The following is a 68,355-nucleotide window of genomic DNA, read 5'->3' on the forward strand; positions in this document are numbered from 1 at the left end:
GCAGCGAATAGACCACATTTGATAGTTACAACCATTGTTCTTTAATTTCTCAATGTTGTAAATATTCTTAGAACTATCATTTGAGGTGGCCATGGCTGGGATCACAACCTAATGAAATAGGAGCTATCATGCATAACTCAGTCTTGTAATGGAGAACTAATGTATTAAGATATTTCACCTATTGCGCATAACTGTAACATGAAAATACAATGAGTTATGTGCAAACACAGATAGGAGGGAAATGGTATCACCTCAGTCTTGTAATGGAGAACTGAGGGAGGGAGAAAAATTACGGTGTCCAGCATAACTTATACAACTGGCACCAATATCGCTTAAAGCGATTGCCAGTGTCAACTGGCAATATAAGACAAAAGAAAAATTGGGAGCGCGTGGTATTGTGACTCTGAAACAAAAGGGATATAGTCGTTGTTAGCCACGATGATATTAAGTTAAAGAAAAAACTCCCCAATCCTCGCTGCAGCTCAGCTGTTGTCGATGAGCGTTGATATTCCAACAAACGATTCGTTCTTTAGCTTTTTGGGGGTCTAGTGGACTTGACAACCTCTGACTTGTTGGAAGATTGTCTTTTCATCAATATTGTCCAGCCTTCAAACCTGCCCCGTGGTACAAAACTTCCAGTGATGGTTTGGATTCATGGAGGGGCTTTTTACTTTGGTGCTTCACAACTGTTTAATGGCTCAGCAATTGTCACCCAAAGTGTTCTCCTGGTACTGTACTCACATGACCAACAACTGCATGGGTTGGGAGCATGACAGAGATTTACCCTGGACATCGCAACCGCAAAGCTGATGTAACGCGTGACAGCCAACTGCCAAGGTCAGAAAAGCGTGACAAACCTAGTCCGGCAGTGCCCGGGTGACAGGCTTTCAGTCCTAAGTCCGAGATAAATTGAGAATATTTGATATGAAAAAAAATCTCGTGTTTTGCTGTCCACCCGTTCCAATTTTTCTGCTCGGTAAAAAATGGATGGATTTACTCTTGCCAACCATATTGCTTCCTGTGCTGAGGAAACCATCGCATACAACAATATCCCTACATTTCTCATCGGACCCTACTTCCCCCATGAAACCCTGACAATCAAAGAATTTATTTCATTCAAGCTTCCTCCCCTTCAAACTCGCATAAAGGGCCCAAGCTCACACCTCAGCAACAAACCGCCATCTACAAATATTCTCTCAGAAACTGACATTCGCTTGGTGGATCATCCTAGCCAACATGATATGAAAAAGCTCATCGCAGAGTTTGACATAGATGACGAGAACTCTTACCTCAGTTGAGATTGGTTCATATTGCATCCCAATTGTCATTCTTGAAATTTGGAGAGTTCACCTCCAGCTATGGGATCTTCAGAACAAAGGTGGACTCAGATGGGTGGGGTGCCTAGCAATGCAATGGCCTAGTCAGCAGTGTGCAATAAGTGCAGCGCAGCAGAGACTCACCTCATGCCAATGGAATGATGAGATCCGAGGGTTTTCAAGGATTGGAAGGAGTGCTGTTGGTGTCTTAATGCGATACCTTTCTACCTCATGCCTGGCCACAACTGACATTACTCACCACATCGAGATCTTACAAAGTGATGTGGAAAAAACAAACCTGACAGCCAGACTCATATCTCCACTTGAGGTACAACACCTTTGTCATATCCATCCCCGGCCATCGACTTCCAATCCTTCCGATCCCTCCGGTCTACCTCCACTCCTTCTTCACTAACCTCGGAGCTCCCGTATTCCGCAATCCCCTCAGTACCCCTCGATGGTCACCACCCCCTCCTTTCAATTTATTACCTACACCTCCCTAAGTACGGAGCCCCAAAAGGTTTCCGGACAGCTCCGACGTCCGCTAGCACATTCCCGCCTCCGCTGGGCAATACACTCGCTTGCCCTGCAGAGCCCACCTTCAGGCCTATCCCTCCTTTCCGCTTCTGGGTTATTGCCTGCCTTTCCATTAACCCATAACCCGACTCGTCAGTAATATTCAATCGGCTAATGTTTAACCCCGTTAGCTCCACTCTGCTCAGCTCCGCCATTTGCGGACCCACCCTCGCTGTAACTATATATACTCAACCTGTACATAGGTTACACTTGAGTAATAAAATCGACTAGAGTTTACCCCCTTCAGTTCTGGTTGCCAGTTAGTAAGTTAGGGCACTGTCAGGGACGTGTCCGGGGTCGAGAGGGCCCGGGGGTAATGTCCGGCACTGAGGCCATCGCGGGGTGTGGAGCGGGCGTGCGTACTGGCGGGCCCGATCCGGGACAGTGGTCCCTGGCCACTCAGACTGAAGTGGAGAATGTGTTATTATTATTAAAGGGGAAAACTATACTACTTACCTGAAGTGGAGAATGTGAGAAGAAGGTTACTTCTTCAGTTCCCACTTCAGGTACATTTATGTACATGCGGCTTGAGTCACATGACGGGTGCCACGTCATCCTCGGAGGCAGCCACAGGCATCCGGGTGTCCCCGTGGGGGATCCCGAGAGCGTCCGCTGCATGCGCGCGTGCTGGGCACAGTGGGAAGCCGTCCGGGGTGTGTGGGCCGGACGGGTCAATAGTACATCGATACAAAGGAAGGTGGTCCGTGTAGATAGAAAGAAATAAACAGGAAGAGGAAGATGAGAAGAATGAAATAAAGAAAGGGGAAAGAAGAGGGAGGAAGGAGGGGGGAGGGGGATAGACAGCGGGGAGCGGGTGTGGTGTGGCCGGGTGGGTCCGGGTGGACCCGGGTCAGGCGGGTGTGCCCTGACAGGCACGGACGTGTTACTTGGCACAGCGCTCCTGGCACAAGTCGCTGAGGCCGAAGCCCTCCGCCACGGAGACACTCCCTTGTCTCAACCTGGTCTCTGACAACCTTTCTGGGTGTGCCTCTCAGGGAAATGCAGGTCTCGCTTCTTACAAGCGCCTTCCCCCATTCAAAGGACTCCATCAACTTGGGACCAAACTCATATCTGGAATTGTAACTCACTGTGGCAGTATTCTGCATGTGAATCAAAACCATTGGATCACCTTTGTAATCAGTTCAGAAGAGTCCACAGTCTTTCTCGCTGATTCTCTTCATAAAGCCAGTACTGGTTCATCGGGTGCGACAGCAGAGGCTATGAGGATTATCAAGTGGTGGTTGAACGCATCCTACTTGGGATCAAACATGCAAGCAGTATCATTCAGAGTTACTTCACTCCCAATGGCATACCAGAATGACACCACATCTTGTGGTTTTTTTGCATTAAACGCATTGGCACACCTCCTCCTCCCATCCCAATATGTGCTACACACAAGCGGTGACCCAACTTGCCTAAGAGTTGACTTCTTAAATCATATCCTTGATCGTCACACTGGCACAAAAGCTGTAAGTGAATGGACAAGCCAAAGAAGTATGAACCATACTCACCGAGTCCTAGCATACACCTAGCCTTACACCATCACTGAAGGAGTCATACTCAGCACCTCCAACTGTCAGCCATAAGTTGGTCAGGAGAAAGTGCCAGCATGACAATGCCCAACTGGATGGAACAAGTCCTGGACTGCTGCGCTACTTCAACCGAGTATCCCCTGAAGAATATGGCAAACAGATCTTGACCGAGTTTGAAAGGATTGAAGAAAGATTCCAGGAACAGAAGAAGGGAGCACAACTCAAAGCCGCACAGCAGCAGCAGCGGTGTCGAGAGTTGGCAGCTACAAGACAGTGACAATGCCATGCAAAGAGAGCAGCAGAGCAAACACAAGATTCTGAGGTGTGTGTGAATGACTTATGTACATACGTGAAAGATATACTCATGTTTGTAAATGATAAGAGGCCTTCAGCCATGCTCCAAAACAGCAAGCTGCCAACTGTCACATTGGTTGCTGAGATGTCGAGACCAAAAAGGAAGATTCAGCAATGGCTAAAAGAGCGAAAAACAACTCACCATCAGCCCAAAAGCATGCAGCTTTGTAGACAGAAAACACAAGAATTGGCTACAGCGACCAATTGGTTTCAGCCAATCCTATGGGTGATAATCAGTGAGGTAGCATGGATAGTGGGCAGGAAGATGAGCCCAATCAAAATAGTGAGACACTGTAAGGGAAGGAGCAACAAGTTGTTCCATCGACTAAGGGCTGATGTGGTCAGGAAGTGGATTGATCAGAGTGGGACACAACTGTGTTGGTCGGTGGCCGTGCTTGCAAAGGTTGAAAAGGAAAATTGCCCAGGTGGTTCTATCACTCGAAAAGGCATGTTGGTTAGTGAACGATCATGCATTAACATTTGTCTGAACTCACATGGATAATGTAGGCATCCTACCCAACGACGATTGAAGAGATCCAACAAATCCTATCAAGTGTTCGACAAGTGGACGCTGCTTTGGATGTCCACCAGATCCATGGTGTGATTGTTGCACAAATCCAGTACACTCACCCAGAGATATTCAGGACCGTGGTCAACAGGGATGGAAGCACATTTGCGGGAAGCACACAGTGGGTCCGCAAGTTTCTCACAGAGGAAATGAACTGGGCATTGCGATGTGCAACATGTGCCTCCAAGAAAATCCCTGCCAATGCTGATTATCAGCTCCATGCCTCGCTCCTTCGTCATGTGCACTCTGTACGCCATTATTCAATTCCCAGCTGCCTGCGAGTCAATTCCGATCAAATGCAAGTCATTTACCAGCAGAGTGCTAACTCAACTTATGAATGGAAAGGTTCCTGCCAAGTTTCTACTGTTGGCCTTGATGAGAAATGCACTTTCACTCTCAACATTGCCATCTCAGCGAGTGGAACTCTATTACCTTTCCAAACTATTTTTAAGGGAAAAACTAAAGCCAGTCTCCCTGCTGTGACCTTGAAATCCCGTGAGGAAGCAGATCAACTCAATTTCTTGTTTGAGCTCTTGGCTACAGACAATTACTGGGCGAATCTAAAGACAATGAAATCTTTTGTTGCAAACATTCTCGCTCCATACTTCAATGCTGAGATGCGGCGTCTATTGCTTGATCCACTTCAAGAATGCATCTGGCAGCTCGATGTTTGGTCTGTTCACACCTCTCTTGAGTTTCGAACTTGGATGTTCGATAACTACCTGTGGATTATCTTAGATTATGTACCTGGGGGTTGCACTGGTCTCTGGCAACCCTGCGATGTTGGTATTCAATGCACGCTCAAACTCGCAGTCAAGCATTCGCAGCAAACCACTGTCATACATGAGGTCTATTCTCAATTGTGGCAAGGCACTAGCCCATCCAATATTGTGCTTGACACAACGCTTGGAACACTGAGGGATCGTGTTCCAGCTACTCTAGTTGATGCCTACCATGCAATAAATAACTCTCAGCGAATCCAGAAGGCAAGTCACAGTTGCTATGATAATGCAGCCACAGCTAATATTTTGTAGGCTTTTGAGTTGTGCCACTCAGGTGATTTCAATCTGTCACAATCAAGCCTCACATCTCCTTCACTATGTGCCATTCTCAATGATCTCCCACAACAAGACCCTACCCTTGCTCAAGCCATAGCTGCACCATGCAAGCACCCTGCTGATCAGAATGTGATTCAAGTTCATCCTAGCTCTAATTCAGCAATACATGAAGAACCATTCTCAGATGTCATGATGTAGAGGTGACATTGGAGGAAGTTTGCCAACATCTCAATGGTGAAACCTTACCCAATGGGCTTGCCAAGGTGGATGGTGGCCTTCAGTCAGGTTTAACTGTGGCTGAAGAGCATGATTCAGAGACCATCAGAGAAGTCAGTGTGGCAATTGAGTCCGAAGTTGATAGCAATGGGTTGGGACAGGGTAAACAGGTGAGATGGACAAGGGATCTAGAAAAAGAGATGGAAATGTACTGTTTTTGACTCTATAGTTGCTAATTTAGGAAATTTTGAATTGAAAATCTGCACAGCCATCCAATTCTACTCAAATGGCGTGACACTGGACAAATGAACTGCTAGGCCTGCATGACGCATGACAGGTTCTTGGTCATGTGAGTACAGTATGAGTAGTAAGTAGTTCCTTCCAGCATCTCGGCCCCTCAGCTTCTGACATTTAACGTTGTTGTGACAATGTTTTGGACATTCAGAACGAACCCATCATCTATGTCTCTTTCAATTATCGTCCAAATGCCTTTGGCTTCCTTGGTGCCCCTGAACTGGCAGGCGAGTCTATGACCGGAACACTCAATGCTGGTTTACACAATATGATCGGTGCATTGAAATGGGTGCAGGAAAACATTGGCACTTTCAGAGGCAACAAGAATCGAGTGATAGGTTTTGAATTCCGATCAATTCGCCGTTACAATCTGAATTTGGTCTGTCAAGTGTTTGGTGAATCGGCAGGTGCAATTGCAATTGGGACTCTCCTCGTTGCTGGAGGACATTATGTGAAACCTCACAACTTATTTCATGGTGCCATCATGGAGAGTGGGGCTCCAGCAGGGTAAATTTGAAGCATCCATACTTTGCTTTCTTTCTCCCCAATTTCCGAGTCCCTTGTCTAATTATCATTCCATTTCTATCGCTAGTCTCCCCATTCCCACTGTATCTGATCTCATGCCCTGGACAAATATCTTCACTACCACACCAGGCTGTCTTCCCTCCGATCCCTCGATCGTATCATGCCTTCGAAACCGGTTGAGGTGCTTTACCAAGCTTCGCTCGTAACGTTAAATGCAACGATGGACTTTGTACTTGTTTACAATCGAGTGGTGGACAGATTCTTTTTCCAGGAAGGGAAACATGTGGTGGAAGAGGTCAGAAAGGGGAATGTAGCAGATATGCCTATCATCATGGGGTGCAATCTCGACAAAGGAACATTATTCGTACCTCACGTTTAACACTGCGCACGAAATAGTGAATTCTTCTCAGAGGTTCGTGCATATGTGTTCCTTGACCATTTCTCTCCACAGTGGGAGAAAACACCAAATTGAAACGTCTCATCCTCCATAGTCTGCATATGGCCTACTTACACATTCGTTTCCGACTTTTTGCTTTTGTGCTTGTTCCGTCGTGGGGCCGCAGTAGGATTGTTATACGTTAGAAACCTTAGCGTAGCGATGCCAGAACAAACGATGCTCTTCAAAGACCTTCTGGCATACTGGTGATATGAATATAATGTTTGTAGTGTCTGAACATCGAATGGGCTGGTGAGACCAAATGATTGAAGAGGCTGTCCATACATGTAGCACAGTGGGAATTGGAGTTGCGTAAAAAACCATTTAAAAGATGGTAAAATACTATCATTTTTACTACGATTTGAATAATATTTTACCATCAAATCCATGGTCCTTTACCAGGATTCCATTACCACGCTTTTGAGGGTAAATGACCTATATTTTCTTCGTTTTTGACCACAATAATGATGGTAAACGGTCAATTTACCATGGTGCAGTTGGTAATTTACCTGCTCCGACTTAGTCATTTACGACATTTTTGATTGGTAAAAAACACAGCTATTTGTGGTCATTTCCGACCATTTTCGTGGTAATATACAGTGAAATCGAGACTACTTCTATCAGGTCGAATTACGAGAGACATGAATGAGAAAAAGAACCGATGGGGATTGATTTGAACAGCGAGCTAGAAATAAAGTACGACCCGAGCTTTGACTCGATCAAGCATGGTCCACATAACCTAATGAAAATGCAAGAAGTCATGAGTCTGAGAGTAAGATGACAGAGGAACAAGCTTATGAGTAGCAGATGCAAAGCTCAACTCTTGCATGCAACACCGTGACGTACCGTACAGGGCCTTGGCCTGAGATGGGCCAGGTTCATTGATTCAGGCTTTCTTCTGTCGTGGGGCTGTCATAATGGTGACCACGTTCCACCACAAGTGTGGCCTTTGGGCAATGCCATAATGGAGGCTGGGAAACTCTTGTTTGCCGTTGGATAATGAATTTCTAGGAAAAGCTATTATATCTCATTCATCAATGAGTTAGAGACACATAAAATTGCGAAAATCCATGTGAAAATGCGCAAAGACGCGTAAAGACGCGTTGAAACACGCCAAGGTAGGAGGCCTTCATAGGATCGCTGTTGGTGGAGCAGTACACTGAGTGTCCATGACCTTGCAGATTTATGAGTACTTGCCTCGGAAGGATGTTTGGGGGGAGGTTGGCTAGTTGCGGAGGGAAGAGAAGGTTGAATTGGGAGAAAATGAGCAGATCTAGGTGACGCGCGGGTAGAGTGAACGATGTGTGAAGTAGTACGGAAATTGCCGAGAACAACATCGCCCGATCTCAGTCTAAGCACCACGCAGGACTCCAGCCTCTGTGACTTCGTAACAATAACAGTATCTGCCCATTGCCCCTACCATGGAGGACGTGTCTGGGAGGGGTTCTTGCTGTGGCCTCCCAGACTGCATCATCAGGCGCCATCTTCAGCTTGCTGACCTCAGTGCGATCGATGCACTTAGAGTTTTTCCAGAGAGGGAGACAACTGGATCTGATGCCCATGAAAGCCCAGAGAACGGTTCACTCGGTTTTTCCTATGATTCACAACACCCCTTGCACACGATGAGACAGCCAGCGGCCCCGACCCAGTTGACTCGCTTAGAAGCACATCGAAATTTTACTACATCTTTATGTGCCGGCTTCCATACTCGGGGCTCCTCACAACAAGAAACATATTCCCAACGATCTCATTGTCATAAGATTGCGAACTATTGTACAACAAGCCCCATCAACATATCATCAAGCCTTTTCCGGAAATTATGCCTCGCTGGGGAAAGTCATGGACTGTTGGGGGAGGCGACAAGTTCTCCACCCTGTGGGCCCAAGAACAGCGAACCAAGTACAGGGGCTCATCCTTTGTCCGGGTAGGAGCGCCTAAAATTTTGTAACTTCCACTATTGAGCTGACCTTCACTGCTGGTACGAAGTCGCGGTGGACTCAAATTCCCAAGTACGTCGCGAAATACCGCTTGTGAGAAGGGTTTGTTACAGCGAGCTTCATGAAATACTCAAATGTGTCGTTCCCAGGACTCTTTGGAACAAGCATGCCCATGCGGCATCTTCTTGCCCTTGTTTCGGACAGCAGCGCTTATATGGACGCAACCTCTTTCACCAAGCTCTCCGACACCACTCAAATTATCGCACTCACATCGGTCTCATCAATCAGCTGTGGCCACTTTCTTTGTGGCACGAATTCTCGTCGTTGGGCCATCATTGATCACAGTTGCAAACTCGTGAGGCCAATTTTTAGCGTTGACAATGATGACTACTCGAACATTGCCACTTCCCATTATCCGCACACCTGAACTCTGTATAATATGTCGCAGCTCGAATACCATGAATTGAGTGGTAATTTACGAATTGAGTCTGGTATTTAACTTCGCGAACGTATATTGTAATTTACCATGATAAAAATACCACGAAAACTGTGGTAAATGGTGAAAAACCAGACAAAAAGTAGTTTTTTACGGGGCTTTACTTCCCACAGTGATAGGTTAATCATTGAGAATCTAGCATACGGGCACCAGATCAGAGCCAACTCATGTCAACCCGAGTGTTTGCGAGAAATCTGACTTCGGCTCCAACTGGAATATAATATGGGCTGCAGGGAAATAGAAGAAATTCGTCAAGAGAATTTCCCATTGATCACAAGTTATGCGCAAGGACCTCAGAAGAGTATCAAACTCCAGAACGGAACTTGACATTAATCAATTCAGATCCCAAGTTGCATGCCAGACATTTCGACTTTCAACATCATGCACACGGTGGATCAGTCCAGTCAGAGGACAATTTGTACACCTTTAGAAATTAAACGCGTCCGTAAAGTCCTTCCTCTGGAAGAACTCTATTCCCTTCTTCCGGAAATCATCAGTGATGACATCGAAGTGCCCATTCCCAATCTGTAATATGTGGTGTTGCTCCCCGTACTTGGGCCAATTAGGCACTATGTCAGCACACAAAAGCAACAGTAAATGGGTCAGTTCTCCTGGAAATGAATCGGAAGTGAAGGGGTAGGGGAAACGCTCACAGTACGGGCGGTTGGGATCCAGGGAATTCGCAAAGGCGACCCAGGCGCTGATCATGTACGATGAAGTCGTACCCAGAACTGGGTTCCAATCATAGATGGTGTGCATGCCAAATACTAGCAGCGCGATCGATGTCGAATGAGGATACGAAAAAATCAGAACCCCCGGTAAAACATTGGGAAGAGGCTCACCAGACGGAAGCTCACTCCGTGAAAGGCACCTAAGTATACTGGTACTCCTGGAATCACCTGAGTATAAAGGTATGTCCATGCCGGATAATGTGCACCACGCCTGAGATACGCATCCAGGAGTGCACGCCGACCTATATAATTCCCCACATCAGGCAAAAATCGGCCCCATCGGTAAGCATTCATTGTTCCAAGAGTTCTCACGACAGTCAGAGTAGACAATACACACCGCTGTGGAGGACAATGTCCCCGAACAAACTCGCAGCCCTCTTGAATTGATTATTTGGCCCAAAGAACCGATCGTTCTTACTCACTCCAACCGGATCATAGGGACTTCCAATTGCCGGAATATCGGGGTATAACTCCAGAAGGCCCTTGAAGAGCTTCGTTTGCTTCACACTAAGATTCCCAACGTAAAACCATTCTGCAGCGACAAGACAAACGGGATAGGAGCAACGTAAGTGTTTGGATAATACAACGTTTTTCTGGCGGAGAAATTTTCAAGAAACACGGACCTCTGAAAAAATTCACCATTTGATCGGTGTTGTTGAACGTATGGGGAACTAATAACGTCCCTTCGTCGAGATTACACCCGGTGATGATAGGCACATTCGCTACATAACCCCGTCTCACTGCTTCTGCCGCACGGATCCCCCCCTTGAAAAAGAACCCATCCACTACTCCGGTGAAAGCAAGTGCAGGGTCCGTCGTGTTTAACGCCGCGAGTGAGGCTTGGTAAAGCACCTCAGAGGGTTTCGAACGAAGACATGATATGACTGAGGTATTGAAGGGAAGACAACCTGCTACTGCGACAAAGATATTTGTCCAGGGAAAGATGTCGGATACAAGGGGAATAGAGATACTGGTAATAGAATGAGACGAAAATCAGATGGAAAACTAGAGAAAGTCGAATGATGGTACCTTGATGGAGATCCGCTCTCCATAACGGCACCATGGAATAAATTGTGCTGTTTCACATATCGACCACCTCCAGCAAGGAGGAGAGATCCAATCCCAACCGCACCCGCCGACTCACCAAACACTGGACAGGTGTAAACCCCAAATCCATATTGCTAGAGCAAGAACTAACCTGTCACTAGGTCCTTGTTTCCTCCGAAAGCAGCAATGTTCTCCTGGACCCATTTCAAAGCGCCCACCATATCATGTAGGCCAGCATTGAGCGTTCCGGTGGTGGAAGCATGTGCCAGTTCAGGAGCAGCAAGGAAACCAAACGACATTAGACGGTAATTGAAGGACACATAGATGACAGATTCATTCTGAACAATCCAAACAGCATTACATATCAGAAAATTAGGGCTGAGATGGCGGAAGGAAGTACTCAAACCAGAAAAACGCTTTGCTTGACGATCACCGAGCCATTATATAGTTGCGATGCACCGAAAGTGTTGCCTCCTCCATAAATCCAAACCATCACAGGAAGTTTCGCACCATGGGGTAAGTTTGAGGGTCGGAGGACATTAATGAAAAGACAGTCTTCTGACATGTCAGAAGCCGTTAGATTCAGGGTCTAGAAACAAATCATCCGCAAAAGTTGAAGGGGAATCAATATGAGGACGAAGGACATACACTAAGCGGCTGTAAACATGCTTTTCCGTACTTGGTGGCATCTACCGTATGACTCGGACGTGGTTTCAGTGGTTGGGGCTTCGCAAACCTCAGCTTGCCCAATGGAGGCTGAGCATACGGAATGCCCAAAAAATAATCCTGACGGAACTGGGGTGAACGAAGGCCTGTAACGAGTCCTTGGGCTAGTTGAACCCGAGGTGTGTGCAAGGAAGGATGATCGATGGGCGGCAATGAAAACACAGAATAGCACAGTGAGGAGATCACGAGAAAAACGTTTCTCATCGCCGTCTTGGTAGCCCCCATTATCAGCCCTGATGTGATGTGGCTTGCCGAGGCCGCTGTCTATCGGTGGGTGGTATGGATGAAAAATGCAAAACGGGGCCCAAGACCGCAGTTCTCTTTGACGAAGTGGAGCTAGAGGTCATGCTAAAAGCAGATGAGGGAGTTGATAAGGATGCGGAGCCCATGGCAACAACCTATCGGTTAATGGGTTGGGCCGAACTGAGGTTGTACGGAGGCGAATTTGGATGCTGTTTACTCCAGATGTCATTGAGCCCCAGGGTAAGAGTTGTGTATTGCGATTGTCGCCAAATGCAAGCATCATTCCCATTTAATCTGATGTGGCAGGGTCTTGGCTTTCGACATCCTGAACTGGTTCCTGTGCCTCTGGCCACGGATACAAATCTAGATTACATATGTAAATGAGAACCTAGAGCCAATGGCAATTATAAGAAATCTCAACTCCAAATGAAATGCACTAGCAACGTCTTAAAATATGACTCGATAAGAAAATCTCTGTTGTTTACGAGTTATGTAAGCACAAAGACACACAGAAGAGTGTCAAACCCCAAAAAGGAACTTGGCATTATTTAATCGACTCAGATTAGACTGTCCGAGTCGCACGTCAAACATTTCGACTTTCAGGTGGATTAGTCCAGTCACAGAACAACAGGCACACCTTTTAGAAATTAAACGTGTCCGTAAAGTCCTTCCTCTGCAAGAATTCTATTCCCGTCTTTCGGAAATCATCAGTGATGACATCGAAGTGCCCATTCCCTATCTGCAACATGTGGCGTTGCTTTCCATACTTGGGCCAATTTGGCACTAGTCATCATACAAAAACAAATGAGTAATGGGTCAGTGCTTCTGGAGACAAATCTGAAGTGAAGGCGTTAGGAGAAACACTTACAAGATGGGCGGTTAGGATCGAAGGAATTCGCGAAGGCGACCCAGGCCTTCATCATATATAACGAGGTTGTGCCCAGAACAGTGGTCCCATTCTGGACGGCATACAGGCCAAATACTGTCAGCCGTGATTGACAGGTACAAAAAATCAGAATTGTCCTGCGGTGAGGGGTTGGGAGAAGTCACTGCAAACTCACCAGCTGGAATCTCACTTCCGTGAAAAACACCATCGTACACTGGTTCTTCTGAAGTCACTTGTGTATACAGGTATGTCCATGCCGGGTAGAACACAAAGCGCCGAATATACGCATCCAACAATGCGCGTCGACCTATATAATTCCCCGCATTAGACAAAAATTACACCATCTGTTGTTGTTTCAAGCGTTCCCCTCAAAGATTCGATCGGAGTAGATGTCACGCACCGCTGTGGAAGACGACATCCCCAAATAAACTCGCGGCTCTCTTGTATTGATTATTGGGCCCAAAGAACCGATCGTCTTTACTTACCCCGACAGGATCATAGGGACTTCCGATTGCGGGAATATCGGGGTATAGCTCCAGAAGGCCCTTGAAAAGCCTCCTTTGTTCTGACGTCGCCACACTAAGGTTCCCGAGGTAGAAAAATTCTGCGCCAGACAAGGCAAACAGAAAGTAAGTGTCTACAGTACAGCATTCTCCACGGGAAGAATTGCAGGAAATGGTCAAGGAACACGAACCTCGGAAATAATTCACTATTTCGTCCGCCGTGTTGAACGTGTGGGGCACGAACAACGTCCCTTCGTCGAGATTGCACCCCGTGATGATAGGGACACCCGCCACATTTCCCCTTCTTACTTCTTCCGCGGCACGTTTCCCCTCCTCGAAAAAGAACCCATCCACCACATGGTTGAAAATAAATGCGGGGTCTGTCGTATTTAACGTCACGAGTGAAGCACGGTAAAGCGCCTCGGAAGATTTGGAACGAAGACATGATATGATCGAGGGATCTGAGGGAAGACAGCCTGCCGCTGCAGCAAATATATCGGTCCAGGGCAGGACATCGGACACAGTAGGAACGGGGGCACTAGGGATGGAATGGAATGATAATCAGATCAAGGACTGGGGAATCGGAGAAGAGATTTTTACCTTCCTGGAGCTCCGCTCTCCATAATGGCGCCATGGAATAGATTGTGCTGTTTCACATAATGCCCACCTCCAGCGACAAGGAGAGATCCAATCCCAACTGCACCTGCCGACTGACCAAACACTTGATAGGCGTAAATTTCACGAAATTTCAAATTCCTACAGAACTTACCTGTCACTCGGTCTTTGTCTCCTCCAAAAGCAGCAATATTCTCCTGTACCCATTTCAATGCGCCAATCATATCATGTAAGCCGGCATTGAGTGTTCCGGTGGTAGAAGCGTGTGCCAGTTGAGGAGCAGCGAGGAAACCAAAAGCATTTAGACGGTAATTGAAGGAGACGTAGATGATAGATTCATTCTGAATTAATCCAAACATCGTCACAACCGCCTTATATGTCAGAAAATGGGGCTAGGATGCTAGAAAGAAGCGTTCGTACCAGATGAACGCTTTGCTCGACGATCACCAAGCCATTGTATAGTTGCGACGCACCGAAAGCAAAACCTCCTCCATGAATCCAAACCATCACAGGAAGTTTCGCACCATGGGGAAAGTTCGAGGGTCGAAAGACATTGACAAAAAGACAATCTTCTGACAAGTCAGAAGCTGTTATGATCGGGGTGGTCTAAAATAAATCGTTGGCAAAAGTCGGAAGGAAATCACTTAGAGAACAAGGGACATACATTAAGCGGTTGAAAACATGCTTTTCCGTACTGGGTAGCGTCCACCTTGTGACTCGGATTCGGTCTCAGTGGTTGGGGCTTCGCAAACCTCAACTTGTCCAATGGAGGCTGAGCATACGGAATGCCCAGGAAATAATCCTGATCGAATTGGGGCGCACTAAGACCTGTGACAAAACCCTGGGGAAGTTGGATTTGAGGGGATGGAACGTCGCGTTGCCAGTGAGAAGATGCGGGTAACAGCCACCACGCGCCCGCGTACATGGAAGGATGACCGATGGACGACAGTGAAAACACAGAATGGCGCAGCAATGACAAAGTTACGAGGAGCGCGTTTCTTATCAACATCTTGGTAGTCCCCATCGTTAGTCCCGATGTAATAGAGCCCACTGCGTATGACTAGACAGCACTCCAGGGTATGGATGGCAAATGTTGCACGTTGGCAGTGCGACCGCAGCTGTCTCTGAAAAGTACCGCGGACTAAGACGCAGGCAAAAGCGGATAAGGAAATCAGTGCGGACTGCAGCGAGCATAAGTAGGTTATTGCCGATGATAAGGACGCGAAACTCGTGGCGAATAGCCTCCACTAAAGTAGAACTCCATTGGCAACTGGAGTATATTCACAGGAGTGAGGGACGTTGAATTCTGATGCCGCTCGCTCAGGTGCCATTGAACCCCAGGGTCAGACTCGGACCCAGTCGTTCCAGGGGAACGACTGGTGGAAAACATTGCATCCGGGATGATGTAAGCGCTACATGTGACTATACCGACGTCGGTTCAATGTATATCACTATTTACACCTACTTCGATGTAAACTCGCGAACGGCATGGCCACCGACTCCATCCCTATCCTATCCGCACCCAAATGCTGAGCCAACGGAAGATACAATAAGGAGAAATGTCGCTGACGTCTTTGGGAAGACTCTTTGTGGTTTCCAATTGAGAGCAGTCGTTGCCCAGATCCATCGGAGGGATTTGCTCTTGACAGCTCTGGCAAAACTTTGATATACTGGGTGCCATTGCTGTATAATGGCGGAAGGATTCTAGTAGTCATAACACCACTTACTGTCCTTGGCTCTCAGCAAGCAACTGGACTCAGTGCACTTGGTGTAAGATAAGACTGGAATCCTTACTATGAGTAGGAGTGCAACCTGCCGCTTCTCACTACGGGATCGGCTCCTTTGAGACGAAGGTGGGAGGCCACTAGAATCTAACCAGCAATCATCGTCTTCGTTTTCCAAATCGTCAATGTCCTCCCATTTATCCAGTTCAACAATTTCCCCAGGGGTAAATGTCGCCGAAAGGAGACAGCCCACAAAGTAGGAGCTTTATGGGAGAATTTCTTCGCTGTCCGCTGAACAGACGGAAATTTAACTTCCTTGTGTGTCATTGATGAAGCTGAGGAATGGAAGCCAGAGGCTATGTCTGTCAGGCAATCGAGCTCATTCGTGAGTTGTTGGCGAGTGTAAAGGAGCACTGAAGCGAGGAACAGGGTAGGATCCAGCGAGTAGAGCATTTAGAGACACTTTTGGAGGCTTTCCCTTTCAATAATGAGACCAACAAGCGTAGGGAGAGACCCCTTGATTTTATGGAGATTTGTGGGGTTGTAACGCAGCTCATCGCTAAGGCAAGCGTCGAGAAATTCATACAATATCAGACCATTTGCTTCGAAGGAGTTAAGCACAGCCTCTACACGCGCTCTCTTCGGCACTTGAAAGGGTAAAGGAAGTGGGGACTGGTGGACGTCCATCATATCGGACAGTGAGATCAGTTGCGCAATAATATTCTTGTTGAGTATTGTTTGTTCGATTCAATATGCACAAATAACAGTATACGGCTGTCGTGGGAAAATTTTTTTTTTTTTTTTTTTTTTTTTTTTTTTTTTTTGGTGGAACCTTCGGTAGCTTTCGCGGGCGTAATGCCTGAAGGTTTGTAGGGAGGGCGGTGCCTTCCAGTAGTTGATGATTGGTGCCTCGGTGTGAGGGGAATTGCCACCACGGGGGAATGCGTTATCGCACTGGCGAGGATCGCTCCATGTGGGGCTCCCGTGACCGCGGAGGGTCAGGTATACCCACTAAAACCCCGTTGCACTTTAGCCAATTCTCGGGGAGGCATAGTTCATTCTCCAGTGTACCGCTCCAGGTGTGTAGAACGAGCCATTCGGGTAGAGCTTTATTATGGTATTTTTTCTTGTTCGTGAGGGATCTGTCTTGGTTAAGTTTTTCATTCATGGCGGCTTTGAGGGAGTTTATGGCTTCGTTGTGCGAGATTTTAATTTCGCCATTTGTGTCGTCGCTGAGGACTCTTTTACATCTTAGTTTCCATGTTTGCCAAGCGCATTTGAGGACGGTGATTCTGAAGAATCTAGTAGCACCGTGGTTTGTGATGCCGCTCCGGCTTTTAATTAAGGTTAGGGGGGCTGCCATTACATGGTGTATATCCATGGTATTGGGCCAGCGTATTCCTTTTGTTGTGTTCATGGATCTTATGGCGGCCCAAAGTTTAGGGCCTTGGTTGTGTGGGCACACAAAAACGATATGGTTCATCGATTCAGGGACGTCGCATTTCGCGCATAGGCCGCGGTCTTCGTATCCAGGGATTTTACTCCAGTAGGGGCCGACTTTGTGGGCGCCGTGGACAAGTTTCCATACGAAGTTTCTAAGGCTGGGGTTCAGTTCATTCTTATTTCTTAAGATGGCGTGCCAGATTAAGTCGTTGTTTGGGGCCGGGCAGTCAAGGCTTTTCAGGGTGTCTCTGATGTGGTCAAGGTTCTTCGTTGATCTTTGACTTTTGTTGTGGTTGTTCTTTGCTGATTCTCGGATTATTAGTTTCGTGGCGGTTGCTTGGGTTAGGGCGCACAGTCTAGCGCCGTTCTGGGTGAAGGGGAGGCTGGTGATGGTGGGTTCGGCATTGGGGGTTTTGTGGAGCCCATTGCAGCGAGGTTATCAGCATTTTCGTTGCCTTCGCAGCCGTTGTGGCCTTTAATCCATTCGATGGAGACAATGCCGTTTCTTGTCTGGAGGGAGTTGATGGTGGTCTTTATAGCAAGGGGATGAGGGGATCCGATGAAGTTCTGGTCTTCCGCATTGTCCAGATCTATGGTTAGTGTATTCATGCACCATTTAGAATCAGTTTTGATGTGGAGTCTAGCTCTTCGGGGCGTCGTAGCGGCTGCGTGGTTTATTGCTAGGATTTCAGCAGTATTGTTTGTTTGGGGGAAGGTGCGGTTTACGGGGAGGCTGGCGTTGTTGGGGTTATCTGTACTGTACCACACTCCGTAGCCGGCGCTGGCATCGATTTCGCCGTTGCCAGTGCAGGACCCGTCTGTGTAGGCAACGATGTCAGTGCTGAGGTTCCTTGGGAGTCTCAGCGTGGGGGGATTTGTCTGGTTGAGTTCTTCGCGGAAGATGCGGAAGTAGTCTGACGTATTGTTTTTCAGGTCGGGGAAGGTTTTGATGGTTTTGACGTTCAGCACGTCGCCTAGGGAGTGGGTTCCGGTGTTTTCTATATCGGTTCTCGAGGGGGGGGACGGCATGGTAGGACCGATCGGGGGTTGACTTGGGGTTTCAGGTTCGAGATTATGTTTTCAGCGGCTTGGTAGCAGGTCTCAGGGTTTTTACAACCCATTGTACGGAATCTTGTGCAGGGGGGCAGGAGCAAGATTTACTCCAGCGTCTGTGGAATGGATCGTCTAAAATGTTTGCCATGGTGAGGAGGTCGCCTGTGCGGAAGCAGTCGTGGGTTTTTCTCAGACATTTTGCCGCGGGCGTGTTTTCTCTTGTTCTGACACGGTCTTTTCTTCCGATGTGGTGCCATGCTGGGAGATCGAGTCTGATGCTCAGAGGAAGGTTAATGTCATCGAGGGCTAGGTTATACTTGACTCCTGTGTTGAGTATGGCTTTGATTTCGTGTGGGAGGGTTCTGCTCGTGTATCGTTGCTTGATGAAGATTTGCTGGGTGAAGATGTCGGTTATTCGTGGGTCGCGGGACTCTTCGTCCCGGACGTGTTTCGGGAGTGAGGAGATGATTAACGCTTCTGCGGCGTCTGCAGCCGGTGATCTGTTGGGGGACCTGTCAAGGATTCTCTTTAGTTTTACAAGGTGGATCGCCTCGTTCCTCGCCTTGATGTTTAGGATGTTTCTTCCCCCTTCGCCAGGTGGGTTGTTTAGAGTTTTCATGCTGATTGGGGGGATTTGAGAATTCCAGATGAAGTTTTTTGTTAGGGTGCCGAGCTCTTTTTCAATTTTTTTTGGCATGCCCTGGGCGGAGGTGTGGAATTGGGTCATGCCGCCGATGACCATTTGGGTGATGTGTTTTCGTCCTTCGATAGTCGGGTAGGTTTTTTGCCAGTTTTTAAGACTAGTGCTGACTTTGGCCATGATGTCTGGCCATGGGTCAATCCCGCTTGGGTGGTTTCCACAATGTGCTCCTAGATATCTCATGGTTTGTCCATCCTCGAGGATTAATATATCGTTGTGGAAGGGGCTGGTCGAGTTGGTGTTTAGATTTCTTGTGTTGAGTAGGGTTTTGCAATATGTTGGTGAGCCCACAGGGATGACTACGGATTTTTCATTGTTGAATTTTGCCCCGGAAGCAGTGCACCAGGTATTGAGGATACTCATTAGGCAGTCCACATCGTCGTCTTTTGAGAGGAAGACCGCGGCGTCATCCGCGAAGAGGGAGACAATGACTCTTTGTGTGAGTGACGGGGTTTTAATTTCTAGGCCTCGTATTTTGTCTGATTCTCTTAACATTATTGATAGGGGCTCGATTGCTATGTTGAACAGGAGGCATGACAGTGGGTCACCTTGCCTTACACCTCTGTGTACAGGGAACTCGTCGCTGATTTCGCCGTTCAGGATTACGCGGGTTTTTGGTTCGGAGTACAGTGATTTTATGGTGTTGATTGTGGGGGCTGGGATTCCCATGGCCTCTAGAGTGCGCCAGAGATAGTCATGGCGTATTCTGTCATATGCTTTCTCCTGGTCAAGGGCAACAATCGCACCATCTTGATTAATGATTTCACAGGGAAAATGTTTTCCACCAGCCGTTCTGACAAGATAAACAAGCATAAACAGAACGGCTGGGTACGAGCCTGCCCCAGGGTAAGATTTTGACATAAGCAAATGTCCAAGCACTACCATTTCCGTTCAATTTGGTGGCTTGATGTCACCCGGGCCGAAAATCAAATTGAAATGGGCGTTCCTGTGATATACTATTACAAAATCATATAGGCTGGGGTCCTGCTTAGTTCATGTGCCTGGACTCCCGTGTGTCTGACGTGTACTCCGCGGCCGAAAGTGTGAGGTCGGGTGGCGTGTCATGCCTGGCATTGGGTCTTGGGTTTTCATTTTGGACATTCATCTTGAGGCAGCGAGCACAATACTCTATTGTACACATTGATACTCGCCAGGTGACAGTTGTCCACATTGGTCATTTGCAAATCGATCAGGAAGGAACTTACCAGTCACTCGATCCTTGTTTCCTTCAAAAGCTCCGATATTCTCTTGCGCCCATTTCAGTGCACTGATCATATCGTGTAAGCGAGCATTGAGCGTTCCGATGGCATGTGCCAGTTCAGGTGCACCAAGGAAACCAAAGGCGTTTAGACGGTAATGTAGATGATAGATTCGTTCTGAATATTGTGACAACAGCGTCATACTTATGTCAGAAAATGGGGCTGAGATGCCGGAAGGAAGTACTCGTATGCCCAACGATCGCCGAGCCATTACATAGTTGCGACGCACCGTAAAGAAAACTCCCTCCATAGATCCAAGAAGTCAGGCCCGGGACGAACTAAAAACGAATCATTCGCAAAAGCTGGAAGGAAAATCGCTACGAGAACAAGGGATGCACATCAAGCGGTTGAAAACATGCTTTTCCGTACTTGGTGGCGTCCACCTTGTGATTTGGTTTTGGATTTAGTGGTCGGGGCTTTGCAAACCTCAATTTGCCCATGGAGGCTGAGCATAGAACATAATCCTGACCGAATTGGGACCGGTGACAAGGCCTTGAGCTAGTTAAACCTGAGGTCCGGTCAAGTTGGCAGGAGATGGGACATCGCACAGTCAGTGACGCGCACCAGCGTACAAGAGGGACAACTGACGACGAGTGGTAGTGAAAAAACAGAATAGCACAGTGAGGAAATTACGAGGAGAGCGTTTCTCATCGCTGTCTTAGTAGTCCCCATAGCTAGTCCTGAGGTGATGTCGCTAGCAGAGGCCACTGCGTATCAGTGGATAGCATTCTGTGTTAAAGGGTGGCGTATATTAAGCGTTTGCGCTTTTCGCTGGTGCTGTGACCGGAGCTCTCCCCGACGAAGCAAAAGGGGACACAGAGGTCATTGCGGACTGTGACCCTAGCGTGGTGTGATTAGTCAGATTGCCAATATGGGCGCGGAACCCGCAGCGAAAATTTATTGGTGAATAGGATCGGACTGCGGGATTCCGGGGAGCGGGGGCTCCATTGCTTACGTATTATGTAAGCACCAAGGCTCTCTGCTGTCTCATTCCCTTATGTGACTCTCTGTTGTCCAGCGGTCCCCATTCTTAGGAATTTGGATCTCAGCGTTTTGGAAGTTGGGCTCCCACTAGAGTTCAGAATACGTCTTCCATGACTCATCGTTCTATGTCACGAGTCTGAGTTCGACAACATGTAAGAACGCACTCCTTGCGCAGCCGGCCTCGTGGTAATGCACTGCAGCCATCCATTAGATGAAACTACGGTGTACTAAGCAAGACCAAACTATATCGGAAGTGATATGTCCATATAGGACAAGAACTTCCTGTTGTGTCTTCAGGGTGTGTCGTCTGTATAAGTTGTGATGCCGTCTACGCTTCCTGTCGCGTCTCCTGTCCTCTTCCCATCGTCAATCTACATCTTATCCTATCTCCTACTCAGCCTCCTCTGTGTCTTGCTCGCACTCCTGGTCCGTCGTTGCGGTACGTCTGCACAACACAATATGGGGGAAGTTCACGTGTACGGCTGATACATATGGATACGATGAACATTTGTGGCGGGTCGGGTTCTAGCTAGAAAACATCGAACGGATGCCATTGGTGTCATCGAACGGTCGAGGAGTCCGTCCGTATGTCACGTCATGATCCCAACGCATACATTGTTTGGAATATAGACGTTCAGTCCCAATAATAATATCTAAATGTGACTACCTAGCGTATCAGGCGCTAGATACGATGTCAACGGCAAGAATATACTTCCAGCAATGTGGAACTAAAAAAAAAAACCAATGAAAAAAACTATCCATCGGTTATAAACTAAGCGCAGCGCATTCACGCAGCCTTGCCCAAGAAAAGGGGAGTGCCTGAGTCCAAATCCAGATTAGGCCACCCCCCACACAACCAGGTCTTAGTCTCCTCAAAACCCATCAGCCAGGAGCCCAGTTGTAACAACCTGCGCCTCAAAAGTTAAACACATCCGTGAACTCTTTCCTCTGCAAGAACTCTATCCCCTCCTTTCGAAAATCATCCCTAATGAGATCGAAATGCCCATTCCCAATTCGTAACATGTTACGTTCCCATCCATACCTAGGCCAAAATGGCAGCACTTGAAAGAGCCCGCCACGCACACATACCAAACACAAAGGAACAATGAGTCAGAAAAAAAACTTTGTAAGAAAAGAAACAGAAGTGAAGAAGTGGGAACCGAGGGGCGTGCTTACAGAATGGGCGGTTAGGATCGAGAGAATTCCCAAAGGTGACCCAGGCGCTGATCATAACTAACGAGGTTTTGCCCAGATCCGAGGTTGTATTCTGTCTAGCATACAGTCCAAATACTGTTTTATAGCCCACCCGCGCGATATTGATGCAAAGTTCAAAGTGAAGGGGGGGCATGTGAATATAATCAGAAACCTGCTATGGCAGCGATGAAGGTAAGAGGGGGGCTGAACTGCAAACTCACCAGCCGGAAGCTCACTTCCGTGATAGACACCTTGGTACGCTGGTGTATCTGGAGTCACTTGGGTATAAAGGTATGTCCACGCCGGGTAGAAACCAAAGTGTTTAATATACGCATCCAACAATGCGCGTCGACCTGAATGATATAATTCCCCCGCATTAGATAAGAAAAAATGAACGCCATTGGTAAGCACTGGATGTATTCTACCCCCCAAATTCGATCGATTCGGAATAGATAGGTACGCACCACTGTGAAAGACAATATCCCCAAGCAAACTCGCAGCTCTCTTATACTGATTATTCGACCCAAAGAACCGATCATCTTTGACAGGCTCGTAGGGAGGAATATCGGGGTACAACTCCAGAAGGCCTTTGAAGAGCTTCGTTTGTTCTGGCGTCGCTACGCTAAGGTTTCCAACGTATAACAATCCTACTGCAGGTGGCCCGCAACGGAACAAGCACAGAACCAAAAAGCCGGAAATGAATGTGTAAGTAAGCCATATGCAGACTATGGAGGATGAGACGTTGCAATTTGGTTTTTTTTTTTCTCCCGCCGCGGAGAGAAATGGTCAAGGAACACACATGCACGAACCTCTGAAAAAATTCACTATTTCGTCCGCAGTGTTGAACGTGTGAGGTACGAATAACGTCCCTTCGTCAAGATTGCACCCCGTGATGATAGGCACATCCGCTACATTCCCCTTTCTTACCTCTTCCGCCGCACGTTTCCCTTCCTGGAAAAAGAATCCGTCCACAACTCGATTGTAAACGAGTGCGAGGCCCGTCGTCGCGTTTAACGTTACGAGCGAAGCTTGGTAAAGCACCTCGGACGGTTTCGAACGAAGGCATGATATGATGGAGGGATCGGAAGGAAGACAGCCTGCTGCAGTAGTGAAGATATTTGTCCAGGGTACGAGATCGGATACAGTGGGATTCCCAACCCGTCGACACTCCACGTTGTAACAAATCTGATATCAACAACAACAACAAGAATACGGGCGCAAGACCCCGATTCCATTTCCCACATCGAGTGCTGGATTGTTTTTGGAATGAAAAGGAACCTTCGATGGTGTAATGCTCTGCATCTTATTGCCCATGCCCACCCGGAGCGAACAACCTACAGATTTGATTTTCCCATGCAATGCCTCCAATACCATTGCCATGCCACGAAGTTCTTTGCATTTGATCGTCATCGGACTAATCACCAATATGTAAGCGATATCCTTCCACCCCAACCTCGTGATTCCGGATGGTCGCCGCTTCATGCCCGCTGGTACTTCGAAGCAAGGCTCATAACCGAGGCGCTCTTTGCTAGCGAGGGAGAACAATACAATAGAGGTGGCGAATCGCTCTGCATCATCCTTTATGCTGATCTTACTGGAGCAGATTCTTTTATGTAATCGTTGTTTTTCAGCAAAGCTGTGATCACAGCACCACCTTAAAGCCAGCGAAAGCGAAACGGCTTGACCTTTACCGCCTATCCTACAGAGCATCACTCACCTACAGGCAGTGGGCTCCAGGCGTTACATAGTGACTACAAACCTAAGCCAGCGATGAAGAGCATTCTCCTCGTGGTCCTTTCTCTGTGCTGTTCAGTGCTTTCACTACTGCCCTTCAGTCATCCTTCTGGGTGGTCATTCCTTGCATCTCCTCGCTGGACGGATGGTGTCCCATCTCCCACCAACTTGACTGGGCCTCAGGTTCAACTAGTTCAAGGTCTCGTTACAGGTCTCAGTGTGCCTCAATTTGGTCAGGATTATTTTTTGGGCATTCCCTATGCTCAGCCGCCATTGGGCGAGCTGAGGTTTGCGAAGCCCCAACCGTTGACGGTGAATGCAAGTGAAACGATAGATGCTACCAAGTTCGGGAACGAATGTTTGCAACCGATTCACCCAGTATGTTCTCGCTCCCTTGTTGATCCCCCCCCAACCCCCCAGATGATTCGTTTTTAGGGCACCCTGGGCATAACAGTCTCTGACTTGTCTGAAGATTGTCTTGTTATCAACGTTTTACGTCCCTCGAACCTGCCCCGTAGTGCGAATCTTCCCGTCATGGTTTGGATTTATGGAGGAAGCTTTACTACGGGTGCGTCGCAAACCTACGATGGCACAGAGATCGTCAGGCAGAGCGTTTTTCTGGTATGAGCAATTCCTTCCGGTATCTCATCCCCAATTTTTGACGCCCAACGTCGTTGTGACGATGATTCGAATACTCAGAACGAATCTGTCATCTTCATCTCCTTCAATTACCGTCTGAATGCCTTTGGTTTCCTTGGCTCTCCTGAACTGGCCGATCCTGCCACTGGAACGCTCAACGCCGGTTTATACGATATGATCGGTGCATTGAAATGGGTGCAAGAGAATGTTGGTGCTTTCGGAGGAAATAAGGACCGGGTGACAGGTAAATTCCAATCGATTTGCAATGGCGGGGTGGATTTGAATTTCGACCTGCCAAGTGTTCGGTGAGTCGGCAGGTGCGATGGGGATTGGTTCTCTCCTTGTCGCTGGAGGCGGACACTACGCAAAACAGCACAATTTATTCCATGGTGCCATCATGGAGAGCGGATTTCCAGCAGGGTAAATTTGTTTCACCTGCATCTTCGCATCTCCGATTTTGTCTGATCATTGCTCCATTCCATCGTCAGTCTCCCCGCTCCCATCGTATCCGATCTCCTACCCTGGACAAATATCTTTGTTGCAGCGGCAGGCTGTCCCCCCTCCAATTTCTCGATCATATCATGTCTTCGTTCGAAATCTTCTGAAGCACTTTACCGAGCTTCACTAGTGACGTTAAATGCGACCCACTCCGCGTTTCCTTTCAATAGAGTGGTGGATGGATTTTTCTTTAAGGAGGGAGGTGCGCCCGAAGAAGTAAGAAGGGGTAATGTAGCAACTGTGCCCGTCATCACGGGGTGTAATCTCGACGAAGGGACGCACTTTATACCACACACGTTCAACACTCCGGACGAAATGGTGAATTATTTCAGAGGTTCGTTTTCCTTTACTATTTCTCCATAGGAGATATGCCGTACTATCTCCACGCGCAGAAACTTACTTCCGTTTGTCTTGTTGCGGCAGAATTGCTTTATGTCGGGAACCTTAGTTTAGCGACGCCAGAACAAACGAAATTGTTCAACGTCCTTCTGGACTTATACCCCGATATACCCGCACTTGGAAGTCCCTATAATCCGATCGGGGTAAGTAAAAACGATCGGTTCTTTGGGCCGCACAATCAATACAAGAGGGCTGCAAGCGTGTTCGGGGATTCTGTCTTTCACAGTGGTGCGTGCCATCTATTCCGATCGAGTCTTGGAGCAACGAATGTTGAGCAATGACGTTGATTTTCATTTGATGCGGGAAATTACACAGGTCGACGCGCATTGCTGGACACCTATGTCAAGCGCAATGCGAATTATCCGGCATGGTCATATCATTATACCCAAGTGGCTCCAGATGCGCCACCATATTTGGGTGTTTATCACGCAAGTGAGGTTCCATCTGGTGAGTTGGAGTGGCCCCTCTCACATCCACCGCAGAGCAGAATTCTGATTTTCATATCCTCCCTTGCATCGATGCCGATACTAGTATTTGGCCTGTATGTTGACCAGAACAGGACCACGGTTCTGGGCACAACTTCGTTATACATGGTCAGCGCCTGGGTCGCCTTTGCGAACTCCTTCCAACCTAACCGCCCATACTGTAAGCGCCACCCCCCCTCACTTTTGTCCTTTTCTCAAAGTCTGATGCATTATTTGTGTCGTGCAGTGCCCAAATGGCCCCAGTACGGAAGGCAACGCCACATGTTGCACATCGGAAATGGGGACTTCAACGTAATTACCGATGATTTCCGGAAGAAGGGCATAGAATTCTTGGGGCGTAAGGACTTTACAGACACCTTTAACCTTTAAAATGTTTCAATTGCCCTTCCACGTAAGACTGGATGTATGGGACGTATGTTGAAGGCCGAAATGTTGGTGTACGAATGTGCCCTAATGGGACTATCGGTGCTATTAGGCTTTGCGGGGCAAGGCCGACTTGCCTAACTCTCGATGGGGATTTCCTTGTTGGGTTTCTTCTTTTCCTCAGTTCATGTTATTGGAACAGACTTCGTGCTTGTATCTGGCGCCTGCTGGTTGCGTTGCTGATGAATTTAACGTTGTTTGGGCTAAGCACCTTTACGCTAGATTCGTAGATTCCTATTATGTAGTGTACGTATTCGGACGCTGACGTATAAATAGGTGTAGTGAATAATTGGCAACGGCTGACTGAGCGACTGAGTGCCCGAGGGAGGATGTGTAGTCATCGCCACGAAAAGGCTAATGACATTCAAAGGCCCTACTAACAGCAAGGCGAACAATCAGTTCCAAGGGAAGAAAAGAGCCTGGATGAAGGAATGTGTGCTTGATCGCACTCGGCTGTCATTAGCTCGGGAGAAAAGGACGAAAAAAAAAAAAACAGGTCAAACAGTATGACTGAAAAGTACGGACAACTCAGCATGCGAAGGGGTGCGTATAACAGATGCAGCATGTAAAGAAAAGGCCCAAAGGGATGTGCTTTGCCATCAGTTCGAGAAGGGAGAGGTGAATGAAACAAGCCAGCTAAATGCTGGATCGAGCGGTATTGTTGAAGAGTGCGGATAACGAAGAGCATGCGCGTTCAGTAGATTAATTATTACGAAGTCATAGAGGCTTGCCATGGAGTCCTGCCTCTCAGTAGATGTGTATAATTCGAAGGAGCGCGGACATGCGATCGTTTCACGGCTATTTCCGCCAATGCTTGTTTGGCCAGGCTAGTCACCCACCTCTCCCCCCCCCTAACTAGCTGCTAGAGAGCGTGATACTTTGGGGTGCCTAACAGCCTATGAATCATAAAACGTTCTAAAACGTTTTAGAAGAGGATCTAGTTGTCGGCAGAAGCGTCCTTGATGTCCCAAAAATGTTCTAGAAACATTTTCAAAACGTCAACTGAATTGTTGAGATTGAACCATTCTGTACAACTTATCCCACCACCCACAAAGTTGTGGGTGCCTTGTTGTTCATGGCAGGTCGCGGTAGTGCATCAAAAGCACAGGCACCCTTGGGTGTGAGCATGGGGCATTTTTACCGATTTTTTTTGGCTGTTTCCTGTGGATATGACAAAGAGGATCGCAAAAAAATCAGAAAGACATTGCAAGCAAGACCTAATGTTCTCACGGCCTATGTCTCTCTACCAAATCCCTTGTAGTGGGCAGCAAACAATGCAGTAGGAGCACAAACACCATTGGACATGAGCTTTGGGCATTTTTGCCAATTTTTCACAGCTGTTTGACAACGAGGATCGTGAAAAATGAGAAAAATATTGCAGCATGATCTAACAATCTCACAGCCCATGTGTCAGGACACACCATGCACCATGCCATGCCACTCCCCTCCTCTTCCTTTTCTTTTCTCCTTTCTCCTTTCTTCCCTTCTTTCCTTCTTTCTCTCCTTCTTCTCTATCCTGATAAGGACGACCTTCCCTTCTCTCCTGTCATATCCATCCATGGCCATCACCCTCCACTACCTCCGGTCCTTCCGGATTCCCTCCACTCCTTCATCACTAACCTCAGAGCCTCTGGATCCTGCAATCACCTCTGACTCCCCCAATGGTCACCACCCCCTCAATTCAATATATTACTGTCAGGGCACACTGTCAGGGGACAAACCCGGGTCCCCATGACCCCTCTCTCTATAACCCAGAGCCTGACCTGTAACAGCCCATCTCAGGGCACAATGCTACTGTGGGTAAGAAAGTGTATAGATAAATAGAAAGTAGGCTACACTTGCCTACTGTGGGTAAGAAAGTGAGAAGAAGGTTAACTTCTCACTTTCCCACAGTGGCCCCAATATGGCGAAAACTTCCGGGGATACCCGGAAGTCACATGAAGGTAGGATCCGGGGACCGGAGCATGCGGCGTGGGAAGTGCGCGCGGGAAGTGGAGCGGGTCCGGATGCGGGTCCGGGTCTGGGCTAAGTCAGGGTATGTGCCCTGACACACACCCACCCAACCTGGCTCCACCTGCCCTCACCCGGTATCCCGCTCACCTCTATTCCTCACCCTTCCTCACTGTTCCTCACTTCTTTTGTCCTTTTGTTCTTTTGCTCTTTTGTTCTTTATCTACATGGACGACCTTTCCCCATATCTATGTATTATTGACCTGCCTGCGATGCACGCATGACACACCCAGCCCTGGACGACCCGGATGGCCTCACGGTGCAACCCAGCACATGCGCACATGCAGCACACACCCTTGGGATCCCCCATGGGGACACTGGGATGACTGCAGCTGTATGTGGGGTGATGTGGCAAGCCTCATGTGACCCAAGCCGCATGTACATAAAGGTACCTGGGGTGGGAACTGAAGAAGTAACCTTCTTCTCATGATTCCCACTTCAGTCTGAGTGGCCAGGGACCATCATCCCAGATCGGGCCCATCAGTACACATGCCCACTCCACACCCCGTGACGGCCTCAGTGCTGGGTGTTACACCTGGGCCCCCTCAACCCTGGATGCATCCCTGACAATTACCTACACCTCCCTAAGTACAGAGCCCTGAAGGTCTCCAGACAGCTCCGATGTCTGCTGAAGGAGAGAACGAAGGAAGGTCAGTTGGGAGGTTCAAACGAGACCACCACCAAGCTGTTCCCTGGTTCTTTAGTTAGGATGGGGAAGTGTACTAGTATTATTTGTTGTAAATATAGTACCAATCCAAGTGTTTTGGCTAATTCTATTTTTATGGGTTAGTCTAAAGTTTCTGGGAATTGACTTACAGATAAACCGAGCCCTGTGGAGCTGTTCTTTTATTGAAATTTCTTAATTTGTCTAGGTGTAATTCTGTGTAGCGTTGTTTAATTTGGAATTTTAACTTGAATTAAATCTTCTACTTGGTGAAGTTTCAAAGATTCTACTCAGTTTATGGATTTGGATTGTGTCTGGAGTGTCCCTTGAGTTTGTTTTATTTTTGTCTTATTTTATTGCTTGTTTTAACAGTAGCAAAATAACTGTTTTGTGTTTACACTTTGAAATCTGGAGTGTTAACCAGCTCTCCTGTTGAAATATCTACTTAATATTTTTCTCCTTAATTGCTGCCTTTTACTACAGTGGCAATCTTAACTGTATATCACTTTTTTGCACTGGAGTGACAACCAGAAATGCTTGAGAAAAATAATACTCTATTTTCTTACTTCTCTGAGGGGGGCGAAAAGTCGCAGAAAGGGTCTCCCTTTTATACTCCTTGGGTCGCCTTCCTTTTTCATGCTCTACCTCGTATTTACAGGATTTATTTACAGTGTATTTTCCTCAAACTGAATAAAAAATGAAATTTTCACCCTATAGTTCTACTGCGCTCAGCTGCACTGAACTGCGGCTCTACTGCAGTCAGACTGCGGTCAGACTGCACCTAGAATCCTTATTGTCCTTCCTCACCTAAGCTATTTTAATGGTTGATTAGAACTTGACTGCGCTGCATTTGTCGCAGTTTCCTATTTCAAATTCCTCATATTTACCATTAAATTCGCTATGACTCGGTGATTCTGAATTCAAACTTCGCATTACTATGCGTACGGCTGCACTGAGACCTTCAGCTGATTTATTCCATTTTTATTCAGTGACATTTAGTTAAAATGAGACTTGAAATGGTAAATGAGTGAATTATTCAGGTTTAAAACCAAAAGAAAAAGTTGCTAGTAGTCAAGAATTACTCAAACGAATGTATTATAGCTCTCCACTTCATTAGAATATTGTTCCCTAAAATTCCCGCCATAGTCCGTTGTAGTTTAGTGGTTTTCATGGATTTCGTTCATCTTCCTTGATTCCCCTTTGTATTATCACATCCTAATCCTCCATATGTGTTGTTCGTTGTTATAGTAGGTCGTCCTCGAAGATATCATATTTTTATGTATTTTATTTAGGGCTCTGGACCTCTTGAAGCTGTTTTCCCGCGCGTTTTCAGGTTTCTAACTTCATGTCCTTGTATCTCATTCATTTCTGGATGGTTTCTCACGTTCTTGGTATCATAAATTTTTATTTATTTCCACCTTTCTAATGGTACTAAAGTTGTGTTCTATTTCCTGGTATTTGTCGAGTTAGCAAAAGTTCGCGTGCGCATTTGGTAATCACGTGCGTCGTTCCCATAGTCGTTTGTATGCGGGCGCTGTTTCTGTTTAATTGTTCAGGATTTATGATATGCGCGGGTGTTTATATCTTTCATATGGGCTTCTGTGATTTATCTCAGATTTTTCCCTCATGATCTAAGGTTGTTTTGCACTTTCTGTGCTTTGTTTTGACCGGGCTCTTCCTTATTTGGATGGAAATTGGTCTTTGCAATCTGCCGAAGTGCAGATCTCGGTTCTGACGGCCGGTTCCCTTCGCATTGCCACCCTCACGTGTCATTAAACATGATGCGGATTTCTATATTCCCATCATGGGTATAACTTCACAACGACTGGATGTCAGGGCACATACCCTGACTTAGCCTGGACCCGGACCCGCATCTGGACCCACTCCACTTCCCGCGCACTTCCCGTGCACTTCCCGTGCCGCACGCTCCGTGCGCCGCATGATCCGACCCCGGATCCCACCTCATGTGACTTCCGGGTATCCCCGGAAGTTTTCGCCATGTTGGGGCCACTGTGGGAAAGTGAGAAGTTAACCTTCTTCTCACTTTCTTACCCACAGTAGGCAAGTGTATCTGCTTGCCCCTTTGTTTATCTCACTTTCTTACCCACAGTAGAGTCATTGCCCTGGACAGGGCTGTTCATAGGTTAGGCTGTGGGCCATAGAGAGGAGTCATGGGGACCCGGGGTCTGTCCCCTGACACTGGACCATTTGGGCTGAAAATTTGCATAACTATATTTCCTTATTTTTCATAATTTCCGTGTAAATTTCGTTGTATGTTGTAATTATGGATCCTATGCAAACATCGTCTTTTCCCTGAGCTCGGACTTTGGATGTCTGTTAGAACGTGGGGATTCGGACGACTCCGGAGTGGAATCGGAGACTTAGCGTGGAGGGACCTTGGCCTCAGCGACTCAAGCAGAGCGCTGTGCCATTGCTGTTTGTCCATTTGGTCCTTAATTTCACAGTAGGTGAGCAGGAAGTCTCTAGGGGGCATTTCAGGTCGATTTCGGACTGAGGTTACAAGTTACTAGGTACATTGTATATAAGGAGGGGTCCGGAATCAAAAGGAACAAGGGTAGGACAAAAGGAGACAAAGGGAGATGGAAAGAGGAACAACACCGAGGGTCAAGTGTTTGACTCAATGGTGTTTCCCAAAGGAGGAATGAAGGGCCAAGGCCCAAGAAGGAAGGAAGGAGGATGGGAGTCGGGAATGGCTAGCTGACTGAATAGAAGGAAGCAGCAGCCCAAATAGGAATGAGGGAGAATAGCGGAATTGAAATGGACAATGCAATAGTTGCAAGGTCCGGAGTAAGTCCGGAAAGTCCGAACTCGGAGGTTAAACTCCGGAATATTGGCAAACATAATTAAATGGAATGAGCTAACCAATACAATGGGTATAAGCGGAGGTGGGGTCAAAGTCCAAGGTCGGAGCTAAGACCGGAGGTTCCAGAGACGGAGACGCAAACAGGATTCTGGAGCGGAGGTCCGGAGTCGGGAACATAGGTGTTGCATGCTCGTCTGGAAGGTGTCGAGGATGAGGTCGGACCCGGAATGTTCCGGAGTCGGACCGAAGGTGGTGTTGGAGCCGGAGGTGGGATAACCTCTTGGAAGTCGGCAAGGAGGAGGTGGCAGAAGGGAAGTAGGACTCTGGAAGTCAGGTTCGGAGTTCCGGGAGCCCAGAGCGGAGGTTGGGATTGTATGGATATGACAATGTCACTATTCCCGTTATTGGATATCTCATTAATGCATGATCCTTTTATTATGAAAATTTGGGTGGATTAAGATTAGATCCCTTCCTTTCTAATGGGCCATCAAGCTCATCTCAGTCGTTACTGGTTAGTCTTTGCGCTTGCTTTTAAATGTTGTCCTCGTTTTGCAGGAGTTTTAGTCATATCTCCCTCGTTTATGGGTAGTTTTCCCTGTAATTACTTTCATTGGGTCTGTTTGGGGGACATCTTCATTTCCTATTATAAACATGACTCTGAATTTTGCATTAGTTCCTGAGGAATCCTTGTTCTGTGGTACTTCCATCCTTGGCTACATGTGCAGACGTGGGAAAGTAGTTTCCGTGGAGGTTCTCTGATTGTTTCTATAGTCAAATCTTGGTCGATTGTCCTAATTCTTTCTTTAATATTTGGTATAAATTCCCCCGAGAATTCCGTCTTGTTGATGCTAAGCTTGAAGTATTTTTGCTAACTTTCTTTCTTTCAATTTATCGCATATAGTCATAATAATTCGTAAAAATTCGTAAAAATTCATTAAAATTCAGGTCCTTCTATTTTCTCATATCTACTTGTCGTATGGGGTTTTGTGATTTATCTGGCATATTTCCATAATGGGTTTCCATAGTGTGACCGTTATTTCTCCTACACCGCTAGCGCACTCCCGCCTCTGCTGGGCAATTTAGTTGGTTGCCCTGCAAGCCCACCTTCAGGCCAATCCCTCCTTTCCGCTTGTGGGTTATAGCCCATCATTCCACTAAACCTGTAACCCGACTCATCGGTAATATTCAGTGGGCTAACTTGTAACTCCATTAGCTCCACTCCGCTTGGTTCCACCATCCACGGACCTGCCCCTTTGTAACTATGTATACATAACTTGTAGATAGGTTACACCCTAGTGATAAAATCGACTAGAGTTATCCCCCTTCTAGTTTCTTGTTGCCAGTTAGTAAATTAGGGCATGGATGTGTAACTAGGCACAGCACTCCTGGTCTAAGTCACTGAGGCCGAAGCCCTCTGCCATGGGGACATCTCCCTCATCCCGCATCTGGTCTCTGACAGTATTTTATCACTCCCTGACAGTACACATCTTGTATGGCACCCAATGTTCCCCACACTCATTCACAACCACGTACATTGGTTCCTAACTCAGCCTCCCTGTCTCCCGAACCCTCGCAGCCTGGTCCTAGTTGTCTGGCGAGAAACCCAGTTGAGTTTCGAAGCTTCTCTAATTTAGAAACCCCTCTCCCATCGACTCCAATCATGTGCCCCGTTAGAAATCAATCACCAGTTGCAGATTCCGACTTCAGAGACACCACTGAACAGCCTGTAGATCCAGTCCACTTCTTTGGACTCACCTCCAAGGTCCCCAACTTCGTTGACCCTCCTCCCGTTGATCCTCCTATTGTCAGGGACGCATCTGGGGTCGAGGGGGCCCGGGTGTAATGCCCGGCACTGAGGCCATTGCGGGGTGTGGAGTGGGCATGTGTACTGACAGGCCCGGTCCGGGACGATGGTCCCTGGCCACTCAGACTGAAGTGGGAACTGTGAGTTGTTATTAAAAGGGAAGCTATGCTACTTATCTGAAGTGGGAACTGTGAGAAGAAGGTTACTTCTTTGGTTCCCACCCCAGGTACTTTTATGTACATGCGGCTTGGGTCACATGAGGTTTGCCATGTCACCCCGCATACAGCCGCAGTCATCTGGGTGTCCCCATGGGGGATCCTGAGGGCATGCTGGGTTGCACCGTGAGGCCATCTGGGTCGTCCAGGGCTGGGTGTGTCATGCGTGTGTCGTGGGCGGGTCAGTAATACATAGATATGGGGAAAGGTCATCTGTGTAGATAAAGATAGAAGAAAGAACAAAAGAACAAAAGAACAAAAGGACAGAAAGAAGAACAAGAAATGAGGAACTGTGATGAAGGGTGAGGAATAGAGGTGAGTGGGATACCGGGTGAGGGCGGGTGGAGCCGGGTCAGGTGGGTGTGCCCTGACACCTATCCCTACTGTCCCAGTCATCGACGATGCCGAGCCTATTCCCAACGTAGCTATCACACAGCTAGCCCAGGCCATCGCCAGCTTGGCTTGTCACACCGGATGCCCACCTCCTCCACCATCTTCTGCTCTCCGGACTAAGGTCCGTGAGCCCAAACAGTTTGACAGAAAAGACCCCCACAAACTCCGAGTATTCCTGGTCCAGTGTGAACTGAATTTCCAGGACCACCTCCTTGCTTTTGCTAGTGACTGCGCCAAGGTCATCTTCATGCAGTCCTACCTCAAGGGGATGGCTCTTGATTGGTTCGAGCCGGACCTACTGTTTGACCAAAATTCCTTACTTCATCCTCGTTGGATGAATAATTACCAGGAGTTCATCAATGAACTCCAGACCAACTTTGGTCCTCACGATCCTGTGGGTGACGCCAAAGTCCAACTTATGACCCTGGACATGAAGGATGGTCATCATATCAACAAGTACGTCATCGAGTTCAATCGACATGCATCACAACTTCATGGCTATGGAGAAGCCGCGCTCCACTGTTTTTTCTATAACAGATTGCTGGAACGTATCAAATATGACATTTCCAGGGTAGGGAAACCATCTACCCTTTCGGAACTTTGCACCTTATCACAGCCTTTTGATGCATGCTATTGGGAGTGTAAATCTGAAGTAACTCGTCATGCGAAACCCTCCACCTCCAATGTCTTTGACAAGACCACTACCGCTTCCCACTCTGACACTGTCCCTTCCTCCTCCTCATTCAATCCCGCTTCCAGTAGCAAGCCTCCGAAGGACAACAAGAAGTCCGAGGCAAGCTCTGCCAAACCAGACCTCTCATCAAAACTCGGAGACAATGGCAAGCTCACGCCACAAGAGCGTAAGTGTCGTCTCGACGAGAAACTTTGCATGTTCTGCAGACAGTCTGGCCACATGGTCAAGGACTGCCCTAAGTCTTCTTCTTGCATGTCTAAGGCCCGCATGGCCCAGACCGAAGAGCAAGGATCCACTTCCACAGAGGCAAAAAATTAGTCTGCACCCCCATGGACTCTGCACGGACCAGGGGGTTGCAATTCTTCCCTCTGTGCACTCAAAGAAGTATGCCTAAACGCATCTTCCATTTCCGACTTGTCCTCCCTCCACATTCCCATTTCCTTTTCTCTTCCTAATGGTCTACTTCCTCCTTTAAATGTTGACCCTTTGTCAGGAACGTGTCGGACGCATATCCGGGTGACCCGCAAGGCATGCAAAGTTGTCTGGGCTCATAAGGTCAGAGGGGTGGGACTTCAGCTTCAGTGACTCGGGTGGAGCGCTGCGCTTCGTTCTTACATTGGTGTCCCAATTTCAGACAGAAGCCTTACGATGAGGAGAAGAGACTAGAGGGGGAATCCAAGTCGATATACAAACTGAGGTACATCCGGTGTAACCTACATGCGTTATAAACACAAGTAACTAAATAGGACCGGCCCGGAAGGAGTGGCGGATCAAGTGCGATATTAATGAATGAAGAAAGAGACAAATAGTTAATATCGGCAAACTTGGTCAACAAAAGGCAAGCAAGAAACAAAAGGAGGAACAATAGTCCGCAAGCGAACAAAAGAGAAAAGGCCATCTGGCCATCTAGCAAGCTGTCTGGCTGGCAGGCAGACAACACTGAAGCAGGCAACCTAGGTTGGAAGGTATGCATGTGGGGGAGGAAGTGTGGATGAGGGTGACAGGTGGACAGGTGGATGGACGGATGATGATGATAGTGGGTGGGACGGGCCAAGTGGCACTAGGACGCGTTGACAGAAGTGACAGATATGTCGGGTCGTGACAGTATCCCCTTCTTAGGGCCGACACCCCTGGAGGCCCAATTGGTGCATGTGGGAATTGTTCAGCCAATTCCAAATTTTGAATCTGTGTGTGAAATCAAACAAATCCTTTCCATTAATTTGACTAAGTCCAGTCATTACTCAACGACTACTACTCAATACTCCACCCTTATGTCTAAACGTCTAGAGCTCCACAACATCGCGTCCTGGGAGGAAGAGGACATCCAAGAGGCAACGGATGACGAGCCTGCCATGATGCAGGCTAAGCTCAACGAACGGGTGAGGCGTAAGGCAGCCAAGAAAGCGCGAGGCAGCTAGGCGGGTGGCCGAAGAAAAGAAAAGGTGTGAGGAAGAGGAAGCCAGGGAGCGGGAGGCAGAGGCGAAGGAAAAAGAAGGAGAAATCGGATGGTGGGGGAGCGGGTGACCTGCCCACGTATACTTCCCGTGGTGTGGGCACGTCACCCTGAAGTCTTCTTTTTTTTCATTTTTGTATATACCTCCATTGTGCCATACCTTAATCAACGCCTGGCCAATCTTGACGCATGAGTATGCTAAGAAAAGTGGGGGCCTGGCTTGTTAGGATACAGCACGTGGAAGTCAGAAACCAAGTCAGAGGCATGGCCAAGCTCTGTGGCCGGCAACCAAGAAGTCTCCTCGTCAGTCCCATCATACCCGAGCCAATGTACCAGGTACAGTAACTTACAGTTATGATGCCTACGATCCAACTTTGAATCTAGTATTTCAGTAATCTCATACTCAGTTTCACTGTCGATCTCAATGGGCGGAGGCTGTCAAAAACCCGGATTGTAGGGGAAAATGCGTGAGTCCGAATGCAGGCAGGGCTCAACTAGATGGAATCTGAGAGCTCCGGTAGTGGACCGAAGCTTCCCCAGGAAGCCCGGTTCTGCTGGATGGTACAAGAGGCTCTAAGGAGGATGTGGCCTCAGCGACTCGGAGGGAGCGCTGTGCCTCCGTTACATCTCAGTTAGTCCTTGTATTTCTTATGTCTGAGGTATCTTGTAGGAAGGGGCCGGGATTCACTCAGAGGGACTTGGGGTAGCATTTTAGTTGAGATTAGAACTGAGGAAAACTACAGGTTATAATCTACAGGTATGTATAAGGGGGAATGGGAAGGACTTAGTCAAAGTCCGAATGATAATAGAAGAACACCGAAAGGTGCCGAATGATACCGAGAGGTACCAAAAGGTCCTGAACGATATCTTTAATGGGGAACCGAGGTGTCGGGTCGAGGAGGGCGGAGTAGGAGGCCGGAAAATGAATGGGGACGAGAAATGGGTAAGAGGGGGTTAGCCGACTGAATGGTAAGGAGAAGATAGTTGTGCTAAGAATGGGAGGTGACTAATAAGTGATGACGTGAGTGGGGTCACCGAAGGATGCGGGTAGCTCCGAAAGCGGAGTTGCATATCCGAAGGATGTTGGGTGACTCCAATAAATGAAATGGGTGGAGAAATGGTTTAGGGGTATGTCACGGGATGTCAGAGGTCCGTCAGGATATCGGAGCAAATCTGGAGTCTCCGAATGTTCCGACTTGGGACCGAGCTTCCGGGATGGGAGTGGCCAAGGTTCGGTGTGCCGCAACCAGACTGGAGCTGAGACAGTCAGGAAGGAAGGTGACTTGGGGAGTGGGGAGGCATGGTGTAGGGGATGGTGAAGTTGTTAGGAAGGTGTGGTGTGGTGGGAGTGTGCGGGGTCGGGATTCTGGGATATGACAGAGGCGGAGGTTGTATGCGGTTGGGAATGGTGTTGGGGACGGTGTCATATCCATCCCCGGCCATCGACTTCCACTCCCTCCGATCCCTCCGGTCTACCTCTGCTCCTTCTTCACTAACCTCAGAGCTCCCGTATTCCGTAATCACCTCAGTACCTCTCGATGGTCACCACCCCCTCTTTTCAATTTATTACCTACGCCTCCCTAAGTACGGAGCCCCAAAGGCTTCCGGACAGCTCCGACGTCCGCTAGTGCACTCCCGCCTCCGCTGGGCAATACACTCGCTTGCCCTGCAAGCCCACCTTCGGGCCTATCCCTCCTTTCTGTTTCTGGGTTATCACCTGCCATTCCGTTAACCCCGTAACCTGACTTGTTCGTAATATTCAATTGGCTAATGTCTAACCCTGTTAGCTCCGCTCCGCTCGGCTCTGCCATTTGCGGGCCCACTCTTGTTGTGACCATATATATACTCAACTTGTACATAGGTTACACCTCAGTAATAAAATCAACTAGAGTTTACCCCCTTCAGTTCTGGTTGCCAGTTTAGTAAGTTAGGGCATGGACGTGTTACTAAGGCAGAGCGCTCCTGGCATAAGTTGCTGAGGCCGAAGCCCTCCATCATGGAGACACTCCTTCGTCTCAACCTGGTCTCTGACAGGAAGTGAAGAAGGAAAAGACATATTTTTATGGGGTTCAGACCCCCCGGAAGAAGAAGACAGAGCAGAGCCAGGAGCATTCTCCCTGCAGATCGGAACAGAAAGAGAATGAAGAGCGGATAGTCCAGACGCGTTCAAGTGCAGGACTCTAGATGTACGAGGAGGGTCAGCATGACCGGGCCCGGAGGGTCACTATCTAGTTTTTTTCCTCGTCTGAATCCACCACAGAATCCATGACATCCTCAGCCTGGGCTGCTCTGGTTTTGGCTGCACAGGAGGAGGACTTAGGACACTCTTTGGCCACATGCCCAGAGCGCCCACAGAAGAGGCAGAGGTTGTTCTCGAAGCGACGCTGGCATTCTTCTTTGGTGAGCTTGCCACTCTTGTCAAGCTTCGAGGACAGATCAGAGTCGGGTTGCTGTTAGAGACCTGAGTGAGATGAAGGAGTTGTCTCCATGGCGGAGGGCTTCGGCCTCAGCGACTCAGACCAGGAGCGCTGTGCCAAGTTACACATCCGTGCCCTAATTTACTTACTGGCAACGAGAACTAAAAGGGGGATCAACTCTAGTTGATTTTATCACTGAAGTGTAACCTATGTACAAGTTAAGTATATATAGTTACAGCAAGGGTGGGCCCGTGAATAGCAGGACTGAGTGGAGTGGAGCTAACGGGGATAGATGTTAGCCAATTGAATATTACCGACGAGTCGGATTGCGGGTTTAACAGAATGACAGGTTATGACCCACAAGCAGAAAGGAGGGATAGGCCCGAAGGTAGACTTGTGTCATATCCGTGCATATCCGATTCCGACCCGACTCCCGGACCTCCTTCTTCACCACCTCCGGAGTCCTGCGCCCGTTCCGATATTCACCCTCGGTCCTGACACCACACCTCCTCTCACCCCCCCATGTCACCTCCACTCTTCCGTCCCTCTCCTGTCCTATCTCCATCCGCTCCGATACCTACCTCGGACCGAACACCACCCCTCTCACCACCCTCCTACTACTCCTCCCACTCCTCCGCTTCCTCCCCACAACACCTCCACCCTTCCGTCACCCTCCTACTCTTCTCCCGTCCGCCTCGATACTCACCTTCGGACCTGACACCTTTCCTCTCCTCCGCACCTTTCCTCATTCCTCATTCCTCTCTCTCCCCTCTGGCCCTCTTCCATTGACCCCCCGCCAAGTTACGACCTTCCGCCGCTGTCCCATACTTCATACTCGAACACCGCTCGTACCTTTGCTCCGAGCCTCCGTCATAGCTCCTACCTCGGACTTTGACTCCACCTCGGCCTTAGTCCATTGCATTGATGACCTCATACTACGTAAACACCATTGCCAATATCCCTTGGACTTTCAACCCTGCCTCCGCAACCTCCAAGCTCCACGGATCACCTTCGGCACTTTTGCAGCTTGTAATGTATCTCTCATGTTTTCCCCTCATCCCTATTTGGACTGCTGCTTCTTCCCGTTCTAGCCAGTTAGTCATCATCCCCACTTCCACTCATCCTCCTGCCCCTCTGGGCCTCACCCTCCTTACCTCCTTTCGGACGTACCACAGGTTCTGCCTTATGACCTTCGGTACCGCTCCACTTCGGTCTTCCCTTTGTTCCCGTTTGGACGCCTTCGTTCTGATTCGGACCCCCTTTGTTTCCTCGTGCTTTTTCCCTCCCATTATATATATCGGCGCCTGTACATACTTGTTTTAGGCCTTAGTCTAAAATCGACCTGAAATGCCCCCTAGAGACTTCCTGCTCGCCTCCTATGAAATTAAGGACCAAATGGACAAACAGCAATGGCACAGTGCTCTGCTTGAGTTGCTGAGGCCAAGGTCCCTCCTTGCTAAGTCTCCGATTCCCCTCTGGAATCGTCCGCCCTCGCCCAGTTCTAACAACTTGCAGGGCAAGCAAGTGAATTGCCCAGCGGAGGTGGGAATGCGCTAGCGGATGTCGGAGCTGTCTGGAGAGCTTTGGGGCTCTGTACTTAGGGAGGCATAGGTAATATATTGAATTGGAGGGGTGGTGACCATCGGGGGGGTTGGAGGTGATTGCGGAAACTGGAGGCTCCGAGGTTGGTGGTGGAGGAGCGGAGGTGGTTGAGGGTGGTGGCTGTGGATGGATATGACAGTATCCCCCTCTTAGGCCTGAACCCTTGAAGGCCCAGAATTAGTAAGGTGAGGGGAGCTGTACTTACAGAACAGAAAAAAATGAAAATGAAAATGAGGAGTTGGAGGGAAAGGAGAGATGGGAGAGGAGTCGAAGTTCCTAAGGAGCTTCAGGACCAGGCTTGTCTGGGTACCGAGAGTGGAAAGCTTTGACGAGGTCGGAGGCATGATCGAGTTCGCCAGCAAGGAGCCATTGTGTCTCCTTGTTGGTCCCTTCATAACCTAGCCACTTGACCAGGTAGAGCAACTTGTTGCATCTACATTGGTCAATCTTGGAGTCGAGTATCTCTTCGATCTTGAACTCCATTTCACCTTCGATTTCTATTGGAGGCGGGGGTGGCTGGTGGTGGTTCAGAATGATGTTTGGGATGGAGGGTTCAATCTGCGAGACATGGAATACCGGGTGAATGGCTTGCATGTTTTCCAGCAGGCAGAGAGTGAGGGAGTGGGTTCCAATGTGGGCAATGATCTCGAATGGGCCGAGGATTTTCTCGGAGAGCTTCTTGGAAGGTTGGGTGGAACGGAAATACTTGGCCTTTACATAGACCGAGGTTCCTACCTTGAAAGCTGGGGCAGGACTCCGACGGGAGTCTGCTGGGCCCTGGTAATGGATCTGAGCGTGGTGCATTTCCTCACGAAGGAAGTGGTGGAGAGAGTCGAGATCTGCTGAGTACTCTTGGGCGTGTACTGATGTTAGGTCTCACTCCGGGTGAACGGTGATGTTCGGATGGTAGCCTTTGTTGGCGAAGAATGGAGAGACACCTGTGGTGGCATTCGGAGCGTTGTTGTATGCGAACTCCGCGAGAGGTAGGAGTTCAGACCAATTATCCTGCTGATAGTTACTATAGATGCACAGGTACTGCTCAAGTGTCTGGTTCATCCATTTGGTCTGTCTGTCTCCTTCTGGATGATATCTGGAAGTGAAGTGGAGGTGGATGTTGAGGGCTTTACCAAGTGAATGGAAAAAGTGAGAAATGAACTCCGGACCCCTGTTGGAGGTGATGTGGGAAGGAACTCCATGCTTGGAGAACACATGGAGGAGGAAGGGCTTAGCCAGTTCCAGAGAGGTGATGGTATCGTGGGTAGGAATGAAAATGCACTGCTTGGACAGGTGGTCCACGACGACCAAGATGGAAGTGAATTCGGAAGAGGAGGGTAGCTGTTCGATGAAATCCATGGAGATGGAGTTCCAAGGACATTTGGGATAGGGAGTTGTTTGAGTAAGCCGTAAGGCTTGTGATGGGGGACTTTGGCACGGGCACAAGAAGTAACTCTTGACAAAGCTACGGATGTGTTAGAACTGGGCAAGGGTGGACGATTCCGGAGGGGAACCGGAGACTTAGCAAGGAGGGACCTTGGCCTCAGCGACTCAAGCGGAGCGCTGTGCCATTGCTGTTTGTCCATTTGGTCCTTAATTTCATAGGAGGCGAGCAGGAAGTCTCTAGGGGGCATTTCAGGTCGATTTTAGACTAAGGCCTAAAACAAGTATGTACAGGCGCCGATATATATAATGGGAGGGCAAAAGCATGAGGAAACAAAGGGGGTCCGAATCAGAACAAGGGCATCTGAATGGGAACAAAGGGAAGACTGAAGCGGAGCGGTACCGAAGGTCATAAGGCAGAACCTGTGGTACGTCCGAAAGGAGGTAAGGAGGGCGAAGCCCAGAGGGGCAGGAGGACGAGGGGAAGTGGGGATAATGACTAACTGGCTAGAATGGGAAGAAGCAGCAGTCCAAATAGGGATGAGGGGAAAACACGAGAGATACATTACAAGCGGTGAAAGTGCCGAAGGTGATCTGTGGAGCTCAGAGGTTGCGGAGCTTACGGAGGTTACGGAGGTGGGGTTGAAAGTCCGAGGAATATTGGCAATGGTGTTTATGTATGAGGTCACCAATGCAATGGACTAAGGCTGAGGTGGAGTCAAAGTCCGAGGTAGGAGCTATGATGGAGTCTCGGAGTGAAGGTATGAGCGGTGTCTGAGTACGAGGTACGGGACAGCGGCGGAAGGTCGTAACTTGGTGGGAGGTCGGTGGAAGAGGACCAGAGGGAAGAGGGAGGAAAGAGGGAAGAGTGGAGTTGTCAGGTCCGAAGGTGAGTATCGGAGCGGACGGGAGAAGAGTAGGAGGATGATGGAAGGGTGGAGGTGTTGTGAGGAGGGAGCGGAGGAGTGGGAGGAGGAGTAGGAGGAGGGTGGTGAGAGGAGTGGTGTTCAGTCCGAGGTGAGTATCGGAGCAGATGGAGATAGGACAGGAGACGGAGGAGTGGAGGTGGCATGGGGGGTGAGAGGAGGTGTGGTGTCAGGACCGAAGGTGAATATCGGAACGGACAGCGGTAGGGTAGGACTCCGGAGGTGGTGAAGAAGGAGGTCCGGGAGTCGGATTGGGATCGGATATGCACGGATATGACAGGATGCCTGGCCAGGTATAGTCACGACGGACTAGGTCCAGGGTCCGGTTGTGACCGAAGTGCCCGGAGAGCTGGTGGTCATGTTTGTCTTGCAAAATGCGGAGATGAAGATCATTGGAATCCGGAACGTAGATGTGATTGTCCAGCCTTAACAGGCCTTCGGCATCAATGGACCAGGGGGAATGGGGAGGTTGGGGGAGGCGAGATGAGAAGAGATTGTGGTGTCAGAGGAGAGGGAGGCTAGAATGTCTCGATGGAGAGCCTCTGTGTCAACGAGTACGGCTGCCCGGATTACTGTGGCAGCTAGGAACATGGCTCGTTGTCAGGGCATGCCCTGACACGCCCCGCCCGACCCCTGCTCCACTTCCCCACTCCACACTGCTTCCCCCTCCTCTCCCTCTCCCTTTCTCCTTTCCTCCTTTCCTCCTTTCTTTCTTTCTTCCTCTCTCTCTTACATGGACCACCTTTCTTGCTGCTCAATGTATCACCGGTGTGCATGCCCATTTCCCCTCCTGTATCTTACCATCCCTATATTGCCGCCACCACCGCCGCACTTGCCCTGCACCCACAGTGGGCCCTCTCGGGACCTCCCACGGAGGCACCTGGAGAGCCGTGGCTGTGTGCAAGGGTGATGTGGTGTGCCCCATGTGATCAATCCTGTCATATCCATTCCTGGCCATCGACTTCCGGCCCCTCCGATCCCTCCGGTCTACCTCCGCTCCTTCTTTACTAACCTCGGAGCTCCCATATTCCGCAATCCTCTCGGTACCCCTCGATGGTCACCACCCCCTCCTTTCAATTTATTACCTACGCCTCCCTAAGTACGGAGCCCTGAAGACTTCTGGACAGCTCCGACGTCCGCTAGCGCACTCCCGCCTCCGCTGGGCAATACACTTGCTTGCCCTGCAGAGCCCACCTTCGGGCCTATCCCTCCTTTCCGTTTCTGGGTTATCACCCGCCTTTCTGTTAACCCCGCGACCCGACTCGTCGGTAATATTCAGTCGGCTAATGTTTAACCCCATTAGCTCTGCTCTGTTCGGCTCCGCTATTTGTGGACCCGTCTTCGCTGTAACCATATATATATCCAACTTGTACATAGGTTACACTTCAGTAATGAAATCGACTAGAGTTACCCCCCTTCAGTTCTGGTTGTCAGTTAGTAAGTTAGGGCACGGACGTGTTACTAGGCACAGCGCTCTTGGCATACAGTTCTCCAATAAACTGTTGCAATGTTTTTCACTTTTCAACTCATGACCTTATAGCACAATGAAAATGTATTTGAAAATTTCAAAAAAATATTCAAAACATGGGAAAGTATCTCATCTAGAGATCTGCCAATTATGTAAGCAATATTCCCATTTTTGGTAATGTTATGTAGTTTACAAACTACCCAGGTCATTGCAACGGTTTATTGGAGTACCCCCAGGCTGAACAGAAAATAGGAATATCATGTGACATGTCATGTGATATTGTTTACTGTACACACTAGTAAACAAAATGACATTAATAAAGCATAAATACCGGAGGACTTCACATGATAAGGCCCCAAATCCGAAATGCATCCTTTAGCCACTTCAAAAGTTGAACAAATCCTTTCCCTCATTGATTCTGGCCATAGTGCTTGCCAAATCTCAGTTCTTACTGGCCACCATTACTCCACTGTCACTCGCCTATGGTCTAAACACCGTTCTGATGTTCCCAAGCCCAGTGGTGGTCGTCCATCCAAGCTTTCTGACACTGATATTCGCCATGCTTGTCGTCTCATCAACTCTGGGAAGGCTGACAACTCATCCCAAGTCACCTGAATACTCCAAAACATCAATGACACATCCCTCTCCATTGAGACTGTACATAAAGGGCTCAAAACAGCTGGTTAGAAAGCAGTGGTGAAGAAAAAAAGGCCTATGCTGACCAGGCGTCACAAGAGGGACAGGATGGATTTTACCCTCAGCCACAAGGAGTGGACTCTAGAGGACTGGAAGAGAGTTGTATGGTTTGATGAGACTAAGGTGAATCGTCTGGGCTCAGATGGGAGGAAATGGGTGTGGAAGCAGGTGGGGGAGCCTCTCACTGACAGGTTGGTGCAAGGCACAAAAAGGTTTGGTGGAGGTTCCATCATGGTATGGGGTTGTATGACCTGGGATGGGGTTGGAAGGGCATGCAAGATTGATGGGAAGATGGATGGGGACCTGTACTGCCAAATTCTGGATGAGGAACTACAGGAAACCATATCATATTATCACAAAAACCCAGCCCATGTCCTCTTCCAACAGGACAATGACCCCAAACACATCAGCAAAAAGGCCCAAAACTGGTTCAATAACCACTGTATTGAGGTCATGAAGTGGCCCTCACAGTCTCCAGACCTCAATCCAATCGAGCATCTCTGGAATCATGTGAAGAGGAAGCTTGGGGAATATGAAGAACCTCCAAGTGGTGTTCAGGAGCTGTGGGATTGCTTCCAGGAGGAGTGGGATAGGATAGATCCAAGTATTTGCCAGAATCTGATTGAGAGTATGCCTAGGGGGATTGAGGCAGTGGTTAGAGCAAAAGGTGGCTATACAAAGTATTAATTAATGCCATTTTCCCTTCCCAAAAATGTACTCCAATAAACCGTTGCAATGACCTGGGTGGTTTGTAAATTACATAGCATTACCAAAAATGGACATATTGCTTACATAATTGGTACATATTTAAATGGGATACTATTACATGTTTCAAATATTTTCTTGAAATTTTAGAATACATTATCATCATGCTATAAGGTCATGAAGTCAAAAGTGCAAAACATTGCAACGGTTTATTGGAGAACTGTAAGTTGCTGAGGCCGAAGCCCTCCGCCACGGAGACTTTCCTTCGTCTCGAACCTGGTCTCTGACAAATCCCGCATGTATATAATAACAGCTGGAGTGGGAACCGAAGAAGTAGCCTTCCCTTATAATGATAACTCACATTCCCACTTCAGACTAAGTGGTCGGGGACGCTCACCCCATGATGGATCGCTGCTACACACAGCCGCTATTCGTTCCACCAAGTCCCGCATGCCGGGACCTCGCCGCTTTCGGAGCTGTCCCTGACAGCAGAAGAAGGCTTCAACCTCATCTCCCCTGCCTCCCCTGCTATGGTGACCGAAGAGCAGTACGATGAACTGCTGTCCCGATTCCAAGAGCTCCAGGCCATCGTAGAGAGCCAAGCTCAAAACCAGCCTCCAGCTGCGCCTGCACCGGCGCCGGTTCCCGCACCGACACCCGCACCCGCCCCCAGACCCAAACCGCCTAAAGTCGCCCCCCCCACTGCCTTCTCTGGAGCAGCCGAAGACCTTGACCGCTTCAAGGCCGAATGCGGCATATATTTCCATGTCCAAGCAGCGGAATTCCCCAACGCCCTCTCCCAGATCTTCTTTGTCCTGTCCTATATGAAGGGAGGGACTGGGGCAACACAGCGCACCATTGCGCTACTGATGATGGGCTCCCCCTGGCTCACCATGGATGAGTTCAACACGGAACTTGACACCATGTTCCAAGACCTGAACCGTGAAGCCACAGCCAGACAGAAGCTGGCCACTCTGCAGCAGGGCAGTGACTCCATGGATAAGATCATCCAGGAGTTTGAGATCCTCGGACCCGCCTCACAGCTAGGGGACGTGGGGCTAGTGGATCGCTTCGAACAGGCGATCAACTCCCGGCTCTGCAAGAGCATTTACCGCCTCCGCCCCATGCCAACAACCTGGGCTGAGTGGAAACGCGAGGCCACCCTCCTCGACAACCAGTGGCGGCGTTTCCAGGCGACGCAACCCTGCTTAGCCCCCGCCAGGCCCCCACTCTTGCCCCCGAGACCCCCACTCCCTACCACTCTCCCGCAGCCATGCCCCCTACCTGCCGCTGCCGCACCCCAGCCCCCCGCGCCCTGCCCGCGGCAGGAGCAGGGCCACAACCCATGGACCTCGACCGCTCAAGGATCGACCAGAGATGAAACAGGCTGTGTTACAATTGCAACGCACCAGGGCACATCGTGCGGGATTGCCCGCAACTGAAAACCTGCCGAGCAAGACAGATGCACCCTGAAGACCTCAGAGCACTCATGGAGGGGCTGAGGAGACAGCTGGTGGATGAACCAGAGACAGAGGGAGAAAGGCAGGAGGCAGAGGCCCAAGAGGATTTTCAGGATGGTGACCGGTGAGGGATGCACCCCAGCTGCCTGCAGGCGATAGTACTAGCTTGTGTAGATACCGTGAGGCGCCTAACCCAGCGCCGATATCTAAATTCCACCGAGTCATCGCCAAGAAGAAGAGGAAAAACGCATCCTCAACCAGCAAGAGCAGAGAAGCCCCAGAAACGGCATTGGAGGTAGCGGTCCCACCACCCGCCATCTATGTGCTGTCCAAACAGCCTCCCAGATCCCTCAACCTCGCCATGAAGCTGACCGCCTTAACATCCCTCACCAGTGTCTCCGTGTCAGTGCTCCTAGATTCCGGAGCTACAGGGAACTTTGTGAGCCCCAAGTTTGTCAGAAAACACGGGCTCGAAACGACCCCACTTCCCCAGCCCATCCCTGTCCGCAACGTCGATGGAACCCCGAATGAGAATGGAGCCATAACCGAGGAGCTAGAGGCCCTCTTGACATTCAGGCGACACACAGAGTGGGCCTGCTTCGCCGTCGCGAACCTTGGGAGGCAGTCCCTCATTATAGGACACTCGTGGCTGCTACACCACAACCCGGAAGTGGACTGGACACGACAGAAAGTCACCATGTCCCACTGCCCAACATCCTGCCAGTCGATACGAGCGTGAGCCAACTCAGACCCTGCGATAGAGCCCAGGGATGGGATCTATGCTGCTATCATCCCCCCGGGGTGGGGACATGAGCTAAGAGTGACCACGACCCCATCGCAGCGGATGGCCCACGAGGCCCACGAGCCGGAGGCAGAACCCACACAGTTTGAGGCACTGGTGCCAGAGCAGTACCAGGACTTCCGAGATGTATTCTCAAAGGAGGCTTTCGACCAGCTACCTCTGCAGAAGCCCTGGGACCATGCCATAGACCTGGCACCAGAGGCCAAACTCCCGAGAGGGAGGACCTTCCCCCTGTCAAGGCCAGAACAGAAGGAACTAGACGAGTTCCTCCATGAAAACCTGTGGAACGGACGCATACAGCTGTCCAAGTCCCTGATGGGGGCGCCAGTCTTCTTTGTCAAGAAGAAGGATGGGTCGTTACGCCTGGTCCAGGACTATCGCAAGCTCAATGAGATCACGGTGAAGAACTCATACCCCCTCCCCCTCATCTCGGATGTCCTTGCGCACCTCCGAAACGCCAAGTACTTCTCGGCACTAGACCTCCGCTGGGGGTTCAATAACGTCCGCATCAAGGACGGCGATGAATGGAAAGCGGCGTTCTCGACCAACCGGGGGCTGTTTGAGCCCACTGTCATGTTCTTTGGCCTATCCAACTCCCCAGCAACGTTCCAGACCATGATGAACGACATACTCCGAGACTTCATCGACCGGGAGGTTGTCATCTGTTACATGGATGACATCCTGATCTTCACCGCTACCCTGGAAGAACACTGGAAGGTCGTCCGCAAGGTTTTGGAGACACTGTGAAGAAGGAAGCTCTTCCTGAAGCCGGAGAAGTGCAAGTTTGAGTGGACCTGAATCGAAGGCCTCATCATCGCCGAGGGCAGCGTCGCGATGGATCCTGTGAAGATCCGTGGAGTCCTTGACTGACTAAGGTCAAAGAGGTGCAGTCCTTCCTGGGGTTTGTCAACTTCTACTGCCGGTTCATCAAGGATTTCTCGGAGATAGCCCGCCCCCTCCACGCACTAACCCGCAAGACGAAGACTTGGGCCTGGGGACCGGACGAGGACTGCGCATTCTGCGCCCTCAAAGACACCATCACCTCCGCCCCCATCCTTGCCTTCCCCGCTGACACGGGCCACTTCAAGCTCGAGTGTGACGCTTCCAACTTCGCAACCGGCGCCGTCCTCTCTCAGCTCCAGACAGATGGAGAATTCCACCCAGTAGCTTTCATGTCAAAAAGCTTCACAGACATGGAACGCAACTATGAAGTGTATGACAAGGAGATGCTCGCAATAGTGCTCGCCCTCGAGGAATGGTGGCATTTTCTGCAAGGAGCAGAGGAGAAGGTTGATGTCTACACCGACCACCGCAATCTAGGGTACTTCCGCACCACGCAGCGCCTGAACCGGCGCCAAGCACGGTGGTTGCTCTTCCTCTCTCAGTTTTACTTTACCCTCATCCACCGCCCAGGAAAGCTCATGGGGAAACCGGATGCACTCTCATGCCATGCTGACCACCCGAGAGGTAAGGACGACAATGAGGGGCTGACACTCCTCCAACCAACTTGGTTTGAAGCCCACGCGACGGAGGCGATCTCCGTAGAAGGAGAAGAGATGACTATCCTCGAGAGGATCTGCGGAGCAAGGGACCTGGATGAGAGTGTGGTGAAGGCGATGCGAGAACTCGGAGAGGGGACAATTAGGTCAGATGACTGGGAGAGACAGGGGGAGCTAGTCCTATACAGGGGGAGAATATACGTCCCCAAGGACCCGCAGCTCCGCCATGACCTGGTGCGGCTACACCACGATGCGCAGGCGACGGGGCACCCAGGGCGACGGAAGACCCTGGAACTCGTCTCCCATGACTACTGGTGGCCCCGGATGGCGGAGTATATAGGACGGTATGTGCACGGGTGCGACACCTGCAACCGTGTCAAGTCCTTCCCCTCCCATAAGGTCAGAAAGCTCATCCCGAACAAAGTTCCTGCATGCCGCTGGCAAGTGATCTCTGTCGACATGGTAGGGGAGCTTCAAGGGATACAACGCCATTCTCGTCATAGTGGACCGCCTATCCAAGCGCATCCATGCGGTCCCTACGGTGATGACGGTGGATTCAGCGGGAATTGCACGGCTCTTCCTCGAACATGTCTGGAGACACCATGGCCTACCTGAAGAGATCCTCAGCGATAGAGGAAGTGCCTTCATCTCCCGCTTCTCGAAGGAACTCGCAGACCTCCTCGGAGTCAAGCTCACCCCCTTGACACCCTACCACCCACAGACAGATGGACAAACCAAGTGGGTAAACCAAGAGATAGAAGCCTACCTTCGAGTGTTCGTCAACCACCCCCAAGACGACTGGGCGGACTGGCTCCTGCTAGCGGAGTTCACCTACAACAACCGCGTCCACTCCGCTACCTGCCGAACCCCCTTTGAGCTCGACACTGGGCAACACCCCAGGATGGGGACAGAGCCCACATGCACATCCGAGGTGGAAGCCGCAGATGCGTTCTCCTCAAGAATGATGAAAATGCAAGAGGAGGCGAAGGCAGCGCTGGAGCACGCAGCGGACGAGATGGCCCGCCACTATGACCGCAATCATGGGGCAGCCCCTACATACTGAGAAGGCGACCAGGTCTGGCTTAGCACCCAGAACTACACGACCGACCGTCCGACCAAGAAGCTAGACCACAAGTGGATTGGCCCCTTTGAGATCACCAAAGTTGTCTCCCCTGCCGCTGTCAAACTCCGACTCCCCACACGACAGAAGGGGATCCACCCAGTCGTGTCCATGACGAACATCAGACCGCACTGCCCTGATGAAATCGCGGAACGCCCTGCCGACCCACGCCCGGGCCCAGACCTCATAGATGGGGAAGAAGAGTACGAGGTTGAAAAAATTCTGGGCTCCAGATGGCAGCGCCGGAAACTCTGGTACTTGATAAAGTATACCGGCTGGCCAAACTCAGAGAACCAGTGGCTCGCACGCGACCACCTAACCCACACCTCCGACCTAGTGGAAGACTTCCATCAGACGCACCCCCACACCCCAGGGAGAGAAAGAGAAGACCGCCCAGCCACTTCGAGGCGAAGCGGCTTAAGGAGGGGGTGATGTCAGGGCATGCCCCAACACGCCCCACCCAACCCCCGCTCCGCTTCCCCGCTCCGCACCGCTTCCCCCTCCTCTCCCTCTTCCTTTATCCTTTCCTCCTTTCTTCCTTTCTTTCTTCCTTTCTCTCTCTCTTACATGGACCACCTTTCTTGCTGCTCAATGTATCACCGGTGTGCATGCCCATTTCCCCTCCTGTGTCTTGCCATCCCTGTGTCGCCACCACTGCTGCCGCACTTGCCCTGCACCCACAGCGGGCCCTCTCGGGACCTCCCGCGGAGGCACCTGGAGAGCCATGGCTGTGTGCAAGGGTGACGTGGCGCGCCCCATGTGATCGATCCCACATGTATATAATAACAGCTGGAGTGGGAACCAAAGAAGTAGCCTTCTTCTCACATTCCCACTTCAGACTAAGTGGTCGGGGATGCTCACCCCACAATGGATCACTGCTACGCACAGCTGCTATTCATCCCACCGAGTCCCGCACGCCAGGACCTCGCCGCTTTCGGAGCTGTCCCTGACACTCGTAAGGACGCAGTGAGCTGCTCCGAAGTGAAGACCAGTCGGAAGTTCTGCGGATTGACGCGAGTGTAGTCCATATCCCCTTCTTTGGGATAGACATCCCAGTGTCTAGTCAATGCATCTGGTTTTACTCCGAGTCTTCCGGGACGGAATCGGACAGTCATGTGGAACTGGGAGAGGAACTCTGACCAGCAGGCTTGCCACCAGGTCAAGAGTTTGGTGGTGGAGAAATACTTGAGGTTCTTGTGGTCAGTGACGATGTCAATTGGGGTTCCTGAACTTCAAGGTAATGATGCCACGATCGGAACACATCGTGAATGGCAAGCAGTTCCTTATCATGGGTGTCATAATTGAGCTCCGGCACCGAGAGTGTTCTAGAGTGGAAAGCAACAGGGCGAATCTCTCTGTCATCACAACGGATGGACAGGATTCCGGAGATCGCATAATCGGAGGCATTGGTTTCTACAATGAGGGGGGTGTCGGGTGTCCAATGTGTCAGGATGGGAGCGGAAGTGAAGGCTTCTTTCAGGGTGTTGAAAGCAGAATGACAGTCGTCAGAGAATAACCAAGGGGCTCCTTTATGTGTGAGGCGTATCAAGGGGACCACAATGTCAGAGTATTGGTGGATGAAACACCAATAGAAGTTAGCGAAGCCAAGGAAGGACTGGACATCCTTGACTTTATGGGGCTCGGGCCAATCTTGGATGGCTTTGACCTTCTTGATGGACATGGTGAGTCCAGAGGGAGAAAGGCAGTATCCGAGATATTCCGTAGTGTCCGTACATCAGCAAACTTGGTAGGGAGCTCTGTGAGCTCTGTGAGCAAATTGAGTTTTTTTGCTGTGCACCCTCTACACATTGGGTGGAGAAAATTAAATGTTTGAATGATTTTGTTCTCCTAAGGATGCAGAAGTGCAAAGATAATATGTATATACATTTTTGGAAATGCATAGTAAATGGCCAGCATCATTACTTGAAAAGCTCTATGAGCTCTATGAGCTCAGTGAGCTCACTGAGCTCATAGAGCTTTTTGTTTTTAAATAATGGATGGTCTTCATATCTCCATGAAATCTGCTTAGTTATTTTGGCACCAGTAGTGCAAAGATAATATGGATATATGTGTGTGTAAAATGGCCATTGTCATGGCTCTGAAAGCTCATATACCTTTTGTGTTTACTAAAATCAGCACCTTATTTGTTTATTGCTATTTACAAAATATGAGGAAAACTCTGAAATTCAAAAATTTGCACTTTATCTTTCATCTCATTTCTTGCTCAAAACTCAACCAATTTTGATGATTCTATGTGAATTGGAAAGCACCAAAGTGTGGCAATGTAACCATGCATGTTATGTAGGGTATAAATCAGTTTTAAAAAAGTGTTCCAAATGAAGTAAATTAAAAATACCACCCAATAAAGCAAACAAAAAGCTGATGTATTCTTCAGATATCATCCAAGCCTTTGACACCAAATTTCCCATGGTCAAAAAGCCATGGTTATTTGGCTCACCAAAACATGGTGGGAGACTTTTCTAACCCTGAAACATACATTGCTACATTGCCCCACTTTGGCACTTTCCAATACACATTGAATTATCAAAAAAGTGATTTAATTTCTTTTCCAATTATTCCTAATTTCCTGAAATATCTCCCCCTAACTTATCCCAAATTTTCTGATTTTTTGGACATTCTCCATTTTTAGAAAGTCCCCCATTTTCTGAAATTTCTTCCCCCTCATTTTCCTCCCATTTTCCCCTTCATCCCCCCCCCATCCCCCCTTCGATTTTCCCCTCATTCCCCCCCCCTTTCCCCCCTCCCAATTTCCCCCTTCAAATTTCCCCTCATTCCCCCCCCCATTCCCCCTCCAAATTTCCCCCCATTCCCCCCTTCAAATTTCCCTTCATTCCCCCCCTCATCCCCCCCCCTCCAATTCCCTCCTCAATTTCCCCCCATTCCCCCCCTCAAATTTCCCCTCATTTTCCCGCATTTTCCTTAAGTAATTTCAGATTAACTGTGTACTGTATGTATATCCCTAAATTTGGTCTATATATTAATTTGGCTATATACCCTTGGTGTGTAGTGCTGCATTGGGGGCTGAAAGTTAAGCTCAGTTTGTTCAGTTTCCTGCATGGTAGGGACTTGGCTGTGACTCATCACATGATGCCAGAGTCAATTTTAATTTTGATATCGGATAAATTAAACGCTCAGGGAGCTCATATAGATAATAGTCCCCTGTGTGCAAATATAGCTCTATGAGCTTTGAGTACTTTGGGGAGCTCTGAGAGAAGGGGACCTGCAATTTCAAAGTACTGAAGCTCTGAGAGCTCTGAGAGCTCTGAGAGCTCTATGAGCTCTATGAGCTCTCAGGCCTCCACATCCAGGTTTGCTGATGTATGAAATTCGCATTTCTTTGGGTTGGCGTATAGGCCGTGTTTGCGGAGTCTCCTAAGAACTTCTCAGACATGCTCCTGATGTGAAGCCATGCCTTCCGAGTAGGTAAGGATGTCGTCTAGGTAGACTACCACAGAAACGTCCAAGAGGTCAGCAAAGATTGTGTTGATGAATTGCTGGAAGGCCACAGGTGCATTTGTGAGACTGAATGGCATGACGAGCCACTCATAGGAACCATAGCACATGCGGAAGGAAGTCTTCCACTCATCACCTGCTGCAATGCGAACCAGGTGGTAAGCATGCTGGAGGTCGAGTCGGGTATAGACAGTGGCACAGCTAGGTGCATCAAGGAGGTCTGAGATGCGGGGAAGTGGATAGCGATCCTTTTTGGTGATCTTATTCAGCCCTCGAAAGTCGATGCAAAGACAGAGGGATCCGTCCTTTTTGTGGACGAAGAGGACCAGTGCCGTGTGAGCGGAAGTAGCGGGACGAATGAACCCGGAGGCTAGGTGTTCATCTAAGAATGCCTGGAGAGCCTCGAGTTCCAAAGTAGAGAGGGAATACATCCCAAGGGTGGTGAAGTGCCTTCCTCAAAGTTGATCTTCAGGTCGTGCTCATGGTGTGGTGCTAGCGTCAAGGCTTTGCTCTTACTGAACACATCTGCAAACTCGTGGTACTCGAACGGCCGAGAGGTCAACAGAATCGGTGTGTGATGAGGCAGCCCTCAAGCAGCTGTCCTTGGAAGGGATGGTTAGGCTGAAGGATACCGATCCTTCAGGTCAACAAGCCTTTGCAAATGCAGAACGGCTGACGAACTCGATAGATGGTAATGGAGGAACAGGAGCCTGAGACTGAGGTGCTAGCGGAACATCAGATGGTTGGATGTCAGATGATGGCAGTGGTACCGGAGACGATGGGGGAGAGCTCGGAGTAACTGTCTTGGTAGGTTCGGAAGTTCGGAACGTAATACTGCTTGAGACCCAGTCAATCAACAGATTGTAGTGGGTAAGCATTGTGTCCTAGGACTAGAGAACAAGATCCGTCCAGTGATGTGACAAAGAAAGTCGTGGGGGTGATGTTTCCGGAAGCAAGGTGAAGGGGAATATCAACGGCACGGGTTATGATTGAGTTAGTGCTACCATCAAGAAGGCGTAGTTGTAGGGGTTTAATCTGATATGTCTTCAGGGCCAACTTCTTCACGAATGTGTCGTTGATGAAGCAGTCTGAAGACCCAGAGTCTACGAGTGTGGGAACGTTCTCATAGGTGCGGAAGAGTTTATTATTTTTTGTCCTTTCATCAGACAGAGAAGAAGAAACAGGAGAAGAGAGAGAAGAGAAGCGGAGAGAGGTGGAGTGATCTACAGAAGTAGGAGGAGGAGGAGGAGAAAGTGGTACATCAGCAACACTATCTACAATGGGTAGAACATCAACTGGGGGGTCAACATTAAGAGGAGAAAATAGACCATTTGAAAGAGAAAAAGAAACGGGAATGTGGAGGGAGGACAAGTCGGAGATGGAAGACGCGTTTAAGTGCACTTCTTTGAGCACACAGAGGGAAGAATCGCAACCCCCGGTCCATGTGGAGTCCACGGGGGTGTGGACTAATTTTTTGCCTCTCGGAAGCGGATCCTTGCTCCTCAGTCTGGGCCATGCAGGCCTTAGATGCGCGAGAAGAAGACTTGGGACAGTCCTTGACCATGTGGCCTGACTGACTGCAGAACATGCAAAGTTTCTCGTCGTGACGACACTTATGCTCTTGTGGTGTGAGCTTGCTGTTGTCTCCAAGTTTTGACAAAAGATCCGGCTTAGCGGGGCTAGCCTTGGACTTCTTGTTGTCCTTTGGAGGCTTGCTACCGGAAGCGGAGTTGAATGAGGAGGAAGGAACGGGGTCGGAGTGAGAAGCGGCAGTGGTCTTGTCGAAGACATTGGAGGAGGAGGGTTTTGCATGGCATGTCACTTCGGATTTATGCTCGCACATTGAAAGTCTGTGACAAGGTGCAAAGTTCCGAAAGAGTAGAAGGTTTACCTACCCTGGCAATGTCGTCCTTGATATGTTCTGGCAATCTGTTATAGAAAAAATGACGGAGCACGGCTTCTCCATAACCATGAAGTTGAGAAGCGTGTCAATTGAACTTGACAATGTACTTGTTGATGTGGTGCCCGTCCTTCATGTCCAGGGTCATTAGTTGGACTTCGGTGTTGCCCACAGGATTGTGAGGACCAAAGTTGGTTTGTAGTTATTCATCCAACGAGGACGAAGTAGAGAATTCTGATCGAAGAGTAGGTCTGGCTCGAACCAATCAAGGGCCATCCCCTTGAGGTAGGACTGTGCGAAGATGACCTTGGCACGGTCACTAGCAAAAGCGAGGGGGCAGTCCTGAAAGTTCAATTTGCATTGGACCAGAAATACTTGGAGTTCACGGGGATCTTTTCCATCGAACTGTTTGGGCTCATGGACCTTGGTCCGGAGAGCAGAAGATGGTGGAGGAGGTGGACATCCAGTGTGACGAGCCAAACTGGCGATGGCCTGGGCTAGCTGTGTGATAGCTACGTTGGGGATGGGTTCGGCATCGTCAGCAGTTGGGACAGTAGGGATGGGAGGATCAGCAGGAGGGGGGTCGACGAAGTTGGGGACCTCGGAACCGAGTCCAAAGAAGTGAACTGGATCTATGGGCTGTTCCGTGGTGTCTCCGAAGTCGGAATCTGCAACTGGTGATCGATTTCTAACAGGATGCATGATCAGAGTCAACAGGAGAGGGGTTTCTAAATTAGAGAAGCTGCGAAACTCAACTGGGTTTCTCGCCAGACAACTAGGACCAGGCTGAGAGGGTTCGGGGGACAGTGAGGCAGAGTTAGGAACCAATGTGCGTAGTTGCAAACAAGTGCGAGGGGCTTTGGGTGCCATACAAGATGTGTACTGTCAGGGAGTGATAAAATACTGTTAGAGACCTGAGCGAGATGAAGGAGTTGTCTCCATGGCAGAGGGCTTCGGCCTCAGCGACTCAGACCAGGAGCGCTGTGCCAAGTTACATGTCCATGCCCTAATTTACTTACTGGCAATGAGAACTAAAAGGGGGATCAACTCTAGTCGATTTTATCACTGAAGTGTAACCTACGTACAAGTTAAGTATATATAGTTACAGCGAGGGCAGGCCTGTGAATAGCGGGACCAAGCGGAGTGGAGCTAATGGGGATAGATGTTAGCCGATTGAATATTACCAACGAGTCAGGTTGCGGGTTTAACGGAATGATGGGTTATGACCCACAAGTGGAAAGGAGGGATAGGCCTGAAGGTAGACTTGCAGGGCAAGCAAGTGAATTGCCCAGCAGAGGCAGGAATGCGCTAGCAGAAGTCGGAGCTGTCCGGAGAGCTTTGGGGCTCCGTACTTAGGGAGGCATAGGTAATATATTGAATTGGAGGGGTGGTGACCATCGGGGGGGTTGGAGGTGATCGTGGAAACCGGAGGCTCCAAGGTTGGTGGCGGAGGAGTGGAGGAGATCCGGAGGAGCAGAGGTGGTCGAGGGTGGTGGCTGTGGATGGATATGACAGTTGCTTTCCCTTGGACTTTTTAGGGTCCTTGGTAGAGCGATCAGCAGAGGTGGAGGGGTCGGATGTGGAGTCAGGGGGATTGGAGGACTTAGAGTACTTCGAGTTCTTGCCCAATTTCGCGTTCTGCTTGGAGGAGTCGGGTGAGGTAGCTCGATCTCTCGGACAGTGTGACAACTCACCCTTGCGCTCCCAGTATTGTCCATTGATATCTTGGGCAAGAGAGCGCATCTGAGGAACGTGCCGCAAAAACTGCGGAGCGGGAAGCAAAAGTGTCAGAGACCAGGTTTGAGACGAAGGAAAGTCTCCATGGCAGAGGGCTTCGGCCTCAGCGACTTATGCCAAGAGCACTGTGCCTAGTAACACGTCCATGCCCTAACTTACTAACTGGCAACCAGAACTGAAGGGGGTTAACTCTAGTCAATTTTATTACTGAAGTGTAACCTATGTACAAGTTGGATATATATATGGTTACTGTCAGAGACCGGATTCGAGACGAGGGAGAGTCTCCGTGACGGAGGGCTTTGGCCTCAGCGACTTCTGCCAAGAGCGCTGTGCCTAGTGACACGTCCGTGCCCTAACTTACTGACTGGCAATCAGAACCGAAGGGGGGGGTAACTCTAGTTGATTTTATTACTGGGGTGTAACCTATGTACAAGTGGGATATATATATGGTTACAGCGAAGACGGGTCCGCAATTGGCGGAGCCGAATGGAGCGGAGCTAACGGGGTTTAAACATTAGCTGACTGAATATTACCGATGAGTCGGGTCGCAGGGTTAGCGGAAAGGCAGGTGATAACCCAGAAACGGAAAGGAGGGATAGGCCCAAAGGTGGGCTCTGCAGGGCAGGCGAGTGTATTGCCCAGCGGAGGCAGGAGTGCGCTAGCGGACGTCAGAGCTGTCCGGAAGTCTTCGGGGCTCCGTACTTAGGGAGGCGTAGGTAATAAATTGAAAGGAGGGGGTGGTGACCATCAAGGGGTACCGAGGGGATTGCAGAATACAGGAGCTCCGAGGTTAGTGAAGAAGGAGCGGAGGTAGACCGGAGGGATCGGAGGGACCGGAAGTCAATGGCCAGGGATGGATATGACAGTCAGGGGATGTGCGTGCTTGTGCAGGTTGCTCCAATAACCTAGTTGTGATTAAAGCCAGGGGAAAGGAGTCCCCATCTTAGGGTCAGCTATATACATGTAGAGTCCGGCAATAAGGAAACCAAATGGATTGCTGATAGAATCACATGATCATAGAATGTTCCAGAACAATGCCAGAGATGATCCAGGCCACCGGAGCTTAGGTAAGCGGAGTAGACGGGAATTGCTGGCATACTTCCCATGCACATATGCGCAGCTGGCATAGGGTCCAGGTGTCATATCCATACAATCCCAACCTCCGTTCCGGGCTCCCGGAACTCCGAACCTGACTTCCAGAGTCCTGCTTCCCTTTTGCCACCTCCTCCTTGCCGATTTCCAAGAGGTTATCCCACCTCCGGCTCCAACACCACCTTCGGTCCGACTCCGGAACATTCCGGGTCCGGCCTCATCCTCGACACCTTCCAGACGAGCATGCAACACCTATGTTCCCGACTCCGGAACCTCCGGTCTTAGCTCCGACCTCGGACTTTGACCCCACCTCCGCTTATACCCATTGTATTGGTTAGCTCGTTCCATTTAATTACATTTGCCAATATTCCGGAGTTTAACCTCCGAGTTCGGACTTTCCGGACTTACTCCAGACCTTGCAACTATTGCATTGTCCATTTCAATTCCGCTATTCTCCCTCATTCCTATTTGGGCTGCTGCTTCCTTCTATTCAGTCAGCTAGCCATTCCCGACTCCCATCCTCCTTCCTTCCTCCTTGGGCCTTGGCCCTTCATTCCTCCTTTGGGAAACACCATTGAGTCAAACACTTGACCCTCAGTGTTGTTCCTCTTTCCATCTCCCTTTGTCTCCTTTTGTCCTACCCTTGTTCCTTTTGATTCTGGACCCCTCCTTATATACAATGTACCTAGTAACTTGTAACCTCAGTCCAAAATCGACTTGAATTCCCCCCAAGAGACTTTCCCTCTGCTAGATCCGAAATTAGGGACCCCTAGGACAACCAGCAATGGCACAGCGCTCCGCCTGAGTCGCTGAGGCCGAGGTCCTTCCACACTAAGTCTCCGATTCCACTCCGGAGTCGTCCGAATCCGCCTGATTCTAACACCAGGGTCATTGCTGATCCCTGACAGTTTGCCAACTTTTATCGACGGTTCATATCGCATTACTCGAGTATTGCAGCCCCATTGATCAAGATGACCAGAAAGGAAGTTCCAGTCTCGTTGTTAGAACGGGGCGGAAGCGGACGACTCCGGAGTGGAATCGGAGACTTAGCGTGGAGGGACCTTGGCCTCAGCGACTCAAGCGGAGCGCTGTGCCATTGCTGTTTGTCCATTTGGTCCTTAATTTCACAGTAGGTGAGCAGGAAGTCTCTAGGGGGCATTTCAGGTCGATTTCGGACTAAACCAAAACGAGTATGTACAAGCGCTGATATATATAATGGAAGGGGCAAAAGCACAAGGAAAACAAAGGGTAACCGAATCGGAGCAAAGACGTCCGAACGGGAACAAAGGGTAGAAGGAGCGGATAGGTACCGAAGGTCATAAGGCAGGACCTGTGATACATCCGAAAGGAGATAGGGAGGGCGAGCCCCAGAGGGGCAGGAGGATGAGGGGAAGTGGGGATGATGACTAACTGGCTAGAATAGAAAGAAGCAGTAGTCCAAATAGGGGTGAAGGGGAAACGTGAGGAATACATTACAGGCGGCGAGAGTGCCGAAGGCGGTCCGCGAAGCTCGGGGGTTGCGGAGCTTACGGAGGTTACGGAGGCGGGGTTGGAAGTCCGAGGAATATTGGCAATGGTGTTTACGTAGTATGAGGTCACCAATGCAATGGACTAAGGCCAAGGTGGAGTCAAAGTCCGAGGTAGGGACTATGACGGAGGCTCGGAGTAAGGTACGAGCGGTGTCCGAGTGCGAAGTATGGAACAGCGGTGGAAGGTCGTAACTTGGCGGAAGGGTGGCGGAGGAGTAACGGAGGGAGGAGAGAGGGGACAGGTAAGGGGAGAAGGGGTGGCGGAAAGGAGAGTAGTCAGGTCTGAAGGTGAGTATCGGAGCGGACGGGGGAAGCGTAGGAGGATAACGGGAGGGTGGAGGTGTTGTGAAGGGGGAGCGGAGTAGTAGGAGGGTGGCGAGTGGGGCGATGTTCGGTCCGGGATGAGTATCGGAGCGGACGGAGATAGGGTCGGAGAGGTAAGGGGGAGGTGTGTTTGCCAGGACCGAAGGTGAGTATCGGAATGGCAACGGTAGGTTATGACTCCGGAGGTGAAGAGGGTGGAGGTCCGGAAGTCGGGTCGGGGTCGGGTATGCATGGATATGACACTCGTGGCCATTAGCTGGCGCTGCCCTCAAGTCATTCCATGAGCTAAAGAATGCTTTCACATCATCGCCCATTCTAGTTCACCATAACCCTGCCCTACTGATCTTCCTCTTCACCGATGCCTCAGATTATGCCATTTCAGGAATCCCACACCAACAGGACAGTTCTGGGAACTTCATCCTCTAGCTTATTACTCTAGGAAGCTGGCGGATTCAGAAATCAATTACAGTGTCCATGACAAGGAAATGTTGGGAATCATGGAATCATTCAGGGAATTCAGGCCATGGTTAGCAGGAATGGAGGAGCCAGTTTCTGTTATCACGGACCACAAGAACCTTGAATATTTCATGACTTTACAACAACTTAATCGCTGACAAGCCAGGTGGTCTCTAGAACTCTCAGAGTTTAATTTCAAACTTTCCTATGCCCCCAGGAAGGAAAATCCAGCAGATCCCCCCTCATGTTGCCCTGACTTCATCCCAGTTGAGGGAGACCCAGTGAAGGACGTTAATCTTCAGACCTTATTGTCGCTATCACACACAGAAAGGTTATGGCTCAAGCCAGAGCCAGTCATTGCCATGCCTACTATCAACTCTAAATCATTCACCCAGTCTGTACCCATACCCCCATCCTCTGGACTGATGAAGGACATTCCCATAACCTACAATGTGCTAAAGGAGGCCTTGTCCAAAGATGACACCTGGAAGGAAGCTGTAGAGAATGGGCACAAGGATTGGAAATTAGTAGGAGAGGTTCCATTCTGTCGAGAAAAGGCTTATGTGCCACCTAGTCTATGAAGCCATATTTTATTTGAACGACACAATAGTCTGCTGGCAGGACATTCAGGTCATTGTCATATCCATCCCTGGCCATCGACTTCCGATCCCTCCGATCCCTCCGGTCCACTTCCGCTCCTTCTTCACTAACCTCGGAGCTCCCATATTCCGCAATCCCCTCGGTACCCCTCGATGGTCACCACCCCCTCCTTTCAATTTATTACCTATGCCTCCCTAAGTACGGAGCCCCGAAGGCTTCCAGACAGCTCTGACATCTGCTAGCGCACTCCTGCCTCCACTGGACAATACATTTGCTTGCCCTGCAAAGCCCACCTTTGGGCCTATCCCTCCTTTCCATTTCTGGGTTATCGCCTGCCTTTCCGTTAACCCCATAACCCGACTCATCGGTAATATTCAATCAGCTAATGTCTAACCCCGTTAGCTCCGCTCTGCCATTTGCGGACCCGCCCTCGCTGTAACTATATATACTCAATTTGTACATAGGTTACACTTCAGTAATAAAATCGACTAGAGTTTACCCCCTTCAGTTCTGGTTGCCAGTTTAGTAAGTTAGGGCATGGACGTGTTACTTGGCACAGCGCTCCTGGCACAAGTTGCTGAGGCCGAAGCCCTCCGCCACAGAGACACTCCTTCGTCTCGACCAGGTCTCTGACAGTCATGGCAAAACATTGGCTTTGATCCATTGAGATTATAACTGGCCAGACCTCACCCGAGACATCCGGAAATATGTACGTTCTTGCGACATTTGTCAACAAATGAAACCAAGCCACCATGCCCCCTATGGAGAACTGAGACCATTGAAAATCCTGAAAAGGAACTGGGAGGAGATTTCAATGGATTTCATTACAGACCTATTAACATCACACTCCTTCGACTCGATCCTGGTAGTAGTGGATTGATTAACCAAGCAAGCTCATTTCATCCCTACTCATAAATATCTGGATGTGCCTGGTCTAGCACAATTGTTTGTGGCAAATGTCTTCAAAATTCATGGCTTCCCATCTTCAATCATGTCCGACTGGGGACCGGTCTTTGTCTCCGAGTTCTGGAAGGCCCTGACATCACAGTTACGAGTGCACTTAGATCTATCCACTGTGTATCATCCACAAACTGATGGGCAAACTGAGCAGGTCAACCCGATATTGGAACAGTTTCTGCAGGTTTATTGCTCGTATCAACAGGACGATTGGGTTGACTTCCTTGGAATCACCGAGTTTCAGTACAACAACTCCTGCCATGAGTCTATGCAGGTATCCCCTTTCTTTGTGAATTACAGCTTTCATCCAACCTTCACTTCAGTACTGACTCAAATCCGCAACCCTGCAGCAAGCAATTTTATTTCACACATGAATTCTATTTGGGATGAACTTCAAGCAGAGCTGGAATTAGCACAAGAGGTGGCAAAGAAACAGTACAATCGGAAGCGATCCTTGGCTCCCTGCTTCAAGCCTGGTGAATTGGTTATGGTGCTGCATCAAAACATTCAGAGCAATCATCCTTCAGTGAAGTTGGATTATCAAAGGATCAGACCTTTCAGGGTGATCCATGAGATAGGAAAAAATGCATATCATGTGGAACTCCTGCCCTCGTTCTTGTGCCTGCACCTGGTTTTCAATGTCAACCTTCTTGAGCCTTACATCGACCCAGCAGTGTTCCAAAACTGCCTCAAAATCGATCACCCTGCTGCAGATCCCGGTCTGGTGCTGTTTGGCAACAACCCTTTGAATATCAAAAGGATCCTAGACGTCTGCAAAACTGGCTGATGATTTGAGTACTTGGTGGAACAATCAGATAAACCTGCATATGAAACATCCTGGCTATTACTTTCCAACATCCCAGATAGGTATAACAAGATGCTAGAAACTTTTCACCACCGACATTCAAAACTGCCAAGACCAGCAAAACTTTTTCTGGACACCAAAGCTGTTCGTGTACAGCCAGTAGATGTCTTAGCTCCTGCCCCTCTGCTCCCACAGCTGATGTGCCACCTGGATTCTTACACACTACCAATGCAGACAACAACACGCTCTGGGCATCTTTCCCACCCAATTGACTGTGACAAAATCACTGAATCTATCACGAAATGATAATCATGGCATTTTGAAAAGAGGGAAGATGTCACAGCCATGCATTCCGGCCCGTTAGCCACCTGTCCCGATGCCGCCTGAGCCCGTCCCACTGCACAAGCATGAGCGTGAGCCCCGACCCTCATCCCTATTCTCCTTGAGGACCCCCTGCTCACCCCCCTGCTTGCCCCTAGGCTCCCCTGCACCTGGCCGACTCCCCTCCAGCCACACCAGCCTTCCCACCCCAAGTCTGCCTCTGGCACTGTGCCCAGCACAACTCCTCCTACTCCACCTGCTTGGCCCTCATTGGGTCACTATCGTTCCCACACCCAACTCCGAGTCTGGTGCCGCTACGATACCATTGCCGCTATCACAGCCCTACACTCCTTCGCATATTTATCTGTTATTGTTTGTTTTGACCCTCAGTCATTGCCAGCTGCTGTGTGGCCAACCCCGCTCTTTGTTCCCTTTTGCTTCCGGACCCTTCGGCCTTCAGCCCAGGTCCGCTTCCATTCATTTCATCTTCCTATATATACCCTGTATGATACATTATAATACTTTAGCTCTAATATCGATTTGACCATGACTCCCCAAGTCCTGACCCCAGCAAGGCAACCCCAGTGAGTCTGAAATGAGGGCCAAGAGACAGCTAGGGGGCACAGCGCTCCTTTAGAGTTGCTGAGGCCAAATGCCCTACCCTTGGGCCTTGTTCATGGCATCATGGCCATTGCAGCCTATATCAGCCTGCAACGGCAACCCCCGGTGCCGACCCCGGACCCGTGTCTAACAGAAGATAATGTTATGGTTAGCATAACACCAATGGACTTAATGGACTCACATGTCGGACTTGTTCAAAACCGATACACTTTGCATTCAGCCTAGTCCAAACTGTAACTCTCGATGTATATATAGACTGTTGATCAGCTAAGGTTACCCTCAGCTGATCAACACAGGTTACTCGCCTCAATTGATCTCAGCATCTAGCCCTTGTCTCTCTTGTCTTGTTTCCTTGTGATCTGAGCCCTTGCTTCTGACCTTGTCCACATCTCTTGTGCCTTAGCCCCATGAGGCCTGTAACACATAGCTCTTTGATTACTGCATGTGACAGCCCCAAACTTCCAGGGAGTATCCTAGCGACATTTGGATATTTTTATGTGCAGTCTTTACATGAGTATAGACATACATTGCACAGAGTTAGCCTACTGTACCCACGTGACCAACTACCGGTCATGCGTCATGCTGGCCTCCTGGTCCGGCCGAAATGACAGTCATGTCACGCGTCACGCTGGGGGTGCAGTTGAACAGCCCATGTCATGCAAATTTCTGGGTGGCGGCTCAGTGGCTATGCAACTATATTTCAAATGCCCTTTTTAGTCATATTTATATTAGAAGTGAAAAATCTTCATCTCCTCCAAATTGTGTGTCCGCCTCGCTCGCATTCCACAGCCAAGATCCAAGCTGAGGCTAGAGGAAGGGAGCGTGGTGATATCATCAAGGGTGCCGGAATTACTGGGAGATGCAGATAAATTTGTTTGGATGACGGGAGTTTGAACTGGAGAAACCCAGCGACGGACAGGGTGTGTCTGGGAAAGTAGGATCCGATAAGTGCATTTGGGATACTGCTGTACAGGATGGGCTCATCTGTATAAGAGCAGATATGTTGCGCAAGAGCAAAACTTAGGTGCAAAGAAATTTTAAAGGGAAACTCATTTTCAAATTAATCACATTTATTCTGGCTACCAAACGTGACCATCAGCATGTTGGTTTCCTTTTGGATCATGCTCCCACAGTCAAGGTCACGCGCCTGCTGGTTGGGTTGTCACGCATCAAAATGAGCTCCCGGTTCATCACCTGGCAGAAATTTTGTGTCATGCTTGGGATGCACTGGTAGTTGGTCACATGGGTACAGTGATTGCGTTATGGGGGTGAATGCAGGTTTTGGTCAGTCAGATTTTTGAGAATCCCACTGATGCATGAGAAAAGGTTGTGAATTTCCAACATACTGTAGTTATGTATAAACTTGTTTCAAAGTAAGTTCCCATACCACATGCATTTTAATATTATTATCGGGCAATAATTATATAATACTTAGTAGAAGTTGTGTGGTTAAATGGAGTGGCTTTCAGGTGGGCACAGTGGCCATATTTCGAAATCACGTGCAATTTTTATTTTCTCGGACCACTCCCTTCATTTGCCGACCCCCACTTGTGCGTTGATTCAGAGGGTCCATTATGACAGTGTTTTGAACCTGTCGCTGTGAATGCCCTTTTGCTGCACTCAAAACTTACTCAAAAGTCTCTGAAAACTGTCACACAAGAGTGGTGAGTTTTGGCATTCTTGTGACTTACTGTACTCACACGACCAACAACCGGTTACCACGGCCTCCGGGAATTGCCGGAGGCACCCAATCAATTCAGTTGTGTTGATTCTTAATTCAATCCAAGACCTTCGTGTGACGCGTGACCGGTTGTTGGTCGTGTTAGTACAGTAGTTTTGCCCGAGTTGTGAGTGCCGTGAACGTCCCTATTGAATGTGTGGGGTACGAAGAACGTCCCTTCGTCGAGATTGCATCCCGTGATGATAGGCACAGTTGCCACGTTACCCCTTCTCACCTCTCCTGCGGCACGTTCCCCCTTCTTGAAAAAGAACCCATCCACAACTCGGTTGAAAGGGAGCGCGTCGCTTGCATTTAATGTTACGAGTGATGCTTGGTAAAGTGATTCAGAAGGTTTTGAACGAAGGCATGATATCATCGAGGAACTGGAGCCTGGAAGACAGCCTGCTACTGTGGCAAAGATATCTATCGAGGGTAGGAGATCGGATACAGTGGGAATAGTGAGACTGGGGAATACAATGATCAAACCAGGGACTAGGGAAGCAAAGGAACCGACGGGTGTAACACAATTTACCTTGCTGGAGCTCCGCTCTCCATGATGGCACCATGGAATAGATTGTGCTGTTTCACAAATTGTCCGCCTCCAGCAACAAGGAGAGTCCCAATCCCAATCGCGCCTGCCGATTCACCAAATACTTGTGACAGGTCGAAATTTCAAACTTCACATTGGTCATTTTCAAATCGATCAGGAAGGAACTTACCAGTCACTCGATCCTTGTTTCCTCCAAAAGCTCCGATATTCTCTTGCTCCCATTTCAGTGCACTGATCATATCGTGTAAGCGAGCATTGAGCGTTCCGACGGCATGTGTTCAGGGGCACCAAGGAAACCAAAGGCGTTTAGACGGTAATGTAGATGATAGATTCGTTCTGAATATTGTGACAATAGCGTCATATTTATGTCAGAAAATGGGGCTGAGATGCCGGAAGGAAGTACTCGTATGCCCAACGATCGCCGAGCCAGTATATAGTTGCGATGCACCGTAAAGAAAACTCCCTCCATAGATCCAAAAAGTCAAGCCCGGGACGAACTAAAAACGAATCATCCGCAAAAATGGAAGGAAAATCGCTACGAGAACAAGGGACGCGCATCAGGGCGGTTGAAAACATGCTTTTCCGTACTTGGTGGCGTCCACCTTGTGACTTGGCCAGGATTCGGTTTCAGTGGTCGGGGCTTTGCAAAACTCAATTTTCCCGTGGAAGCCGAGCATAGAACATAATCCTGACCGAATTGAGGCGCACTGAGACCGGTGACAAGGCCTTGAGCTAGTTAAACCTGAGGTCCGGCCAAGTTGGCAGGAGATGGGACATCGCGCAGTCAGTGACGCGCACCAGCGTACAAGGAGGAACAACTGACGAGTGGTAGTGAAAAAAACAGAATAGCACAGTGAGGAAATTACGAGGAGAGCGTTTCTCATCGCTGTCTTAGTAGTCCCCATAGCTAGTCCTGAGGTGATGTCGCTAGTAGAGGCCACTGCGTATCAGTGGATAGCATTCTGTGTTAAAGGGTGGCGTATACTAAGCGTCTGCGCTTTTCGCTGGTGCTGTGACCGGAGCTCTCCCCGACGAAGCAAAAGGGGACACAGAAGTCATTGCGGACTGTGACCCTAGCGTGGTGTGATTAGTCAGATTGCCGATACGGACGCGGAACCCGCGGCGAAAATTTATTGGTGAATAGGATCGGACTGCGGGATTCCGAGGAGTGAGGCTCCATTGCTTACATATTATGTAAGCACCAAGGCTCTCTGCTGTCTCATTCCCTTATGTGACTCTCTGTTGTCCAGCGGTCCCCATTCTTAGGAATTTGGATCTCAGCGTTTTGGAAGTTGGGCTCCCACTAGAGTTCAGAATACGTCTTCCATGACTCATCGTTCTATGTCACGAGTCTGAGTTCGACAACATGTAAGAACGCACTCCTTGCGCAGCCGGCCTCGTGGTAATGCACTGCAGCCATCCATTAGATGAAACTACGGTGTACTAAGCAAGACCAAACTATATCGGAAGTGATATGTCCATATAGGACAAGAACTTCCTGTTGTGTCTTCAGGGTGTGTCGTCTGTATAAGTTGTGATGCCGTCT

General features: G+C 49.3%; 13 protein-coding genes across 13 annotated transcripts; 6 read left to right on the plus strand and 7 right to left on the minus strand.

Annotated features, from left to right (window-relative positions):
* Positions 1-6,068: 6,068 nt before the first annotated feature.
* EI90DRAFT_2877531 (Carboxylesterase) lies at positions 6,069-6,350 on the plus strand (the record flags this gene model as incomplete). The annotated part of the gene is made up of 2 exons (XM_039053898.1): positions 6,069-6,252; positions 6,304-6,350. Coding segments are annotated over 2 exons (231 nt in total), but the record flags the coding sequence as incomplete, so codon positions are not given.
* Positions 6,351-7,398: 1,048 nt separating this feature from the next.
* On the plus strand, positions 7,399-8,188 carry EI90DRAFT_3058677 (uncharacterized protein). The gene is made up of 3 exons (XM_039060384.1): positions 7,399-7,614; positions 7,722-8,015; positions 8,073-8,188. The coding sequence occupies exons 1-2, from the start codon at positions 7,601-7,603 to the stop codon at positions 7,873-7,875; spliced, it is 168 nt and encodes a 55-aa protein (XP_038915953.1). The 5' UTR covers positions 7,399-7,600; the 3' UTR covers positions 7,876-8,015; positions 8,073-8,188.
* Positions 8,189-8,222: 34 nt separating this feature from the next.
* EI90DRAFT_3058679 (uncharacterized protein) lies at positions 8,223-8,898 on the plus strand. Its single transcript, XM_039060385.1, has one exon. It carries the CDS (start codon positions 8,297-8,299, stop codon positions 8,801-8,803), a length of 507 nt encoding a protein of 168 aa, XP_038915954.1. The 5' UTR covers positions 8,223-8,296; the 3' UTR covers positions 8,804-8,898.
* A 609-nt stretch (positions 8,899-9,507) lies between these two features.
* On the minus strand, positions 9,508-12,399 carry EI90DRAFT_3058681 (Alpha/Beta hydrolase protein). Its single transcript, XM_039060386.1, has 9 exons — positions 11,735-12,399; positions 11,493-11,675; positions 11,238-11,424; positions 11,069-11,189; positions 10,663-11,009; positions 10,377-10,571; positions 10,156-10,281; positions 9,962-10,075; positions 9,508-9,877 (listed from the first exon to the last, which is right to left on the minus strand). The coding sequence occupies exons 1-9, from the start codon at positions 12,035-12,037 to the stop codon at positions 9,735-9,737; spliced, it is 1,719 nt and encodes a 572-aa protein (XP_038915955.1). The 5' UTR covers positions 12,038-12,399; the 3' UTR covers positions 9,508-9,734.
* Positions 12,400-12,695: 296 nt separating this feature from the next.
* EI90DRAFT_3016561 (Alpha/Beta hydrolase protein) lies at positions 12,696-14,984 on the minus strand (the record flags this gene model as incomplete). The annotated part of the gene is made up of 9 exons (XM_039057008.1): positions 12,696-12,838; positions 12,924-13,037; positions 13,117-13,248; positions 13,342-13,545; positions 13,636-13,982; positions 14,045-14,165; positions 14,214-14,400; positions 14,480-14,665; positions 14,724-14,984. 9 exons carry the CDS (start codon positions 14,982-14,984, stop codon positions 12,696-12,698), a joined length of 1,695 nt encoding a protein of 564 aa, XP_038915956.1.
* Positions 14,985-15,571: 587 nt separating this feature from the next.
* Positions 15,572-16,491, minus strand: EI90DRAFT_3058689 (uncharacterized protein; the record flags this gene model as incomplete). Its single annotated transcript, XM_039060387.1, has 4 exons — positions 16,245-16,491; positions 16,030-16,196; positions 15,872-15,973; positions 15,572-15,742 (listed from the first exon to the last, which is right to left on the minus strand). The coding sequence occupies exons 1-4, from the start codon at positions 16,471-16,473 to the stop codon at positions 15,572-15,574; spliced, it is 669 nt and encodes a 222-aa protein (XP_038915957.1). The 5' UTR covers positions 16,474-16,491.
* Positions 16,492-19,917: 3,426 nt separating this feature from the next.
* On the minus strand, positions 19,918-20,807 carry EI90DRAFT_3058692 (uncharacterized protein). Its single transcript, XM_039060388.1, has one exon. The coding sequence runs from the start codon at positions 20,486-20,488 to the stop codon at positions 20,108-20,110; it is 381 nt and encodes a 126-aa protein (XP_038915958.1). The 5' UTR covers positions 20,489-20,807; the 3' UTR covers positions 19,918-20,107.
* Positions 20,808-21,834: 1,027 nt separating this feature from the next.
* EI90DRAFT_3289614 (Alpha/Beta hydrolase protein) lies at positions 21,835-23,898 on the minus strand (the record flags this gene model as incomplete). The annotated part of the gene is made up of 6 exons (XM_039067178.1): positions 21,835-22,283; positions 22,399-22,512; positions 22,638-22,769; positions 22,881-23,141; positions 23,226-23,601; positions 23,755-23,898. 6 exons carry the CDS (start codon positions 23,896-23,898, stop codon positions 22,138-22,140), a joined length of 1,173 nt encoding a protein of 390 aa, XP_038915959.1. The 3' UTR covers positions 21,835-22,137.
* A 288-nt stretch (positions 23,899-24,186) lies between these two features.
* On the plus strand, positions 24,187-26,540 carry EI90DRAFT_3123882 (uncharacterized protein; the record flags this gene model as incomplete). The annotated part of the gene is made up of 9 exons (XM_039063650.1): positions 24,187-24,528; positions 24,586-24,771; positions 24,850-25,033; positions 25,089-25,209; positions 25,278-25,605; positions 25,680-25,914; positions 26,002-26,133; positions 26,218-26,331; positions 26,398-26,540. The coding sequence occupies 9 exons, from the start codon at positions 24,187-24,189 to the stop codon at positions 26,538-26,540; spliced, it is 1,785 nt and encodes a 594-aa protein (XP_038915960.1).
* A 35,057-nt stretch (positions 26,541-61,597) lies between these two features.
* Positions 61,598-62,033, plus strand: EI90DRAFT_3123890 (uncharacterized protein; the record flags this gene model as incomplete). The annotated part of the gene is made up of 2 exons (XM_039063651.1): positions 61,598-61,762; positions 61,857-62,033. The coding sequence occupies 2 exons, from the start codon at positions 61,598-61,600 to the stop codon at positions 62,031-62,033; spliced, it is 342 nt and encodes a 113-aa protein (XP_038915961.1).
* A 1,549-nt stretch (positions 62,034-63,582) lies between these two features.
* Positions 63,583-63,903, plus strand: EI90DRAFT_2920919 (uncharacterized protein; the record flags this gene model as incomplete). The annotated part of the gene is made up of 1 exon (XM_039054762.1): positions 63,583-63,903. A coding segment is annotated over one exon (321 nt), but the record flags the coding sequence as incomplete, so codon positions are not given.
* A 2,408-nt stretch (positions 63,904-66,311) lies between these two features.
* On the minus strand, positions 66,312-67,048 carry EI90DRAFT_3123892 (Carboxylesterase; the record flags this gene model as incomplete). The annotated part of the gene is made up of 3 exons (XM_039063652.1): positions 66,312-66,723; positions 66,792-66,912; positions 66,979-67,048. 3 exons carry the CDS (start codon positions 67,046-67,048, stop codon positions 66,312-66,314), a joined length of 603 nt encoding a protein of 200 aa, XP_038915963.1.
* EI90DRAFT_3058715 (uncharacterized protein) lies at positions 66,940-67,852 on the minus strand (the record flags this gene model as incomplete). Its single annotated transcript, XM_039060389.1, has 4 exons — positions 66,940-67,059; positions 67,096-67,306; positions 67,366-67,551; positions 67,630-67,852. Coding segments are annotated over 2 exons (167 nt in total), but the record flags the coding sequence as incomplete, so codon positions are not given.
* Positions 67,853-68,355: the final 503 nt, after the last annotated feature.

The sequence above is a fragment of the Cantharellus anzutake genome (genome assembly GCF_015039405.1).
Source record: "Cantharellus anzutake strain C23 chromosome Unknown EI90scaffold_24, whole genome shotgun sequence".
Lineage (NCBI taxonomy): Eukaryota > Fungi > Basidiomycota > Agaricomycetes > Cantharellales > Hydnaceae > Cantharellus > Cantharellus anzutake.

Bases quoted from the DNA above. Each gene is read 5' to 3' on its own strand.
- EI90DRAFT_3058679 (XM_039060385.1), top strand. From the start codon at position 8,297: ATGGAGGACGTGTCTGGGAGGGGTTCTTGCTGTGGCCTCCCAGACTGC.
- EI90DRAFT_3058681 (XM_039060386.1), bottom strand. From the start codon at position 12,037: ATGGGGGCTACCAAGACGGCGATGAGAAACGTTTTTCTCGTGATCTCC. The intron at 11,425-11,492 runs GTTTGAGTACTT...TGGATTGTTCAG, and splicing joins TCAAGCAAAGCGTTTTTCTG to AATGAATCTGTCATCTATGT. The intron at 10,572-10,662 runs GTCCGTGTTTCT...TTGTCGCTGCAG, and splicing joins AATGGTGAATTTTTTCAGAG to AATGGTTTTACGTTGGGAAT.
- EI90DRAFT_3058692 (XM_039060388.1), bottom strand. From the start codon at position 20,488: ATGGAGGGAGTTTTCTTTACGGTGCGTCGCAACTATGTAATGGCTCGG.